Raw genomic sequence first — 72,089 nt, 5'->3', positions numbered from 1 at the left:
AGACGGCGGCGGGCGCTAAAGGAGGGTTTTAGCGCCTCAAAACGGGCGTTCAATTGGGTTTTCTGGCGCTAATCCCCCGCTGCGGCACCCGATGCGGTGCGGCAGGCTGGGGAACTGCAGGCCTCCTCCTTCTGTTAAGGGGGAGCTGCCTGCAGCCGACAACTGACCGGCGGATTCCCCCGACATCTGAGCCCGGCACCTCGGGAAAGTGCCGGGCTCGCAGCACACACACATCAGGGCCGCGGGGGGGGGGGGGGGTGATGCAGGAGTCCGGGAAGGGAGGTGCGGGCAGGCGGCCGCCGGGAACGCGGCCGGCCGCCGCTCCACCTTTATGCGCCGGCGCAAAGGCGTGTAAGAACCCTTTCCACAATCGTTGGTTGCGCCTGCCACGGGCGCAACTGAATTTGGGCTTGGGGCCGGGTTACCACGGCAACCGGGACGCTGCGCACACCGATGACGTCATCGGTGCTGGCGCAGCGCTACCGGCTAATGCCGATGGTAAGGCCCAAGTCAATTTCAGAAACGGCTATAATTCCAGCGCAATGCCCTCCAGCGCCGCTAATTGGGCGCTAACCCCACTCAATTTCTAGGCCAGTAAGTCCCCACACATTTGATCTCATATATTATAATTAACATTGTGGCCTAAAGGGATAGGTCCTAAAGTAGAATCATATATTGTGTATTAAATGGTATAATGCTCCTATTCTTATAAAACAGCATATCATCCAGTTCACCTTGAACATTAGCCTAGAACTTGTGATCCGGATGATGGTGAACTGGCAGCATTCGCTGTCATTCAGCCTTTGAAACTGACCGCAACTTTGGGATTTGGTGCATGCGCAGTTGCGGTCTGTAATTCACAGCTCCGACACAGGCAGCGCTGTGCACCCCCCCCCAGCCCCATCCATCCTGCAGGCTTTACCTGTTGGACAAGGGCAAAGGCAAAGGCCGAGGCTCCTCCAGCACTGCACCTGGGGTCCCCTTACCTGCCTGAGTTGCAGTCACACTTTCCTGTCCCTGACCACTAACCAGACCTGTACCACTACCTAACAAGGGGTGTGACTGTCTCCTGGATCAAAGTGGCCAGGTATCTCTCCCCATCCCTGATGTCCCACAATGCTCAGACTCCACCTCAAAAACTCTGAGCTGAAGTTCCTCAAGATGCAGGCACTTAACTGCAAACGTGGTTATCCGGGATCACAATGCTCTCCACAAACTCCGACATGCTGCAGTTGCGGCACACCACCTGCACTGCCATCCCTATATGACCTTGTTTTAATTAATTACATTTGTAATTAGGTAACTTAGTTTACAATGTAGTTTCTTGACTACTTACTTGATCTAGATTAAGTTATGGGTACTGAAATTAAATATCTACCTGTAACACAAAGCACTACAAGTAGTGTCGGCAAAAATCAGCAACTTTTTCCCCTCTTCTCTGAATTCCCACTCTTTCCAATTTCCCAAATAAAACACTGTTTAAGTGCACTCCGTTTTAATCCTGCTCTGTGCTATAAATGACTATAAATTAGTAAAATATGCTTTGTGAATACTGCAATACAATGATTAAATATATTTTATCACTGCAGAATTGATGGACAACAATTATAATGAGGAGATTTCAGTTAGTTTGGAGTGAACGTTTATTGTCATTATTGTAAAATTGATGATTTGGTTACTCTTCATGTTCAAGCACCAACATTCTGCAATCATAATTTCCATCATACAAAAATGAAGCTTCCAATGAGCCCTGGCACCAAAATCACTCTTCATAGTTACTAGATTTTAATATTAACTGAATTTGCAAAATTATTAAAACTGCACAAAACACAGAATTTATCTCAGCATAGTGCCCATGGCACTGGATTGTTTGCAGTGACCCAACAATTCCATCTACATGGATGTTTAATGGTGCAAAAGTGGAGTCTTCACCACATTACGTAGTACAGTACTATTCAACTTATATCACTAATGCATATTTTGCGTGAGTTTTTTTTCAACACAATTGACGACTAAATTCTAAAAATTTCAAAATGTATTTTTTCGTGCAGAAAAATAACAAAAGATTTTGGCCCGTAATTTCCATTAGGAGGCTTCCTGTGTGCGGATGCCACCTATCGGGAAAAAAAATCGATGAACTTACCTGAGGGCTCCCGAGGTCCGGACACTTCCGCTCCTGGGCCTCTCCACAGTCGAAATGCGCAGGGCCCATGTAGCCCAGAGGCGCAGGTGGTTTGCAAGCGTCCCTGGGATCACGTGGGCCAGGCCAGCCTATAGGAGAAGGGAATCCCCCTTCATATATTTGACGGGTCTATCTGTCAAAAGTATGAATGGAGGTCACCCCAAAAATACACTAAAACATTAAGGGGGGAAAATTCAGTTGGTTTGCGCCTCCCGTTAGCGCCTTAAGAGGGCGCTAATGGAGCGCAAAGCAACTAGCGCCCGTGGGTGGCGATATTTGCGCCGCTCACGAAATTAACTAGAAATTTTGCAGTGGCGCTAAACACTACCGCCACGATCTCCTGCGCCGGCAGATCGTGACGTCAGTCGAGTGTGCAACGCCCCGGTCCGGATATTGAGTGGCGCCCCCTGCCTTACCGCCTGCCACTAGCAGCGACAGGTTGAGGGGAGCGTTTTGCAGTCAGGAAGGGACTGGGGGAGCGCTATTTAAAGGTGACCGCTTCCTGCCTTTTTTTGTTGGTGACATTTTTGCACCACGCATTCTGCGAGAGAGAGAGAGACTGACTTCTGGAGAGATTCAACGCTGTGTGAAGGAGTTTTGGGTACTGAACAGCACTTTGCAGGTTCATTTTGATTTGATCTTCCTTGTATCGATTTAGAAGAGACTGTGGGGGCTGCACTCTGAGCTCTTTCCCATGGCCTCTCCATTGTTCTTTCCAGCAGATTTGATGTACAGGTCTCTCCAGGCCGAGATTCAAGGCTGCAATGAGCAGGATGTGGATGGAGAGAAAGATCAACCCTCCCCTTTAAGAACTGACCGGCGCCAGTGTGTCTGTGTTCCATTGCTGACTGACATCACATGAGCTTCGCCAGCGCTCTGAGGTAGCGCCTCACTCCTCGGCCTTTGCGCCTTAAGACAGGTGTGTAGCGCCTGATTTAGCGCTCCAATCACCTCCAGGGGCGATAAAAGCCAAGTTTGCAGTCGGAGGCGATAATTAGCGCCAGGCGCTAAACTTTGTGCCCGGCCGATAATTGCGCCCCAAATGGGGCGATACTGAATTTCTCCCCCTAAATAAATAAATAAAAAAATCACGTTTTTAAAATGAGTTAAAATGACATTAAATTAAATATTTTAAACAAAAATTTAATTATTTGAAAAAAAGAAAGTTTTTACAGGACTAAAAATAAACTTACCTTTTTTAAAAGTATTTTAAAATTATAAATGTGTGAAATTAAAAAAAAAACTTTTTTCAACAATTATGCTGGTAAAAGGAGGCCTTATGCCAGCTTTTACCAAGCATAAGATTTCCAAGGGTTTTCTGTGGGCGGAGGTTCTGCAGAAAGCGGAACTCTCCCCCCTGCAGAGGCCCTTCTCCAGGGCAGGCGTCTGATCTGTCAACAGGATTCTTGACAGATTGGAAATGCCGGTTTTCAGCGCATGCGCTCCGCATGCCTGAAACCGGCATTTCCGATGTCCCTATGGGTGTGTACACAGCCCGTACACACCCGTAGGCATCGGAAAATACGGGCCATTGTATTTCAGAGTAATCGTACTAAAGACATATAGGCCGAGATTTTGCGGGGGGTTAGCGGGCGGAATCGGTGGCGGGTCAGGTGGGAAAATGTTTTTTTTTGACAGCGGGTCAGGAACCCGGTCAACCCGCCACAACGCGCCTTTCCCAATGTCTGGTCTGTCAGCAATGAGCAGACCCGACCCAATTAAACTCATTAGCATCTAGTTGACAGATGCTTAACACGCTTTTTTTAAACTTACCTTTTGATTTTAACTGCATGACCACGGGAACCACACTGTTCGAGGACCACAGCTGTCAACTTGAGGCGGGAGTTCAGTGGCCATTACTCCAGCTGATCATTTGAAGTTGTCAACTATACAGTAAAAGCTCCCACCTGACAGATCATCACTTTCCTCAGCCACAAGCTGTTTCTCAGTCCATTTCCAGCAGAGATTCTGCAGGCTTTCCACTTTCCATCCACTCTTAACTCATTGGAAGAACTCTCTCACCACCGACAGAACGCTTCCGTCATCTCTACTTCACCTGCCAGCTAGTTAATCAACATGGGTGCCCTTTATACTGTCTCACCTTGGTCCTCAGAATCAGACCACGATCAGTCCCAACACCAGCAGCACCAACACCACCAACCTTCTCCGCAATCAACTGATGCTGCACAGGACAGAGGGCATCAGCACCTGAGCACGTTGCTGTTCGGAAGGCCAGGGATGGCCTCACCATGGCCAGATTTACTTCACTTGACATGGTACATCCTGGCTGCCACATGATGCACCAGGTTGGCACCACCCCACACCAACACCATAAAGCATCCCTACAATGTCCAAGCCATTCCTTTCACACTCGCCATCATTGCGGGGGGTACCGTTATGTCTGACCGTTCACTTGTAGAGATTCATGTATCTCTGGTAAACAGGATCGATTGCAAACCAGTATGGTAGGTATATTGGGCTAGATTTTCAGTATAGACAGTTTTGGGGCGCTAACCTTAGCGCCCGCCCGAAGTTAGCGCCCGCCCCAAAGTAGCGCCCCGTTGCCGGAAATTCAGTGGCTTCGCCCTAAGAGGTTGGTGGAGCGCTAAAAGAGGCGTTCCACTACTATCTTTAGGCGCTAAGCCGGCGGTGCAGAGCGCAACACCTGAGCTCGGGCGCAGCGCACGGCAGACACTCTGGTGCCAGTGAGCTCTTAAAGGGGAAGGAAGGAGGTGGTGGTGGTGACAACACACTGGATCCTTCCACACAACACATGCAGACTGCCTTCTATAGTGCAGGAGGAGTGCCCTTTAATTTGCGCTCCCCAGGGTGTCTTGCGTTCCATTTTACAAACGTTCTGAACGCCAGCCGCACAATGGGGCGGTCCAACTGAAGTTTGGATTCGGGGCGGCCAAAGGGCGTTGCACGAGGATGTGACGTCATTTTCTGCGCGCGCATCCGGGCGGCCGCTAAACTTTGCGCCGGCGCTAACGGGGAACTTAATTTGGGGCGGGGCGCAAACTGCGCTGCGCCCGGGCGCTACACGCATAGTGCCCGAAAATCACTTCTCTTAAGGCGCTAACTGCTGGCGCAAGCAACTGAAAATCTAGCCCATTGTGTTTAATCGGAGTTTAGGATGAATATAACACACTAGTAATACAGCAAAAACATACGACCGTGACAAGCAGCTGGTATCGGACCTGGTCGGACAGACGGCTGGCATGCATGAACAGTTTTCTGGCTTCTGGCCTCTCTCTCTCTCTCTTTAGAACCTCCGATGGTGAGCATGGGATCACTCTCAAAAGAGCGTTCGACCAGCCCAACTTCTCTTTGCAACTTCTGTTTGGCTCTCCCCTCCATCGTCTCTGTGGGCAAGCCCTTGGGGTGTCACTTTTTATTCTCTTTTTAGGGGTGGGCCTGAGGCCAAGTTATTGACAAGACCATTTAACCTATAGAGGTTCCCCAAAAACTTCATCAGCCAATGACAGCTCAAGTTCTTTGTCTTGGTTCTTGGATGAAAGCCCTCCCCAAAAAGAGGGTCTCATTACTTCATCCAATTTATCTTTCTTGTTTTTACCTTTTGAAGGTTCCTCCATTGGAATCCATCTTATCTCTCTTGACTCTATCCTCTTTAACCCAGCAAGTACAAGGCCTGGCCCTGTCCCTCTTAATCATGGCCCCAGCCAGAGCTGTCGCACATTAGCCAGTCACTATCTCACCTTCATCTAGCAAATGGCCCATTCTAAGATGGATACCTTAGCCTCCTCAAATTCCTTTCAGTCTATGTCTTTTCCTAATTAACTTTTAATTATCTTCACAAGCAGTTCTGCTAAACAAACTCCAAATTCTATCTGTGGAGATTATAATATGGTTATTACAATAGTAATAATGGAAGAAACATAGGTTGGGCTTTCACTGGCCAAATTAAAGATACATTAACAAAGTCAAAACCCTAACATAAACAACAGATAACTAGCCTGGCAGGACCATCCTATGGGCCCCCGTGTGGAATGTTTATGTTTCACCTAATCTAACTGATTAAAAAGACTGTCTCAAATTCTAATGCAAGCTTTCCAGGAAAACAAAACTTATCATTTAAAAACAGTATTATTCATGTAGCCATATACATTTTTAGGCACCCCTAATTTCTAACACACTGCAAGTCACTAAACCACTTCCAAAGGTGCACACAAATCTGTCCAAGAACAGAAAGTGTTCAAAATAAAGGTTTCAATGTTTGACAGCACATTAACAGAAACTTTACATGAATATTGGATAAAGCACCCAAGTGGCTATCCTTGTGTGTTGTTAGTTGGTATGATTGCACGAGGATGAGGGTGAGTATGAGGGGTGGCTAGTGCGATGGGGATGTGATAATGTAGATACAGAGGGATGGGTGGAGGTACAAGGTAAGTTGGTGTGAGGATGTGCAGGAGTAGGGTAGGGAAGGCAGAGTGATGGGGATGTGATGAGAGGCACAGCAGGATGAGGTTGAGTGTGGCTTTATACTAATGTTTTGTGATCTAATGAGATCATTGAAAGGTTTGTGCTACTGCACCCAGGTCCTCCTGACCACATCCCTGTTTGTGAACTCCTGTCCAATGTGCAACCAGGCGGCGTTAGTCTCCTGGGGAGGTCTCTTCCGCCCATGGGAAGGGAAGAGGACCTCCCTGCTCCTTCTAATCGGGCTGGGAAATGTGCTGGGTGGGTAGAACAAGCCCCATTAAGGTAAGTTCACTTTCCAGAGCGGGATGGAGCCAGCAGCGGGGTCGGGACCCGCCACCAATGTCACCCGCCCTGGTAAGGAAAATCTCAGCCAAAGTATTTAGACATAAGTTATGTGTATGCTTGCTCATTACAATGTCAGTTATGGGTTCAAAGATTGGGAGATACAGTATTTTTGTTTCTGGGACTGAAAAGGGAATAATCTTTGTCATTTTGCAGAGGCAGCATGGATGCAACAGCCTTAGAATATATAAGTAATGCAACAACATTTAGACAGAAATTACGTCTCATGTTTATATAACAGCTTACATTTATATAGCACCTTTAACATAATTTGCATTTTACAGGAGTTTTATCAAACAAAATTTGATACCGAGCGACATAAGGAGATACGAGGGCAGATGACCAAAAGCTTGGTCAAAGAGGTAAGTTTTAAGGAGCGTTATAAAGGAGGAAAGAGAGGTAGAAAGGCGGAGAGGTTTAGGGAGGGAATTCCAGAGCTTAGGGTTCAGTAGCTGAAGCCACGACCGCCAACGGTGGAGCGATTAAAATTGGGGATGCGCAAGAGGCCAGAATTAGAGGAGCGCTGATATCTCGGTGGGTTGTAGAGCTGGAGGAGGTTACAGAAATAGGGAGGGACAAGGCCATGGAGTGATTTGAAAACAAGGATGAGAATTTTAAAATCGAGGTGTTACTTAACCGGGAGCCAATGTAGGTCAGTGAGCACAGGGATGATGGGTGAACGGGTCTTGGTGCGAGTTAGGATATGGACAGCAGAGTTTTGGATGAGCTTAAGTTTATGGAAGTTGGAAGTGGAATAGTCAAGTTTAAAGGTAACACATGGATGTGGGTTTCAGCAGCAGATGGGCTGAGGCAGGGGCGGAGTCGGGTGATGTTACTGAGGTACAAGTAGGTGGTCTTACTGATGGCGCAGATGTGCGGTCGGAAGCTCATCTCACGGTCAGATATGACACCAAGGTTGTGAACAGTCTGGTTCAGCCTCAGACAGTTGCCAGGGAGAGTCGGTGGTTAGGGAATGGAGTTAGTGGCGGGTACCGAAGACAATGGCTTCGGTCTTCCCGATATTTAGTTGGAGGAAATTTCTGCTCATCCAGTACAATTTAGAGACAGCGGAGGGGTCGAGAGAGCCCCAAAAACTAAAACGAGAAATAATGGCCTTTACATCTTTATTTATCTAATTCGTTTACTTTTGCCATTTGTATCATACACTGGGAAATAATCAGCACAAGAGCTTTGATTTTAATATTCATTTGTAACATTGTCAGTTTCTGCTTAGTCATCCCACCAAAGTATGCAAATGAGTTTTTGTGCTGCAGTGCAGATACCACTAATGGTTATTTTTACTCAAGGGTTATATCACTGGAGAAAACAAACAAAGGGAATGCAGTAAAATACAACAATGATGAATGCACTGGAAGGCGCACAGAACTGAAGAAACTTGCTCTCTTTGTATCCATGATTTCCCCTGGGTCAGGTATATAATCTTCATTCCAAGTGTTTCTGCTCGTCCAAAATGTATTAATACAAATTATACAACATTCTAAAGGAGATCTAATTTTGTAATTCCAAGCATTACTGATTTTCCCTCAAGGATCTTAAAAAATGCTCAATATGCTAATTGCAGTAATTTGCGAGGCTTGGATTGCTCATATAAATGTGCCACCGTACATGTGTCAGTACTTTAAAAAAAATTACTACAAGGAGTCCTGAAGACATTTTATTTGCCAATTTTGTCCCGTTCTCTAGGCATTGGTATCTTGCCAAGTCTGCTCGAGTCACGACAGTGAATGTCCTTAGGTTATTAAACTGTGGGGGCCATCACGGACAAGCTCAATTATTCCTCCCCACTTTCCACACACACATTTTTATCAAGGGTTGTTGATTAGAGTAGGAACTCTATCTGATTTTCCTCTCCCTAACCCCGGTTACTGAGGCCAATTGTAGTACTTCTACTACTCCACCTGCTGTTACCAGCTAACTCAGCATAAACCAGGCATTTGACCTGGCACCTTTTTGAGCTGTACGGCTCAGCTGCATACTGGATAAAACCACTAAACCATCAGGGGAGCTATGTCCTTAGGAATCTTGAGGCACTTTAAGGCATCTGTGACACAATATAGAAAGCATTGCTGTTAAAATACACTTACAAAGAGCACCTCACCTTAGTTTAACCCCATAAAGCTCAAGAACTGGGTCAAGTAACTGGTCTTAGCTGGCATAGTGGTATTGGTGCCTCAACTATCGCTGCGGGCTAGGGAAGGAAAAATCTGCCTAGATTCCCAAACAGTGATTCTTGCTAGAAGGTATGCGCGTGTGTATACATGTTTGGATGTGGGGTAATGATCTGGCTTGACTGTGGTGCCCTTCATCACCATTTTGCTTCACACACAAAAATGACCACTTCGGGGAGGTACTACAGATTAGCAAGCGCCTAAGGAACTGTCCCCCAGCACCACTCAATGGTTTCAGGACAAACGGGGAGAATAGTAGACAGAAAATTAAAAGGAAACTAAAGGCTATGAGGTTTCTGTACTTTCATAAATATACAAGTTCCTTCTTCCTTACACTAGTTTACATCATTACATTGACCATTAGAAGTTAATAACAATGTAACAGAAAGATTGTAAATGCCTCCAAAACGGAGTTAATAATCACTTCTAGAACTATGAAGACAGTATTGTCCAAGATGACATGCAATACAAATAACAAACATGGCATTATATATGAGTTTGTTGGATTGTGTTAACCAATTTGAGATACAGGCTACAAATGGAAGCAGATTCTGATTAATGCAGTTTGTAATAGTGCTAGAATCTGAAATGGCCTAGAAAATCGATGAGCATCCACTGAATCAGATAGCACCTAGGGCCTTTTGTGACCTAGTTACTCACCATGTTGGTAAAGTTTACTTGGTAAGGGGGGGGTGGGCACTGAATTTCTGTAATTGTTGGTATTATTCAACTCGGTCTAATACAGCTCTACCTCTACCGAAGCAAATTAAGGAGACCTAAAATAAGGGGTACAATTTCCTGTAGCAGTGTAATTGGGAAGTTATGCCTGAATTAATGCCCATTCGTACGTTGATTTTGTGGGTCAATTTATGCTGAAATTAAATGTGCACCTAATTAAACTGCGTCAGAGAGTAAAAAATTTGCATCATTACAACGTAATGTAAAAATGCCCTCTGCTTTCATGATATATCAAATGGTTCCAGCGTTGTCCCGACAGTCAAAATTCTCTACATTTTGCCAAATTAATCACTCACCACGCCTAATTCTACTAATAATACTCTCGTTAACTGGGTTGTAAAGAGAACAAACATAATGTTTAGCTTGCTCTTCATAATCTAGGTTTATAAAAATGAGATTACTTTTCTTGACTTTGACACACAGTAGCATGAAAGGATAGTATCACACCTCTTTCTAAATAGGTCACCCAGCTTTCTCTCATTATTTTAACAATCAATTTTAACTTCAACATCACTGAAAGTTCACAAATCTTCTTTTAATCTAAAGTTATGTATTTAGGGGCTTTTTAAAGCAATATAATGCCACTACTGTGGAGCTACACTCCACCCCGTGTATTCTATAAATTGTGTCTTGCTTGGGTCAAATGGATTACATTTGAAGACACTGATGAAATGACCTTTACCTTGTCTGTTGTACAATGTAATGATTGTACCCCAGGCACAAGTCAAGGGATTTTCTAGTCTTTCATTGTGAAAAAATACTCACTGATTTATTGATCCACATTTTACAGCTTGATGAATTAAATGAGCACACCAAACAAATGGTCTAAAAAGGATTGATCATCCTCAGTTGGTGGATTAATAATACTAGTCTACTAATCAGTGGATTCTTAATTATGGCATAAACCATTGGGCAATAGAACACATTCACGGATGTTTAACTGTAAGGTTACATCAACGTGATCACAAAGTCTTAATAAAGATGTTAAATGTTAAGAGTTATGTAAACTTATTTTACTGTATAAGTTTTTGTTTTGCTTGATTTCAAAGAATAACATTTAGTGATAGGCTGCTTGGATCAGTATCAGCGCAGTTATTACTGCTGACACTAGCAGAAAGAGCTTGGCTATAGCTCTGCTCATTGTAGCTCCATCCCTGATAATGGCAAAATACAGACTGAATCAGACTAAAAGAAACATTTATTAAGCCCCGTTTTGGTGAAACTTTTGTTACCACCCTTTTCTGCTTTATATAGAAGTGTGACTAATACAGTATGGCTAACAGCGCTGCATTAATTAAAATGTAGGTCAGAGGGAAAGAAACTTCAAAGTTGATAGGATCGATGAATAAAAATTCAGTTTATACCAAGTTTGGAGTTGTCGCTGTCCATGAAAAACTTTTAAATTGAGATTAAAGGAGCTGTATGTCGTATTTTGGCACACCTGATTAAAAACAATAATTCAACCACACAAATGTTGATTATGTTCAGATTCGTACAAACCTATTTAAAAAAAAAAAAACCACCAGAGGATTCCAGCAAAAAATAGTGACAGTTCAGTGGGTAAACGTGGTGTAGCACTGAGCCATATGGACCAAGAAGGTTCCAATGCCTGGTTTGTGTTAAAGTAGCTGTGCTTACCTGGGGTAGAGACAATATAATTGAAATCAGTGTTCCTGGAGAAAGGAAGAAAAAAAAAATCAGCTGATGCTTGTACTCCTAATATTGAATACCTTTTCCTGACTGTATGTGCATACAGGTCTTCATTATCTCTCCCACTGCTGCTATGGCACAGGACCCCTGTTCTGCAGGTCCGTGGGCTAAAGCAACATATTATTGCTTATTTGCAGCAGGACCCGATTACTCATGCAGTGGGCCAGCTGAGTTAAGAAATTTATTATTCCAATATTATAACAGTTGGAAAGTCAGCAAAAGAAAATTAAGATCCCACAACGATGCAAATAGCATTGAAATTGAGGATGAATTAAAAAGTCAACATATTAAAGTACTTCCTGCAGTATTCACTGGAGGTACTAAACTTACAACTTTGGCATCACTTGCAAAGGAGGTCTTAGGCAGGTCAAGGACAGCTGAGTGATTGTTGAGTACAAGAAATATCCCGCTGGACTGAAAACAGACTGTTTTCAAAAAAAGTGACAAATTAAACCTGGATAACTACATTACTCTAACATCAGTAACCGGCAAAATAATGGAACTGATTAGGAACAAACTGGAGGATTACCTATATGAAAATAACCTAGTAAATGGCAGCTTTCACAGTTTTAGAAAAGGCAGCTGCTACTTCACCAACTTCCTTATATTTTTTTAAGGAGTAGCATCTCAAGTAGACACTGGAAAGTTCTATAATGTAGTGCATCTAGAAAGCCTTTGATAAAAGTTCTACATGAAAGCTTAAGGCAGTGAGTTTCCTACCTAAGACTTGGAGGTGGATAGGAACTGACAGAGCTAGGGGAGTGATGTTGGATTGTGGAGATATGCTGAGTGGAGTTGCGTAGGGATCAATACTGTTTCTATTCTAAATAAACAATCTTAATTCAGAAGCACAATGAAAGTTGATCAAATTTCTAAGTAATACTAAACTGGGAGGGGCAATAAGAAAGTTGAAGTGAGACTTATAAAAAAAAATTTGCAAGTGGTCAGAACTATGGTAGGTGAATTTCAAGAGAAAAGTGCAAGGTGCTACAAAATAAGACAAGAACAGGGGCGATATGTTTACTCAATGAATGGTATTGGACTAGTTAGGAAAGGGGTTGAAAGATAAACTCAACGCTTATATCTGCCTAAGCTGGAGCTAAATTCCCACTACAGGAGACTTTGGTTTATCCGGAGGTTGTATGTCCAGAAACCTCGATCTACCGGTAGAAATCAGGAGCAGTTTTGTTAGGTTTTTTTCCTTCTCGTGGCTTTTTTTCAACAGTCAGGCTCTGGAAAGTCTCTCTGAAGCTGTTGCTAAGCTACAGAGACGCTTCCAAGGTACAGGCCGACTGTTTAGAAGCTGTTGCTAAGCAACAGTGTTTGTTGTCAGATACGGAGATGAAAACCTCCGTATGCTTCAACATTAACGCTGGTATGTCCGGCAGTTTTGATAGATCGGCAACAGCTCAGTCCCGTATATCACAAAGTTTCCTGTACCATTATTTGGTAACTTACAGATTTAGAGAAGTTGACAGATTTAATGAAACAATCCTTTAGATAGAAGGGCTGGGAATGAAGACATCGTAAGACTTAGAAATCTGGGAGAGTCTAGAACTATTGAAGCTTATACTGATGCAATTACTTGTGAGAAGACAGCACAAGGGATGAAACTTCAACAAAATCAGACATATCTCAAAATTGGAGAAGGTTCAAACAGTATAAATGGATGACATTTTTACACAAGCCTAAGCTTCGTAAACAATACAATTTTGATTAGGTTTTAAACCATTCCTAATTTATTAAGGCATCGCTTCTTAAGTTCAATATTTACCTTGTCCATACAACAATAGCCATGGCAGACCACACATCATAAAAACTTAAAGATGTGAGGTGGCATTAGAAACAAAGATTTCTGGTGGTTGCCTCAGAGTACACCAGAATAAAACGCCACAGCAAAATCCTGGGAAGACGAAGACAGGTTATACGAAGGCATTCGTTGAACCAAGTTTGCAGACATTACAGAAACCTGATATAGTGTTCTGTGCGGAAGGATGAGTGACAGTGGGTGATGTGACAGTTCAAAAATAGCTATGTACCTTTATAGGGATGATGATGACTAAAACAATGGGGGTTGGGGGAGAAAAAGAGAAAAGAGATCATGACCTTTTTTCTATGGTTGTTTCTTTGCAGCTTCGGAAGTTAACTACCTGCCTTATTTTTGTTCTTTTCTCCCAGTCACCTCCATTTTGGTGTTATTTTCTTATACATCTTGTCCCTGTCCTTTCACTACCTTACTTATTTCATACTCTTTTGTTGGGGAGTGTAGGTTTTGTGATGCACAAGGCATCTCAACTCTGTGGGACAGGCTGGATGGACCAGTAGGTTTTATTCCGTCCATCATTTTCATATGTTCTTAAGACTTTTCATTGCCTCACTGCCATAATCTTTGTATATCATCCAGGTTTGAAAATAAAATATGTTTGCTCTCTCTCTCTCTCTGTGACAGAAGTCAACAATCTTGACCCTTGTTCCCTCTTCTTTGCTTTTTCATTTTGTACACCTCTATAAAGGGCTTGTTCATCTTGGGTTCATGCCCCACTCCAGAGACTTCAGCACATAATCTAGGCTGACGCTACAGTGCAGCACTGAGGGAGTGCTGCACTGTCAGAGGTGTCATCTTTTGGACCAGACATTAACCAAGTCCCGGTCTGCCCTCTCGGGTGGATGTAAAATATCAAATGGCACTATTTCAAGACCAGCAGAGTTCTCTCAGTGCCCTAGTCAATATTTACCAGTATCACTAATGCAGATTATCTGGTCATGTATCTCATTGCTGTTTGTAGGATCTTGCTGTTGTATCGCCCTACATTACAACAGTGACTGCGCTTTATTTAATTGGCTGTGAAGTGCTTTGGGACGTCCTGAGGATGTGAAAGGTGCTATATAAGTGCAAGTTGTTTCTTTCAGCCAGTTCTGACAAAGGATCTACACCCACAATGTTAACTTGTCTTTTCTCCTCAGATGCCCAGACCGGCTGTGTATTTCCAGTATTTCTTGTTTTTATTTCAGACTTTCAGTATTTGCAGTTTCTTTCGTCTTATTTGTACTTTCATTACTGTGTTCAGTTCTGGTCGCCAAGGCACAACGGAAACATTTAATTGTTAGAAGTGGTGCAGTGGAAGCCATGAAGTTGATCGGTAGTGTCGGAGAGTGTTGAGGAAAGGTTAGAAAAACTTTATGCCTCTAACCAAAACAGAAAAGTCTTGAGAAGTGACCTACAAAATACTAAGTGGGATAGAAAAGATCAATCTGAACAACGGACATAGGTATAAAGTGGTAAAAGACAAGTTCAGGACTGATACCAGGGAGTAGTAATTATTATCTGGGATGATCTTCTAAGTAGGGTAGTGAAGGCAATAAAAGGAATCATTCAAGAGGCAGATTCTGTGATGGAAAGAATATTGGCTTCTATGGGAAAATAAACTAGATGGGGCAATTGGCCTTACTCATCTGTATTTATCCGTGATTTCCAAAATATTCAAATAAAAACTAACCTATATCCACATTGGAAATGAAACTACATTAATGATTGCTGAAGACATCTTTTGTCTTTTCTTAAATGAAGTTGTTTCCAGTCTTCAAATGCAGATTTTAAATCCACGAAGTGTGTGATTTTATTCCATAAAATTGTTGTTATACAATGTACACAGCATACAAGCTTTAATTCTGTTCAGAGTTTAACTGTATCCTTTTGAAACAAATGACACTGCTTTAAATGGAAGTACACTATTAAAATAATGTTCTCACTGCACTCTCAACAGCTGTGGGGAATATCATCATTTTACTAAAACTCTTCAGCTCTGAATTACAAGACAAAAAGGCTAATTGGTTTGTTGCTGGTCACGTGACAAAAGTGTGAAATTCAATGCTGTACAGATCTTTACACTTCAATGATAAAAGTACACATTAAAAATCAGCAGCTCAGAACTGTCATTTGCAATTTAGACTCAAACATGTTGATTTGAATTCAGTTTCAGTCACAATTGAAACAGATATTGTACAACAAATGCCAACGTATCCTCAAAAATAGCTCATATCAAAATTAAGCTGCAAACATGTTCAATCTTGGGAGACAAAAAACAGACCCCACAACAAAATATCGTTTCATTAATTTTATTCACCCAATGCACAAACCTCAAAGCTGTAATTCTGATGCTTGTAGTTTTCTTCCATATCTAAATTCTAATCCAAATTGCTGTGAAAGGTCCTTTATACAGTTAATAGCTGCACTAGACTGCCGCATGCAGCAGCTTCATTCAATTACTGCTGAGTCACCGATGTGTGAAGAATCCCTGTGGATGATTGTATTTGAAAGGCTTGATTCGATTCGGACCTCTAAAGGGAGAAGGAGGAAAGGGTCAAAGCATGAGGGTTTCAGAGTACGTGGGACTTCAGCAACTGACAAAACTAGATTTAGTTTAACGTAAAATGGGTACATTTAACTTAGATCAACACTTGCACATGACAGCACTTCCTTCTCAAACGATTAATTGCTTTTGGCATTCCTAAAGGCATTCGCCCCCAACTCCCCTCCAATTTTCCCCTTTAGGTCCATGGGCTGCAACAGTCCTCTGCTACCTCATTCAAGTGGCCACATTCTTTCTTATGTGATCTTAGACAACACATGCCAGCAGATTATTCAATTGTGGAGAACATCACAGCAAAGCCTGTCCCAGTGTACGTTGCAGCAGAGGTCAATGGTTACTGATGAGGAATGGAAACATAAGTTCCCCTCCCTAGCCCTGGGGGGGGGGGGGGGGGGGGGGGGGGAGGGAGGGCAATTGAGACTTAATTGCTTCCCCAGCAGAGATTAGCAAAACTTGATTGGAAATCAAATCTAGGTTCTTCAAGTCTGTATAGTTTAGTACCACACATGATGCATTTACCCAATGAGTAAACAGTTTAGCTTTTCCTGAAGGCTTGATATCGCTCAGATTTGGTACTGCACATTTTGTATAAATACAATGCAGCACATTAACTATCACAAGCTATGACACACAAGGGAAACAAATATACTACTGCAAAACACACAAAAATAGTAATCGACACTAAATGCAACAAAAATGTGCAAAATACAATGAAAAATTCTGATGTGATTATTATTTGAATATTGCTTTGCAAGCTACTGCAATACTGACTTGTTCTTGTACCACAATTAATCCATGCTTAGCGAGTTTACAGAGTGATGCGATGAGCCATACAGACTAGGAAGGGTCCAGAATCAATCCTCAGTCTGTGCTGAGTGAATTAATCTCAGCTGGGGTAGCAGTCGGGAGGCTAGAACTACCCTCAACAACTCTGGGTTAAGGAGGCAAAAATCAGCTAAGTTTCCTGCTCCTGATTGTCATCCAGTGACCATGCTGGAAGTGTGTGTGTGTGGGTGCAGGTGAGGACAAGATTAAACTTGGCTGTGATGGGCCCAGTGGTTAAATGGACTGTCGACAATCATGATTTGGGCTCACACATATTGGCCATTTGGGTCTGGTACCAGCGGCTGATAAGCACTTGTCATATCGTGCTCCAAGTAGGAGTCGATGTCTGTACAAGAGGAGGGGAGAAAATTGGTATGGATTTTTTTTTTTTTTTTTTTTTAAAAACAGGTCCGAAACTGCTGTGCTAGCCGAATATCTGACGCAGGATATTCTTTTACATAATATATTTTAAAAAAAATACCTAACAAGGCGCAGACACATCTTCTCTCGTGGGAATTCCTTAGGCCCCTCCACACTGTTATCATGAGTCTCTGTTTCCAGATACACATCCAGACACATGCACAAACGCTGGATCTGATTTGTCAGCAGCTGATGGCCTGGTTTGGGACCCAGCAACTCCTTGAAACATACATTAATTTCACCTTCTATAGCCTGAAAGAAACAATCCACACAGAAATGGTCAAAGCGAATACAATCAGACACACCCCTCCACAAATTTTAGATGTAATCATATTGTAATTGTGATAGTGATCACTAATACATGTATAAACATTTCACACTGGGCAAGGCACACTTGCTTTAATTCAACCCGTTCAGTAAATTATCTTAGAAATGGTCATCTTACAAAAGCCAGTTCCTAGTTCTGATGAAGGGTCTACACCCAAAAATGATATTTTTTCTCTTCAGACGTTGACAGATCTACTATGTATTTGCATTACTTCCTGTTTTTACTACTGTGACTGGCCTCATCATCACCCCCGCCCGTGCCTACTGCATCTGCTGCACTGTATTAATGGCTCACTAAGAAAATGCACACCTCAACTGTGGTGCAATCCTTCCCCGCTTCCCCCATCCCACAGAAACACATGTGGAAATACACCTGGGCTGTAGACATGGATCATCTGCTCATTCCCACTATCAGCTGCTGGCATGAATCACCTCTTCTCCTTCCGTGCTTAATCTCAAGCTCTCAGCAACAACCTCACCCCTGCCAACATGTGATGTTGTTTGTGTACAACAAATTAACAATTGCAGCATATTTGACTGCAACTATCAGGAAATCTAAATCATAATGACTAAACAAAATATATAAAAATTTTGGAAGAACTTAAAAAAAAGACTTCAAAAATGTGATTAAAAAGATGGCCATCATTGCGACAATGGCTAAAAAGATGGCCATGCCAGGCTCATAATTAAGATATGGGCCTCTAAAATAAAAAATGCTTGAGTATGGATCTATCTGCTATTTGACATTTGCTTTTGGCAACAGTGAAGAAGTAAATTCGTTTTTTTCCCCTAGCCATTCATCAACAGCAGAGCATGCTTTCAGAAACATGCAGTTGCCACAAATTTTAATAATGATGCTGCATTTTAGTTCCAGGAAACTGTCCTGTCTGCAAATCCACAGAGCTGCAGTAACGTTTCTGTACCAAAATTTAACTGCGTAGTTCTATGCCTCTTTTAAAAAAAATTGCATTATTGAACAGAAAGGAGTATGCTTTGAAAGCTGCAAGAAGGATAAATAGAAGGAAATATCAGATTTCCCCATGTGCTGCTCACAGGAAGTTGGAGGATATGCTGTTTTGTAATAACAGGAACAAATTGCATACAGTTCTGGTCGCCATATTATAAAAAGGATATAGAGGCACTGGAGAGGGTGCAGAGAAGATTTACAAGGATGATACCAGAAATGCGAGGGTATACATATCAGGAAAGGATGAACAGGCTGGGTCTCTTTTCTCTTGGAAAAAGAAAGCTGAGGGGTGACCTAATAGAGGTCTTTAAAATTATGAAAGGTTTTGATCGAGTAGATACAGGGAGAGTGTTTCCACTTGTGGGGAAGAGCATAACTAGAGGCCATCAATATAAGATAGAATCATAGAATGGTTACAGCACCGAAGAAGGCCATTCAGCTCGTCGAGCCTGTGCGGGCTCTCTGCAAGAGCACTTCAGCTAGTCCCACTCCCCTGCCCTTTCCCTGTAGCCTTGCAATTGTTTTCCCTGCAGGTACTTATCCAACTCCCTTTTGAAAGCCGTGATTGAGTCAGCCTCCACCACCCATTCAGGCAGTGCATTCCAGATCATAACCACTTGCTGAGTAAAAAAGTTTTTCCTCATGTCGCCTTTGGCTCTTCTGCCAATCACCGTAAATCTGTGTCCTCTGGTTCTCGACCCTTCTGCCAATGGGAACAGTTTCTCTCTATCTACTCTGTCCAGACCCCTCATGATTTTGAGCCTCTCAATCTTCTCTGCTCCAAGGAGAACAACCCCAACTTCTCCAGTCTATCCACATAACTAAAGTCCCTCAGCCCTGGAATCATTCTTGTAAATCTTTTCTGTACCCTCTCTAAGGCCTTCACATCCTTCCTAAAGTGTGGTGCCCAGAATTGGGCACAATACTCCAGTTGGGTCCGAACCAGTGTTTTATACAGGTTCATCACAATTTCCACGCTTTTGTACTCTATAGCTCTATTCATGAAGCCCACGATTCCATAAGCTGTTTTAAACTGCTTTCTCAACCTGCCCTGCCACCTTCAACCATTTGTGCACATATACCCCAAGGTCTCTCTGTTCATGCACCCCCTTTAGGATTGTGCCCTTTAGTTTATATTTCCTCTCCTCATTCTTTCCACCAAAATGTATCAATTTGCACTTTTCTGCGTTAAATGTAATCTGCCATGTGTCCGCCCATGCCACCAGCCTGTCTATGTCTTCCTGAAGTCTACCACTATCTTCCTTACTGTTCACTATACAGTACTTCCAAGTTTTGTGTCATCTGCAAATTTTGAAATTCTGCCCTGTACACCCACATTCAAGTCATTAATATATACCAAGAAAAGTAGTGGTCCTAGAACCGACCCCTGGGGAACACCACTGTATACGTTCCTCCAGTCTGAAAAACAACCGTTCACCACTATTCTCTGTTTCCTGTCACTTAGCCAATTTCGGATCCATGCTGCCACTGTCCCTTTTATTCCATGGCCTTTAACTTTGCTGGCAAGCCTATTATGTGGCACTTTGTCGAACGCCTTTTGGAAATCCATGTACACCACGTCAACCGCATTGCCCTCATCAACCCTGTTACCTCATCAAAAAGCTCGATCAAGTTGGTTAAACACTATTTACCTTTAACAAATCTGTGCTGGCTTTCCTTAATTAATTTCATGAACATTGGGAAAAAACAGCAAAAATAAAGAGAATATGCATCCAGATTTTTGTATGGTACAGTATTCAGGTGTCAGAGGAACATTATACTGAAAACGTGAACTCCATATAGTGTATGCTGTTAAGACAGTGACAGTCCGCTTCCTAACATTCTATCATAAAATAACAGTTAGCCGTTTAACACCTTACCTTTAGATTATCATCATTGCGGCTTGATTTCTCTCCCTTCCAATTTAAACAGATGCTGAAGACAGGGGGGATGGTAGAATAACCAGGATTCAACACTATAGCCACATGGAGCTTTGCTAAGTGTAAATAATGAACATTTAAATTAAGCAAACACAGAAGTTGTTTTCATCAAAGACAACCTCACTCTCCACTGTAACTTGCAATCCATTACTCTAGCATTTTATAGTGCCAGTGCTCCATTTATAGTCTGCTACAATTTGAGGTTTTTAATAGAACCGTTTTCTCTCTCAATATTTTAATAGTGGTTCTTGTATTGGCCCTTGTCCCTTATGAACCAGAAGCTGTAACTTTCTGATATTCTGGTCCTAACAAAGCTGAGTAACAATGTTCCCCGTAATTTTTTGGGGGCCACGCGGCCCCTTTAAAAGTCTGCGCGTGCATGTTTTTTTTCAATTTAAAAGCCGGTCACTGTCTGCGCTGGAACCCCTGGAGCGCTGCGCGGCTGTGCAGCTTATAGAGAACATTAGTGAGTAACCTAAGCAGTAATAAGTACTCGATCTGCAGCAATTTTGATTAGCAGTATTTTTGCTGCATGCTACCAAATATTTTTCGAGTTGGTAGATATTTAACACAGGCTATAGTTTATCTAGACTAGAGCAGCATATTTATTTACAATTAATTAACGATAGGACGTACAAAAATTTGGCAATGCTAAGCGTACAATATATTTGATCTCACACAATCAAAATATCTGTAATGTGTCAATCGCTCTTTGTAGGAATGACTTCTGAACAAAATAAGTTTCTGATGGTTCACTAAATAAAGTCCTGCTTTCGGGCAAGATAAATTCTGTAGAGCAAGAGTGAAACAGATTAAATTATAAATTATTTAGAGTAAGGAGGAGTCACTAAGGATGCACGTTAGCTCCTGTTAGCATCATACTTTGTAAAGACAGCTGTATTTATTACTAAGCATTTCATTCCCTCCAAAATTGTTTGTTTGATTAAACCTAAAGCTCTCCGATTTATTTTTGAGCCAAAAAAAGCACATATTTGCTTGCATTTCACCTGATTTTTTGACCCAGATTTAGGGGAAAAAAAACAAACTTATTTACAAATTACTTTGGATCCCATATTAAACTAAGGTTCTAACTTCACTACAGCAGCTATATTTTATAGCATGCATTATGGTCTCAATTAATTGTAGCTGTACAGTTCAATGTAGGGCTGAAGTTTCACTGAAAGCTGCGAGGCAACTGTGAGGTTATTGCAAAGTGACATGGTCACTGCCAATGTTCCCTCTAATTTTTTTTATGCATGGTCCCTTTAAATTTGCTGCGTGGCTGCGCACGAATAGCATCTCTTCCAGGGGCAGTAGCTGGCGAGCGGCCTGCGCGGGACCTCGTGATTGATGCGCGGCTCCACATCTTAGTTGGGAACATTGGTCACTACGACTACCCTCCAAACAGATTATTTCGGAATTCCAAAGCAGAATTATTGGGAATGAACTGATATTGCAAACTATATCAGATTATTCAAATCATGACTTCATTATGTAAAACTGTACTGCAAAAATGCTCATTGTGCATTTGGTCAAAAGTTTAAAGGTTATGTGACCATGATAAAGGCTTATAAAGCTCAGCTGCAGCCAGTCTTATAGGAACTTGGCTCCTACCTGTTCCTCGTTCTATCAAAGCTGAAAAGAAGAGATCAGTCTCTTGAGCCATGTCTGCTTCTATGACATGCTTGGTAAAAGGCAGAGCCTAAGAGAGAAATCAAGAGATTAATTCTTCAGCTTCGAACCTCAAAAGAACGGATTCAGTAAGATCATATACAATACTTACATACAGCTTGACTTCTTAAATTGTCTGAACAGTAACAATAAAAGAATTGAATAGAAATTACAACACAGAAACAGGCCATTTGGCCCAACTGGTCTGAGCCGGGGTTTATGCTCCACATGAACCTCCTCCCATCTTACCTCATCGCGCCCTATCAGCATAACCTCCTATTCCTTTCTCCCTCATGTGCTTATCTAGCTTTCCCTTAAATGCATCTGGGCAATTTGCCTCAACTACTCCATGTGGTAGCGAGTTCCACATTTAAACCACTCTCTGAGTAAAGAAGTTTCTCCTGAATTCCTTACTGGATTTATTAGTGACTATCTTATATTTAATTTAAGAGAGTTTTCTCTCTCTTTTTGCCTGTCCTTTCAGATTCTCCCAGTGTCCTCTTCTGTTTCGCTCTTTCTAGGTTTTCTTTTTTGATTTTTTTCTCTGATCCAATCTTCCCTTAGTAACAGTAATTAGCCCCTAATTTAGCTGGGAAATGTAGGAACATAGGAAGAGGAGTAGGCCATTCAGCACCTTGAGCCTGTTCTGCCATTCAATTAAATCATGGCTGATCTGTATCTTAACTCCATCTACCTGTTTTGGTTCCGTAACCTTTAATACCCTTGCTTACAATTAACCTCTAATTTAATTTGGCATGTGCCGAACTTTGCTTTTTTTTAAAGGCACAGGCCAGGTTGAACACAGCTCTCGTTGAGCAGCAGAATAATACACAGCGCACTACATGGCATAACGATTCAGTCCTTGGGTCACATTTTGAGATTTCTGGCTATTTCACGATGTAAGGGTCTCAGCATGGTATATTAATTGTGTAGAAGCACTCACAACATAAATGTGAAACAATAGATTGAATACAAGTTAAAAATAATGCTTTGAAAACTACAGTATAAACCATTTTTTGTGTCCCTGTTATGTCAGGCTAATTTCTCCCTTGGCCTTTAGACCCTGCCTTCACATGAAAAATATTTTTTGCTCCTACATCTCTGCCCATGCCACACTTAGGGCAACTGTTAGGAGATACTCAGTTGCCAACCTTCGAAAAAAGCATGAAAGTCAATACGATAGGTCATACTGAAGTAGGAATATTGCAACTGAGGACCCAGTAACTCTGAGGAAAGAGCATTGCACTCAGTGGCGATACTAATTAGTTACGTCTACAGCCAAGAACACTCACCCTCATAGCTAAAGCAGTAAGTGCGGCCATGAAAGACTAAGGCTATTAAGAGGAAGAAATAATGTAGATAAAAAACGCACACATACCACATAGTCTTCATATGAAACGGCACTCCATTTGATCAATCTAGATATGATCTTCACTGGGAAAAGATGCTGACATTCACTGGATATTGGCACAATACTGTGTTCTGTAAAAGAAAAACTTGTATTTATATAGGGCAGCACGGTGGCATAGTGGTTAGCACTGTTGCCTCACAGCGCCAGAGACCCGGGTTCGAATTCGGCCTCGGGTGACTGTCTGTGGAGTTTGCACATTCTCCCCGTGTTTGCGTGGGTTTCCTCCGGGTGCTCTGGTTTCCTCCCACAGTCCAAAGATGTGCGGGTTAGGTTGATTGGCTATGATAAATTGACCCTTAGTGTTAGGGGGATTAAATACGTGGGGTTACGGGGATAGGGTGGGATATGTGTTGGTGTAGGGGTTACGGGGATCGGATGGGATATGTGTCGGTGCAGGCTCGATGGGCCGAAATGGCCTCTATCTGCACTGTGGTGATTCTGTGATATAGCGCCTTTCACGACCACGGGATGTCTCAAAGCGCTTTACAGCCAATGAAGTACTTTTGGAGTGTAGTCAGTTGTAATGTGGGAAATGCAGCAGCCAATTTGCACATAGCAAGCTCCCACCAACAGCAATATGATAATGACCAGATAATCTGTTTTTGTTATGTTGATTGAGGGATAAATATTGGCCAGGACGCCAGGGATAACTCCCCTGCTCTTCTTCCAAATAGTGCCGCGGGCCTTGGTTTAACGTCTTATCCAAAAGACGGCACCTCCTACAGTGCAGCACTCCCTCAGCACTGCACTAAGTGCCAGTCTAGATTTTTTTTTATGTGCTCAAGTCCCTGGAGTGGGACTTGAGCCCACAACCTTCTGACTCCAAGGCGAGCCACAGCTGACACTTGAATATCCAAAATAGGAAAATCTTGCCTCTGAATCCCAATAAATTTATGAAATAAAATAAAACCAGCTAAGCACTGAAACATATAAACAAGGCTTTCAGATTTTCTCAAAATCCTCAATAAGCATCAACATAGTTGACTTTTGGATATTTGGATTTTAGTAGGAAACAGTATCAATGCATTTCAGATTTATATTAATCTTAACATTCAAAACACACAACCTGAAGTATGGGCACAAAGGGTTTTCAAATCTCTTCTATCATCTTCTACAGCTAGGAGCCAGTCAATTTAGAACTGTAGCAAATGATTCTACAATCAGTTCCAGACGCTTTTCACTGTACTGCATTTAGTTTTTCCATCAAAAATAGTTCATGACAAAAGTTCTCAGTGGACATGGGAGGCGTAAGAGTCGCATGAGCAACCATGCGCCATTAACCTTTATACCACACCCACCCAGATTAGTTAACAAGATTCCCAGTTTATCAGGAAATCAAAAATACAATTACTACCCAGACAATTCCACTTGGCTATGCAGGTAATTGGAATCTCCTTGACTCCCTGTAATAAACACAAAAATTCAGACACTAAGCATTGATGGTATTGTGACTCCCACGACTATTCATTCAGCTAATTGGCAACACCATCATATTTCCCAGCTAGATAAAATTATTTCAATCTCATTTACTAGGCATTCTAAGCATGCAGAAGCTCAGTTTTAGCTGAAATTGAAAGCATTCATTTTTTTTTACAAATATCATACTCCTTAGTTCAATTACAGGAAACTTTGTGTTATCCGGAGGCTAACTGTCCGGAATGCTCGAGCCACCGGCAAAAATCAGGTGCTGTTTTCGTTAGGTTTTTTTTCTCGTTGCTTTTTTCCTCAACAGTCAAGCTCTGCAAGGTCTGCTGAAGCTGTTGCTAAGCTACAGAGACGCTTGGACTGTTTAGAAGCTACAGGGTTTGTTGACAGATACGGAGCTCAGAAGCTTCCGTATCTTTCAACATTAGCGCTGGAGTGTCCGGCAGTTTTGAGGGAACGGCAACAGCTCGGTCCCGGATAGCACAAAGTTTCCTGTACTTCTAAGTCATACAACAGAAATATCCCAGGGGAAAACAGTTGCTTTGCTGCTGTTGTGCATGCACCTTCTTGAAGCTAGTTCAGGGAGGCACTAGCGGAGGTCCAGAGCTGTTTGCTTGACTGCAACTATTGCATGGCCACATGGGATTAGGACTATTGCGTGGTGGGTGAACACCAACACTGACTGGTTGCGCCAAACAGCCGATTTTTGTGCTGTAATTTCTAAGTAATTCTAAGTAATGGGGCAGAACAAGCAAACGTTAACCTATATTTTCACTTCCCAGGATTTTCTGTTTTATTTTAAATATATACATCATATGGATATGTTCAGCAGTTATAATTCTTCTTTTTATTATATTCTCTGGGACACAGAGTCTGAATTAGAGCCAGGCAAAGTAGTGTGACTGAGGAAGTGCTTTGGTGACATCTAAGCTACAGCATAAAAAATGCTTCAAGCATTCGCCTTTGCTGGGATTCTGTTTCCACCAGAACGGTTTGAAACTGGATTCTGTTGAAATTTATATCTCCATATTGGCACTACACCAGCGTTACCAGGAATCCTGCCCGTCAGAAGAGAGCTGTGCATAAAACATGCCTCCAGAGGGTGCCATGGAGGTACCCTTCATCTTACTTCCATGTTGGGGACTAAAATAGACAAGCACATCAAATGGTCTTCATTGTACTGATTACCACTGGTGTTCACCAGCATAGAGTTAAGTATGGTCATTGTCAATTGGTGGATCGCGTGGCTGATTATTCAGCTAAGTCCACTGCTACTTGCGCAGACACATCAATAGATAAGGGTAGACAACTGTGGCCATGATCCAGTAGTGCAATGCACTGGAACACCAATGAATCGTGCCGCAGTAGCAGGGACCCAGGTTTGGCCCCTTCACACTGCTGAGTTTCTGGTCTCAGCCATGCTACCACGGTGAAGTGCTAAACAGAAGTAACAGAATAATACAACTCAAAAGACAACCAACCAACCAAGGAACAATGGAGAAAACAATGCCCTGGGGTTCACATGTCTCTTACAGGTTGTCCCAGAGTGGCACTGCCAGAAGTCTGTGAGCAGGACACCCTCTCAGTTAGAGTGCAGGACATGTGCAGTCAGAAAACTTGGGGGGGAAAAAAAAGGAGAAATTTCTACCTCACAAAAATGAAAAGGTAGAAAACTACATAATCACTACTTTCCCCAGCCTCTGCTGAGACACCACTCTACCTAGTACAAAGACCTCATTTTAGCTCATGATTCCTAGAAGCTTGGAAAAGGAAATCATAAACTGATACTCACCAAGTGAAGCAAACTGCTTCTGCAGAGCCAGTCGGGACTGCAACCTCACACGCAGCAGTTTTATTGTAGTTTCCATGTGACTGGCACTCAAAGAATTGTCAGCCCTCACAAATTTCTGTCAGAAGGGTAGAAATAAAAAAATAAACCAAAGCTCAACGCAGAATAATCTTGCAATATATTCCAAAAACATATTTTTGCAGAATAATTTCCAACATTCCCCAGATTTATAATAGCCTACTTAACAATAGTTATTTAGAAAACTACCAGATTGCCATAAAAACACAACTGTTCACTAATGTCCTTAAGTGAAGGAAACTTGCTATCCCTAACCAGTCTGCCCTACACGTGACCAGTCTCTGTTAATGTCCTCAGGACAACTAGGAATGGGCAATAAATACTGTCGGTCAGTGGCAAATATAGAAACACAGGAACAGGAGTAGGCCATTCAGCCTCTCTAGCCTTTTCCGCCATTTACTCAGATCACAGTTGTATCTCAACTCCATTTACTCACCTTTGCACCATATGCCTTGATGCCCTTACTCACCAAAAATCTATCCACCTCAGTCTTGAAAATTTCAATTGATCCAGCATCCACAGCCTTTTGGGGAAGAGTGTTCCAGATTTCCACTACCCTTGTGTGACAAAGTACTTCCTGATTTCACTCCTAAATGGCCCAGCTGTGATACTGTGCCCCATTGTTCTGGATTCCTCACCAGAGGAAATAGTTTCTCTGTATGTATCCTATCGAATCCCTTCATCATTCTAAACACCTCAACTGGATCACTCTTCAACCTTCTAAATTCAAGGAAATGCAATTCACGTTTATGCAACTTGTCTTCATAATTTAACCTTTTAAGCCTAATTTGTACCCTCTCCAAGGCCAATTAATCCTTCCTGAGGTGTGATGCCCAAAACTGAACGCAGTACTCCAGATGGGGACTCTGACCAAGGCGTTGTACAACTGAAGCATAACTTTCTCCTCTTTGTATTCCAGCCCCCTCGAGATAAAGGTCACCATGCCATTAGCTTTTTTGATTACTTTTTGTACCTGTGCTTCAGGTACCAGCTTTTAGTGATTTGTGTACATAGACACCCAAATCCCTTTGCTTCTCCATAGTTCCTAATCTCTCCCCATTATGAAAATATTATGGTTTGTCTTTCTCAGATCCAAACCTCACACTTCCTCACATTTAATTTTAACTGCCGTAGCTTTGCACACTTACTTAATCTGTTTATGTCCCTTTGCAACTTCCTGCTCCTATCTACACAACTTACTGTGCCTCCTAATGTAGGTTATCTGCAAACATGAATATACAACTCCCTATTCCTTCATGCAAGTCATAGATATATGGTGAAAAAAGCTGAGATCTCAGTACAGATCCCTGGGGCACACTACTTGCCATGTCCCTCCAGTCAGAGTACATTCCCTTTATCTTTACTGTTTCCTAGCAACCAACCAATTACCGCATCCCAGGGAACAATAAATAAGAAAGGCACTATATATAAATGAATTACTACAACAAAATCATTCGCTGGATAAGAAATGGAAATTTTTACTATACGTAGAAAATTTCACAAGAGTGGTCATGCTTTACTACGAAGTTTCAATCATACATCTCATCCTGAGAATACCTGCTTGTGCATACTTTATGTTGACAAATAACTCTTGATCACGAACAATAGTACAGCCCTCCCTCAATTAACAGCTGTGCATTTTGCTCCTTGTGTTGTAGAATTCGCTATAATTAATGTCCCATATCAAACGGTAAAATAAAGTCAAAAGCCAAGATCCATTGTAGCTGATAGCAGAGATGATGACCCATTTTTACTTATTATCTAATGGAGCTGGTACAATGCCTTATTGGCCATCACTAAAGTAGTTTTAATAGAAAATTGCTCATTGGCAGATAGGCAAACTATGGTCACTGATAGAACGTAGGTTGTTAGTCCTAATAGTGAATCCATAGGAAAAAAAATCTCTTCACAATAATGTCTCCACTTCTACACCAAAGAAATTCCCTACCACGTATACTACAGTGTGTTTCTACTTACCCCAAGTCAAATTTTGGAATGTTGCTCACTTAACGCCACCAACATTTTAATGAGTACCTCTCTAAATTCCAAAGCCTCACCTGTGGCTGATCCTTTGGAAAATGCAGTCCTCCAAGCTTTTGAACCCAAACATAGGGGTGTCCCAGCTCCCCAATGTAGTCACTGAAGGTTAAAATTCTAGGGAAAATAAAACAGTTTTAAGATCAATATATAGAGACATGGGGCTGAATTTTACTCACTGAGACGCGTTGGGGGCGGGACTGCTGCCTTCCGGGTTCTAGTCCCGCCCCCAGCAACATCCGACGCACAAATGCTATTTTGTCCTGATTGGCCTCGTTAAGCCCGCCCTGCAGGCTTGCCGGCCAACTAAGGGAAAGCCGGTATCAGATGACATCAGTTGATGACGCTTCATCTGCTGGTTTTCTTAAAGGCATATGCACCACACTTGTTTGACAGATGATTTGACAGTGTTTGACAGCATTGAGGTGCTGTCAAACACCGACAATCACTGTACACAGGTGAGCCCTTGCTCCCAGGCTCTCCAGTGACTCTCTCCTTAGGATGAAACAGATGGCAGCTGCAGGTGAGGGTACAGAAGCGATCTGTCACTTCTCCCACTGAGGTGAGGCCACACAAACACTTCAAAGTTTGTCACCTGCAGAAAAATTTAAAACACATTAAAAATGACTTTCCCAACATTTCCTTACCTTTGATACTCACCAGTGTCCCACTGCATCCTTCACACCGCTTCTGCAGCTGTCATCTATACACCAACATAACAACAGACCCACAGCACGCCTCACTTACCCTGGTGGGGTTCCCTGATGTCGGGAAACCCGCAGCACACTTTCCCAGCAGTCCTGCCTCCAAAGGGCTGGTAAAATCCAGCCCTTTATATCAGAATATTTGCACTCTAATTTCTGTTCTTAGGGTCAGATTTGCTTTGTGGAAAAAGCAGATTTTGAGAACTAGAGGCAAAGGTTTAACATACTGTTGTTTCATCTCTGGCATCTGACTTTAATCCAAACTGATGGAATGAATGACTACCTCTGCCAGCTGAACAGTTCACAAGATAGACAGATGGGGAAGGCCATTCAGCCTATTTTTGCTCATCCACCTAGAAAAAGCAATGAATGAATCCTGCCACAGCATCACAAATACAGTCACCAAGCATAGTAATTCAGAAAAACACCCTACTTCAATGAGTATTACATGTCTCCAACAAATTTGTGATACTGAGATGCTGTTTTAATTGACATACTGTAGCTTATGGTAGAGTCCACATCGCGGAAGACCTCTCCTGGTCCCTCAATACCTCCTCTCTGGTGAAGAAGGCCCAGCAGCGCCTATATTTCCTAAGGAGGCTGAAGGGATGTAACCTGTCACCCCTGATCCTCTCTAACTTTTACCGCTGCACAATAGAGAGCATCCTGACGAACTGTATCACAGTATGGTACGGCAGCTGTAGCTACTATGACCGGAAAGCCCTGCAGCGGGTAGTCAAAACTGCCCAACGCATTACCGGCACCCGGCTACCGACCATAGAGCACATATACCAGAAACGCTGTTTACGGAGGTCACGGACCATCATCAAAGACCCTACCCACCCCAGCCACAGTCTGTTCGCCCTCCTGCCATCTGGGAGACGCTACAGATGCATTCGCACCCGAACGACCAGATTTAGGAACAGCTTCTTTCCCAGGGCTGTCATCCTACTGAACTCCACAAATAAACTCTAAAGCCTGCACATCTGCCAATGCACTTTATTATAGTTATGTTTATGTTAATGTATTACAATGTTGAATGTTTAAATGTCTTAATCTAAATGTACACTCTCGGGAGCCGCAAGCCTACATTTCGTTGTACTGCACTTGTGCACTAACAATGACAATAAAGTTGATTATGATTATGAAAGGTAATGAAAGAAAGCACTTACCCAACTTTATCAAACTGATACTGATTAGCAGGATTTGGAGTCTTCTTGCCATGGTCTCCAGGATACAGACAACTCAGTAACGAGGCTGGAGACAATAGATCTCTGCATTTGTAAAAGATTTTTAAAAAATACATGGAAGAGTGTGAAACTATCACTAATATATTGCATATAAAACATGAACAGTAATCAAAATCTTTCTATAAAATCAGTTTCTTTACAATTAGGGCATAGATCCAAGGCAAGCCAGATATTCCTATGCATCGTGAAAGCCTCTTAAAATTAAATCAGAAGGATGATTGCAGTGCCCTCACATTTTATGAATTGTGTTGGTCACCATGCTGCTTGCCACGAGTTCCTGCTTCCGGTCTCGTAAATGCTTAAACCTATACTTGTCTAATGATCAATCAGTGACTGTTGTCCTCAAGGGGGTGGTAAGTGGGCTCTCTTTCAAGTTGAGTTAGTACCAAGATAACATGCCTGACACAGGAGATTGGAGCCGAGTTGATCCTCTGTGACAGACTCAGTAATCTGGGGGTAGAGTCTCTACTCCTTTACGCCAGTAATATCAGCGTAATCTGGGGGAAATCGGCCGAACCAGCGCAAAAGATCGGAGAATTTTAAACGTGAGTTACACCCAAAACCACTCATGTTTGTGTTTTCCGTGATCTTTTATGCTGGTTTAAGATTCAATTCACCCGGGTCAGGCCCCACCACAAAACTGGCCACTACCCCAGGTCGAAATTGCGAGACTCCGCTGGTTAGGGAAGGCACTTCAAATTGCACTAATTTATTTATCTTTTTGTGCACAGGCACTAGTGGACATGTTTTTAAAGTTTTTTCATATCAAAAAATATTTAATTTACTAAGAAACTGACTAGTGTACACCAATGAAAGTAGTAAATGGTTCAGTATAGTTTTAAAAAAAAGTAATTTTCAGTGATTGTAGATCAGGTTACTCACAGGTGAAGGACTAAGCACTCTTATGAAAAATGCTTATTTTTTGTGATAAACCCATTTCCAGCTGTATTAATAAAACTGGACCAAGTTATCATCTTAAATACATCAATGAATGGAGAGAAAAAAAAAATGATTACATTCTATTACACTGCTCGACTGTGCTGGTTCATGGACGATTTTACGTTTGTGATTATGCAAATGATTTTTATTGGAAACTTGAGCTGTAACCTAACCAGCACAATTTCCAGCTCATTTTGGGTGCAATTTCCCGACTGTGCCCAAAGTGGAAACTCTAGCCCCTGATGTTTAAGGCAGATAGGTCTGTAGCATTCCAAGGTATTGCTAATTATAGACCAGTCATGCTTGGCTCATTGATGAGAAGTAGTCACTGGGAGCTGGAATTCCTCTCTCGGCTCTGGATAGTTTTGCAAGCCAATGCTGTAACCAAATCCAATTATGTCAACGCGGGTACAATATTTAGGTTTCTCTCGCCTTAGCCCTTACCCTGCACTGATAGCTATGGACATTTCTGTAGCTGTGGTCACTTTAGTCTTGACAGTCATTATATTGAGGTTCATCAAATAGTGGAAGTAGAGGTGAAGGACACTGCCATCTGCCAAAACAGGAAGGAGATAACTGAAGATTAAAAACAAACTATAAATCTGATCAATGTGTATTTCAGCACACACTTGGGGAAAGCAGGAATGCTTAGAAAAATATTTAGGAACACAAGTAGGGTTACCATCCGAAAGCATCCAATATTTACAACTGTTTAGTAATACTAGATGTTTCACTGAAGATTTAAATTCCAGCATTAGGCAATAATTAGGCACACATTAAGATGCTAATCTACAAAGAATTACAGTTTGCACAACGAATGCAAAACCTACAAATCTTTTTTGAAATATCTTTGATGTGTTATATATTGTGCCCATTTCAACATACCAGAGGAATCCAAATGTTTTAAAAAGATATTAGCTGACGCTACAAGTATTCTTTTTAAATTTTGAGCACAGCCTTTATCCAGTACATAAAGCTTTGATGTAGTCCAACTCTTTGCAATAAGCACACACAAACTTCGGATTGAAGATAGTAGCACACTATCAAGATAGCACATTAAAGACAAAAGAGCAGTTTTGATTTTACATAACCTATTTTGCCTTTGTTATTTGCACAACTGGTTTCTGTGACTTTAGATAATATAAAGTGAGTGCGCAGGCCTTGTTGTCAGTAATATTATTTTTGACAATGAAGGGATGGTCAGTTCTAACCTTTGTACTTCAGGTCTAAAGTAACAGACAGAGGGTGCCGTTTTAACATTTCTCTGCGTTTATCATCCAGCTGCAGGCCAAGAGTTGGGCGGCGACGTTTCTGGAAAACATCAATAGTTTAGCCAACGATTCACACTGCCATTTGATTTTTAAAATATTAATACTAGCTGCAATTGCGACTCAAGACTTAAGCAAAGTGTCATAACACTACAGTAAAACTTATAACTAGACACAAGAAAAGGTGCCAATCATATTTTAATACCTTCTCCCAGTACTTATTCTTGGTTATACCACAAAGAACATTTACCCTTTCCCTTCATGAGGATGTTTTTCACAACACCGTCCTAAAATAATTAGGCAGCACATTTATAAGCACTGAATAATTTTTTCAGCGATCACTTTAGAAGTATGTTTCAGTACGCAAATTGTTTAGCTTAGAAGACAATCTTGACATCTCATTCTTTTACAAATCAGTCACAAAGAAATGCATTAATTTTAAAATGACTTTTGGAATATTTTGCTTAGATACAATGGGCTGGATTTTCCTAAGCCCCTGGAGTCGGGTTGGAGGCGTGCGGGCGATAAAAATCGGAGATCCGGGGGTCCCGACCCCATCCCGCCTCCATGTCAATTTCATAGGAGTCGGGTTGCCGACAAGTGCTGGAACCCGACTCCCAGAGGCGGGAAGGGATTAAAGGCAATTAAACTGCCTGTTAACAGGTAGTTTTTTGCCTATTCGCGATTTTTATTGCTGGTTTGTGGGCTTCCCGACAGCTCCAAACCGCGAAAGTTTTCGAGGCGGGACATGGGTCTGAGGTCTTGGAGGGGTCGAGATGCCCAGTGTTCAGGTGAGTGAGGGGTGCAGGAGTGCAAAGGTAAGTGTTTAAAGTGTTTAAATAAGTTTAACTTACTTTTACTTACCTTTACAGGAGTCCTGCATTCCGGTGTCGGGAGTCAGCTGCAAGAACAACAGAAGCTCCGATTTAAAAAAAAAATCAGCTTCTTGGTTTCTGCAGCAAAATGATTTTAAAGTTATCCTGAGAAAGGACTGAGGCTGAATTAGCAGTTTTTCAGTGCTTGACAGCTTCAAACAGTTGTTAAACACTGATATTTCATCTGCCAAAAGCTTTTGACAGATGAAATGTCAATCTCTGACGTCACCTGTTGCCGGGTGGCCCTTAATTGGCCTGCTGAGCCCACAGGGCGGGCTCAACAAGGTCAATCAGAGGAAAATCCAGTGGGTTGGCCACATCTCCATGGAGGCGGGACAACAAGCCCGAATGTGGGTTTCCCACCTCCAACCCGCCCCCGTAGCAAAATCCAGCCCAATGAATACTGATGATGGCATGAGAACAACATGCTTGGTGGAGCTGCCAAGTGTGATTGTCTGAGGGAGCCGAGTTATCAGCAATGATCCCGCTAAGCTACGTGGCAGTCTGCAGGTCCCACGCAGGTCGCTCACTGGCTTTTAAATTGGAGAAACTGCACATGTGCAAAAATTTGAATGGGCTGCACAGCCACTTAAAGGGACCTTGCACCTAAAAAAAAATTAAGAAGGAACATTGGTTATCAGCAGAGGCAGTCAACCTAGACTGGTTTAGCAATCATATATTTTTAACAGTGTATGGTAACTCAGCTCCCTCAGTGCGGGGTTCAGCAATTCTCCTGGATAGTACTGTTCATTGATGAAATTAGCAAATTCTGAACAAAACTATTTTAAAAGACACGAAACATTAAAACTGCAATGAAATTTGTTTCTCAAGGTCATTCATACTATGCACTTGGGTAAAGAGAGTACACAGGGGAACTGCTTCATGAGCAGTTTTGCATAAAATAATGTCATTTCTAAAGTATTTTGTTGGGGAGAGTGAAAAAGATGACAATTATAAATGATAATAATATTGGCAAGATTCCCTCTTTAACCTTCCCTCTATCAGCATAGAGCCTCCAATCCCAAATAAAATTATATATGAATACATAAAACAGAATTTAAAAAAACTTTGACTCCCCCATCTTGTATATTAAAATTCAGCACTGTGTAAAATATAACTTTTTTAAAAATCCCCATGTGGCAACGGTCTTCTGTTGGAACCCTGTGTATAAAAATAATCTGTGTTCCTGTTACAATTTTGGATTTTTACAGAACTATCTCAACAACAATTCTCCTTAATGGACCTTTCCTCCTATGATCCAGAAGCTTTTTATATATACTGTGCATTGCATAGATGCATATTTAGTAATTAAAAACCAACTGGGAACTGTGATTGGTTATAGATAACAAAAACAATATGGCCTATTCGACCCAGTGCTGACCTTCTGACTGTATATTCTTTCCAGCACAAAGACCACCTACTTCCAGCTCTGTAACATAGTTTGCCTTTCGCCCCTACCTCAGCCCATCTGCTGCTGAAACCCTCATCCATGTCTTGTCACTTTCAGACTGGACTATTCCAAGGTTTTGCTGGCTGCCCTCCCATCCTCCAACCCCTGTAACCTTCAGCTCATCAAAAACTCTGCTGCCCAGATTCTATCCTGTACCAAGTCCCACTCTTCTACCACCCTGGTCCTTGCTGACCTATGTTGGCTCCCGGTCCCCCAACAACTCAAATTAAAATGGTCATCTGTCACATCACTCCTACCAATCCATAACCATCAACCACCTCCCCCTGCCCCCCCCCACCCCCAATCTCCACATTCCACTGACTTTGGCCTCTTTCCTCCGTCTCACCAATGGAGGCTATGCCTTCAGCCGCTTAAGCCTCACCCTCTGGAATTCCCTCCCTAAACCTCACCACCTCTCCACCTTGAAGGCTGTCCTTAAAAGCCACCTCTTTGATCAAGCCAATATCTCCTTCAACCCTTTTCCACTTTTTATATACTAGGTTTACAAGCACTGGGTTTGCTTAGTTCACACAGAACTTAACTGATGATCATTGCATATACTGAGAATTCATGATAAGTCATGCATTGAAGCAATTATATTCATTATAACTTGTACTGAACCATGTGGCAAGTATGGCAAAACACACTTGGATATATCCACTGCATCCAAGCAGAGTAATTTTGCTCACACAACAAAAAAAGGTATTTGTACTTTTAAAGCTCCACTTCCTAATGAAGAATAAAGGGTGCCACCTGAATAGGGTTGCAAAGGGGTGGAAAATTTCCAGGAAATTTCCGGAAATTTTCCACGGGAAGTTTAGCTTGGGAATTTTGCCCAAAAAAGCACATGCTAGCATAATATTGTTTTTTTTGTATTTCTTTCTTTTTTTTCCCCACAGGTCCTCTCTTAAAATTACTAACAGAGATGGAATCTTAATTATTAAGGAATTTCTTAATCAATATATGTTTATCTTCTTACTTGGCTTGTTTTAATAATTACAAGTTTTGTGTGTGACTGTGAACAAATGTGTCCTGATTGGTTGGATGAGTGGCTGAGCGATTAGCTCCCTCTATTTGTAATATTTGCATATCGAATTGTGATTGGCCTGCAGGCATCTGTAAGACTGCTATAGTTTTTTTAAGATCCAGGTTAGGGGTCCTGAGGGAAGTCATTTTGTTTTCTGCTGATGTTGTGATGATGCAGTAAGTAAATCAGACTTTATACCAAATAAACCAGTTACTTGTTGAACTCTGTTGTCCTTCAATTTAAAATATACAAAATAATACACTATTGGTGATGTAGTGTCGTGTGTGTACAGGTCATGCTTCCATCACATGGAGCATCAGCAAAAATGTACTCACCCTGTTGCAATCGTGCTGATCGACCGCAGTTCGACACAGAGATGAATGCCCTTTATTTCACTGCATAGAACAATGCCACGTTTACCGTCGGATGTGTGGAAGCATTTTACCCCAGGCATTAAAGATGGAAAGACTGTGTACATGTGCAAACACTGTAGAAAGCCATATGTAAAGAATGCCACAAAGATGCAGCAGCATTTATCCAAATGCAACAACTTCACTCAAAGCTCACAGCAGTCAGCCCAGAGTTCCTCTGCTTCCATTCAAGAAGATGATGGTTCTCATTCAGCATCAGGCTCCTTATCATCAGCAACTCCTGGCCCACTTGGAAGGTTCTTTGATACAATGGATAACCATAGCCAGAAGAATGCAGATGAGTGCCTTGCTCGAGCTGTATATGCAACAGGCTCACCCCTCATGCTCACAGCCAATGTGTACTGGAAGAGATTTTTCAATGTTATTCGCCCTGCATACTGTCCTCCCACCAGACATGCTTTGTCTACTTATTTGCTGGAGGCTGAGTATAACAGAGTCCAAGGAAAGCTCAGAACCGATAGCGATGGCAGACTGTGTTGCAGTTATCTCAGATGGGTGGTCAAATGTACGAGGGGAGGGCATCATAAACTACATCGTCTCCACTCCTCTCCCAGTGTTCTTCAAGAGCACAGACACGAAGGACAACAGACACACAGGCACATACATTGCTGATGAGCTGAAAGCGGTCATCAACGATCTTGGATCACAAAAGGTCTTTGCAGTAGTTACTGACAATGCTGCGAATATGAAGGCTGCTTGGGCTCAAGTGGAGGAGGCCTACCCTCATATTACGTCTATTGGGTGCGCAGCTCATGGGCTTAACCTGCTCCTCAAGGACATCATGGGTTTGAGAACCATGGAAGCACTGTACAAGAGAGCCAAGCAAGTTGTTAAGTATGTCAGGGGAAAACAGGTAGTTGCAGCAGCCTACAACTCCAAGCAAATGACAAAGAACAAGAACACCACACTGAAGCTGCCCAACAACACTAGATGGGGTGGTGTTGTCATAATGTACAACAGCCTTCTGGAGAGTAAGGAGTCGCTGCAAGAAATGGCAATATCCCAGTCTGGGGATATGGAAACCACCATCAAGAAAATACTGCTGGATGATGTGTTTTGGGAGAGAGTGGTTAGCAGCCTTAAACTACTCTCACCAGTAGCATCTGCAATTGCTCAGATTGAAGGAGATGACGCTGTCTTGTCAGATGTTCTCAGGCTTTTTACTGATTTAAAAGAACAAATCAGCATTGCCCTACCCACATCCCTGCTGCTCAAAGCAGAGGAGAAGGCAATTGTTCAATTCATACAGACGCGTCAAGAATTTTGTGTCAATCCGATTCATGCTGCAGCATACATGCTGGACCCAAAGCATCTTGGGAGACCAATACTTTCTGGAGAACAGATCAACAGCGCTTACAGTGTGATTTCTACCCTCTCACACCATCTCAATCTGGATGTGGGCAAAGTTCTGGGAAGTCTGGCAAAGTTCTCTACCAAGCAAGGTCTTTGGAATGGGGATGGGATATGGGAATCATGCAAGCATATCAGTGCACATACCTGGTGGAAGGGACTTTGTGCATCTGAGGCCCTGTCACCTATTGCATTGGCGATACTCCAAATCCCACCTTCATCAGCGGCCTCTGAACGAAACTGGTCATTTTTTGGGAATACGCATACAAAGGTGCGCAACAGGCTGACTAACAAGAGAGTGGAGAAACTGGTGGCTATCCGGGCGAACCTACAACTTATTGAGCCAGATACAGAAGTGTCCACCACACAGCTAGACACTGACACAGAGGAGGAAATAGACACGTCAGAGCCAGAGAATCAGGAGGAGCAATGAGGAGTAGAAGACTCACGAGTAGAAGACTCAAAGGGACAAAATAAGGACAAATTACAGGCTAAATAAGCTGACGCTCTTTTTATTTTATTTTAGATGGGTCTTTTTTGTGGGGGTTCAATAAAGTTCAAAATTATAACCTAAATAAAGTTTTGAAAGCCTGTTTTTATTTGTATGGAACAGTATGTCTATTTTGACGACAAAGATAATATAAGGGTCAGAGACAAAAACCATCAGTGTGCAAAAAAACTCAAAATTCCCATAAATTCCCGAAAATTCCCATGGGAAGTTTCCTCTTTTAAAAATTCCCAGGCCTAGAAATTCAGTGGGCTTTGCGCCCAGTTTCCGCCCAAAGAGGGCTTCTGCGCCACTAGAGGAGCTTGCGCTGATATTCAGCGCTGCGTTAATGGCGGCGGTAGCCGGTAGCGCTGCGCCGACACCGATGACGTCATTGGTGTGCGCAGTGCCCCAGTTCCGCCCCGCTACCGGCCCGACCCCCATATTTAGTTGCGGCCGCCTCTTCCGCAGCGGCCGCAAACAACGTTCAGCAACCGGGGCCGTCCTGCAGCCTTATTGGGGCGAGTTAAGGCGGAGGTGCGGCCGGCCGCTTTTTCGGCGGCCGCCTGCCCGCACCCCCTCCCCCCGCGGCATTGCCGGCTGCTTTCCGGGAGCCCGGCACTTCTCCGTGGTGCCGGGCTCATTTGCTGGCACTAGCGAGCGGCGATCTCGGAGTTGCAGGCACCTCCCCCTTAAGAGGAGGAAGGCCTGCAGTACCGCAGCCTGCCGCACCGCAGCGGGTGGCGCTGCAGCACCTAGCTCGCCGAAATTCAGTTTCAGCGCCCCAAGCGGGGGTGGCCACACCCTTGAATTGCGGCCGGCTTCGACTTGGGGCGCTGAAACTGAATTTCCGGCGGGCGCACGTGGCTCCGCGCGCAGCGGTAACTTTTGGGCGCAAGCCAGCTGGCGGGCCCAAAGTGAATTTCTAGCCCTCAGAATTTTGCAACCCTACACCTGAAACACTGCACTCTTTTCTCTAACCAACTTGCTTTGTGTTTCCAGCATTGTCTGGTTTAGTGATTGCTGGCCAATGGAGCAGAATTTTAGATTTTGTTTAGGAATGTACCAATGCCGCCAAACATCCACTCAACAGCTAGAGAGTTACTTACAGTTGTTGTCTGCTCTTCCTCTGCATCTGAGTCACTTTCATCATCTGCATAAAAAGGCAAAGAAACTAAGAACCAAGGAAAAAGAAAACGGACTTGATCTTACAGTCCTAATTAACTGAAATAATGGACAATGATATGGAGCAGGACTTGGCCTGACTTTTTCCCCCCCCCCTCTCTAATCTGTGCCAAATGCACCTGTGTGAGGTAATGCATTTGGGGAGGGCTAACAAGGCAAGGGAATACACAATAAATGGTAGGACACGGAGAAGTGCAGAGTATCAGAGGGACCTTGGAGTGCATGTCCACAGATCCCTGAAGGTAGCAGAACAGGTAGATAAGGTGGTTAAGAAGGCATACGGGATACTTGCCTTTATTAGCTGAGGCATAGAATATAAGAGCAGGGAAGTTATGCTTTGAACAGTGTAAAACACTAGTTAGGCCGCAGCTAGAATACTGCGTGCAGTTCTGGTCACATTACAGGAAGGATGTGATTGCACTAGAGAGGGTGCAGAGGAGATTTACGAGGATGTTGCCTGGGCTTGGGAATTTTAGCTATGAGGAAAGACTGGATAGGCTGGGGTTGTTTTCTTTGGAATAGAGGAGGCTGAGGGGAGACCTAATTGAGGTGTATAAAATTTTGAGGGGCCGAGAGAGACTGGATAGGAAGCACCTATTTCTCTTAGCAGAGAGGTCAATAACCAGGGGGCATAGATTTAAAGTAATTGGTAGGAAGTTTAGAGGGGATTTGAGGAGAGTTTTTTTCACCCAAAGGGTGGTGGGGGTCTGGAACTCACTGCCTGTAAGGGTGGTAGAGGCAGAAACCCTCATCACACTTAAAAAGTACTTGGATATGCACCTGAAGTGCCGTAACCTACAAGGCTACGGACCAAGTGCTGGAAAGTGGGATTAGGCTGGATAACTCTGTCGGCTGGCATGGACAAGATGGGCCGAATGGCCCCCTTCTGTGCCGTAAATTTCTATGATTCTATGAGATTAGACTGGGGATTGTACCTGGGACCTTCGAAGCTGTATGGCTTCATTAATTACCAGATAAACTTGCTGAGCCATTGGGGAAAAAAGTATCTGATCGCTAATTAAAAGCAAAAATTAATTTTCAAGTAAAATTCCAAATTGCCCCAATTTCCACCCACTATAAGATTACCTTGGGAATCCTCTGGTGGTCTAGCAAGTGCCTTGGCTTCTTCCACATCCCCTTCAATAGCTACTGTAAGATTCTTATCTGGCAAAAGAAAAAAAGAATATTAATTTGATCCATATAGTCACAGGTAAGGTCGACACTACAAAATAAAGATATTTAAACAAGTTTTACCACTTTCTTGTAATGGCCACTTTGATTTATAGTACAATAGTTCAAGATAGTTGAAAAGAAATATGGCTCATATTTTCCGTGACAGTATTTTACAGGGAGTACTCTATGTAACTGTGTCAGATTTCCATCCAAAATTTAACCTAAGTCTAGCAAAGCACCAGGAAACTGCACCAATTGTCTTCCACAAGAAGTGCTGATATCAAATTTTCAGTCTTGGCATATATGTTTCTCTACAAATATCTGGCTGGTAGTTCGAAGATATCTTCAATATCAGTAAGTCATATTACATTTGATAGGATGACACTTATGTAAATTGATCATTTTTGTTCTGATAAAACACCAGCTTATTACCTCTTCAACCTCTCAGGGGTTGATAATAATCAGAACTGTCAGTGCACTTTATAATCGGGGCAGGAAAACAGCACAAGTGCAGCAATTAGCATTTATTTACACACAGTGATACAGTAATACTGTGACATGCTCTTACTGAAGGCAAAGGATTCAAAATTTACACTGATGAAACAATATGGCAATAAACTGCTTAGGCAGACTTGGGTCAGGTAATGGCTGAATTGCTATGTTGGCAATATCTCAAAGTCAGTGTTTCTAAGTACACGTTTTAACTTTATTGCTCCATTCCCTAGAACAATAGTGCTTACGGCCTATACAACAGATTAAACTCACTGTATGTACAAGCAGAAAACTTCAACTCTCCCTTCACAGTACAGAATAAGACCCCAAGTAGAAAGACTACTTCAATAGGTCCCTCGCTAATTAAAATCTGTACAGTGCAACGAAGGAGGCACCAGCCCACTGCAAACTTTAGAATATGCCAGTCAATTACTGTATATCCACAAATTTTAAGCATCCATATTATCTAAACGTTTGAAAATCCCCAAATTGTGTAAGAACCAGAAATAAAAAAAGCAGTACTTGTATGGATGTTAAAAGTTAATTAGCTCCCTGAATTATATGGAAGTAGAACTTATAAAACAAAAGAAAATTGATGAATTAACACTGAAATGATTCATAGCAAATTTTATATTGTGATCAGTGTTACTTCTTACTCCAAGAGTGTACTATTTTGCTAAGGTTACCAATTAAATATATGCAGTTAATTATGACTGCAATCAAGGGTGTGGACATTACACAGAAAAAAATGACACTAATAAATTTTAGGATGCTAGAAAATATGTAAAAACAGTGTGTGCAGTGCATCTGCACTTGTTGCTTAGGGATGTAATGATTTATTGATCAGAGAAGATTGTAGCATTTAAAGAACAAAAACATTATCAAATTCTTTACTGACATTATGAAGTAACCCAATTTACCATGAAGATGAAAATTCTTGGGCCGCGATTTTGCCGGCGCTTAGAGGGCGGGTTTGGAGGTGGGTCAGAGGTTAAATTCAGTTTGATTGACGGCGGGTTCCGATCCTGCCGTCAACCCGCCTCCAAAATTTTCCCCAAGTGTCGGGTCCCCGATTTGCGAATGGAGCCGACACCTAGCGGCGGGAAGCAGATTAAAGGCAATTACCTGCCTATGAACAGGTACTTGCCAGTAGTTTTTAGCCTGTTTATGGATTTTCCTGCTTCTGGGTCGGGTTTCCTGACATCCGGACACCACGCCAGGTAAGTGTGGCGTGTTGCAAGTCTGCTGTAATGTTTGTGGAATGATGACAGCTGCAGAAGTGGTGTGAAGGATCCAATGTTGCACATGGTGAGTTTCAGAGCAAAGAAAATGTTGGGTACTGCATTTTTAAAACATATACAGATTTCTTTAGCTTACAAGTTTTCAAATCAATGTCCAGTGCCACGTCATTGAGAGAACCTCTCTCACCAGTGACGGATTGCTTCTGTCACCTCACCTGCAGCTGCCATCTATTCCAGCCTATGGAGTGAGCCATTGGAGATCCTGGGTGCAAGAGTTCACCTTTGTGCAGTGAATGTCAATGTTTTCAGCACCTCAATGCTGTCAAACACAGAGATCAACTGTCAAAATAAAATTGCGTGTGGTCCCTTTAAGGAAATTGGCAGTTGACGCGTCATCAAATGACGTCATCAGACCTGCTTCCTGTTAATTGGCGGGCTTAACAAGGTCAATCAAGGCAAAATCATGTCTGTGGAGCAGATGCAGCTGGGGGCGGGACTGGAAGCTGGAAACCAGCTGTCCTGCTCTCAACCCACCTCCATTAATAAAATCGCGGCTTTAGACACTGCAAAAAACGAATGTTTTCTTCTAATTTCCACTTCTGTGGCACTTTTTCCAAAACCCATATTCTGAACATGCTATGCTCATTTGTATTAAAAGGTAACTGATAGAAACCTAGAAAAATAGGAGTAGGCCATTCAGCCCTTCGAGCCTGCTCCACCATTCAATATGATCATGGCTGATCCTCTATCTCAATACCATATTCCCGCTCTCTCCCCATACCTCTTGATGCCTTTTGTGTCTAGAAATCTATCTACAGGAAACTCTCGATTTACCGGCACCCAAACAACCGGAAATCTCGGTTAACCGGCAAAATTCAGGTGTAGTTTCAGTTAAGTTACTCTTCATATTAGTGGCCGTTTCTTGATTCTTGGCTGTGTAATCGGGGGTTCCTGCACTTGTTGCTAAGCAACAGGGACGCTTGGTCTGTGGCCAGGCTTCTTGCACCTGTTGCTAAGCAACAGGGAAGCCTGGATTGTTGCTGTGTACGGAGCTCTCGTACCTTTTAACTATAACTCTCTGTAATCCGGACTTTTTGATAAACTGGCACCACGCCGGTCCCGTTGGTGCTGGATAAAAAAAAGTTTCCTGTATCTTCTTAAATATATTCAGTAGTTTGGCCTCCACAGCCTTCTGTGGTAGAGAATTCCACAGGTTCACCACCCTCTGAGTGAAGAAATTTCTCCTCACCTCAGTCCTACCCTGTATCCTGAAACTGTGGCCCCTCGTTCTAGACCCCCCAGGCAGAGGAAACATCCTCCCTGCATCCAGTCTGTCTAGCCCTGTCAGAATTTTATACGTTTCAATCAGAATTTTATCCGTTTGGGATAGGGATAGCGCAATGCAGGGCAGTGAGAGGAGGAAGAGGAAGAAAAATAAGTAAAATTCACAAATTTGCTTGTTGTGCAGTAGTGTTGCAAATCTATGAAATTATATGTTAGTGCCCACTATAAATTTTATTAAAATTACAACACAACACCAAGTTTTTTCAAATGATGAGTTGCTGATAATGGCCAGGTTATCAGGTGCAGCAATAAACGATGACGAGGAGGCCAGTCATCAGGAAGAAAAAAACACATCACCACCTTGTATCCGAGTTCAGCATAACAGGAACGGCACTAAAGTCAGGAATGGTGCTGTCTGCGATCGTCTACCCATATTCAAAAAAATGATGCTATAAAATAAAGGCCTGCCCAAATCAAAACTGAACACAACTAAATCTGCAGCTTTGACTGTGTGAAATGAAAGTGCTTTAAATATTTTTTGCATGATGCTTAATGATCTCAGACTCCTGCATATTGGGTGTCCCAAGCCAACAAACACAAACTGAATAAGAACATAAGAAATAGGAGTAGGAATAGGCCATTTGGCCCCTCGAGCCTGCTCCGCCATTTAATGAGATCTTGGGCTCAGTTCCATTTCCCTGCCCGCTCCCCATAACCCATCACTCCCTTATTGTTCCAAAATCTGTCTATCTCCACCTTAAATATATTCAATGACCCAGCCTCCACAGCTCTCTGGGGCAGAGAATTCCACAGATTTACAACACTCAGAAGTAATTCCTCCTCCTCTCAGTTTTAAATGGGCGACCCCTTATTCTGAAACTATGCCCCCTAGTTCTAGATTCCCCCATGAGGGGAAACATCTTCTCTGCATCTACCTTGTCGAGCCCCCTCAGTATCTTATGTTTCAATAAGATCACCGCTCATTCTTCTAAACTCCAATGAGTATAGGCCCAACCTGCTCAACCTTTCTTCATAAGTCAACCCCTTCATCTCAGGAATCAACCCCGTGAACCTTGTCTGAACTGCCTCCAATGCAAGTATATCCTTCCTTAAATAAGGAGACCAAAACTGTACGCAGTACTCCAGGTGTGGTCTCACCAATACCCTGTACGGTTGTAGCAGGACTTCCCTACTTTTATACTCCATTCCCCTTGCAATAAAGGCCAACATTCCATTTGCCTTCCTGATTACTTGCTGTACCTGCATGCTAACTTTTTGTGTTTCATGCACAAGGACCCCCAGGTCCCTCTGTACTGCAGCATTTTGTAATCTCTCTCCATTTAAATAATAATTTGCTTTTTTATTTTTCTTACCAAAGTGGATAACCTCACACTTTCCCACATTATACTCCATCTGCCAAATGTTTGCCCACTCACTTAGCCTGTCTATATCCCATTACAGACTCTTTGTGTTCTCTTCACAACTTGCTTTCCCACCTATCTTTGTACCGGCAGCAAATTTGGCTAAATTACACTCGGTCCCTTCATCCAAGTCATGTATAGAAGGGGTTGATATCTTCTATTTCCAGGAATGAGGCAGCTGGCTCATATTTTCAATATGATAATTTCATAGGTATTGATTTAGGATTTTGTGTATTTTTTCCATTGAGACTGTATATACATTTGAAACTTATTTTGATTTTGCTTGAAATCTAGATCAACTGTTCCAGAAAAATGAACATTGCAAAACTCAATTGTGCTTCGTTATACAAAAGTATATCCAATTCACATCTTAGTAAAAGTACTTTCTAGTTGTTCATTCTACCACTGCAAGAATGAATGCATTAGGATATTAGCAGAAAAACAGAATCAGTACATTTAAAAAAAGTTAATGCAATCATCGAGTCAGATCAAATTTTGCTTGGGTGAGGTACTTAAGCACTTTTACTCTGATGATAACTAGGAATAAACTTAAAATACAAGCAGACAGTCTCGGTTAAAATACAAGTATTAGAACTGCATATATACATCGATATGTGCACAGAGAAATGATCAGTCTAAGTGAGTAGTTGCTGCTTTTTTCCGACTGAAATATATCTACATTGGCATATTACACTAGCATTGCATAACCAATGATATTGTTCTAAGATAGACTTATGAGAAGCATATGTAGGAAAAAATTAACATATTTTACAAGTCCAGAGTCCAGAACCAGGGGTCACAGTCTAAGGATAAGGGGTAAGCCATTTAGGACAGAGATGAGGAGGAATTTCTTCACCCAGAGAGTGGTGAACCTGTGGAATTCTCTACCACAGAAGGCAGTTGAGGCCAATTCATCTATATATAAAAAAGGATATGTCTCTCTGTCTGTCTCTCTCTCTGTCCGGCTATACAATCAAAAGTTATAGAGCGTACCTACACATATGTTATATCAAAAGAAAGCTCATCATTAGGGGACTCTTGTAGGCGTATTTACTTTTTGCTCGGACAAAAATTGTGCCGACGGTCGGACAAAAATTGTGCCAACGGTATCCAAAAAACGTTCAAAATTCCGCTCATTTGCATCGAGTGGGGGCGGGTTCATTGTGTGCGGGCGGGCCATCCTACAGTTGAGTGACGTGATGATTGACCAATCCTACAGTTCAGTGACCTGACGGTTGACCAATCGGTGCGTGTGTGGGTGGGCCTTATCATTCTGAACCGAGGTGAGTGGCTGCCATCTTGATTCCAAACTGTTCATTTCTTTTTCCCACTTTCTGCGTGTTTCTTTTCAAATCTACATTTCCAGCAAAAAAAAAGTTGCTTTTAAAACACAAATTGTTTTAAAAAAAAGTTAATTAATTTGTAAATCTTTTCTCTAACATCTAGAAATTTCCTACCTTTCACCGTTTTTCCAGGCCTGTAAGCCTGGGCCTCTGTTGCCCAGCCACGCCCGAGCTAGGCACCTCCTGTCGCGCTGAACAAGCGGCTCGCGATCGCCGCCATCTTTGTGAAGGCTGGAAGGGGCGGGCCTCAGCCGAGCGTCGCCACCACCGCCATCTTAGTAAAGGCAGGTGGGGCCAGAGTCAGCGTGCGCGACTTGAGTCCGGCCGGGCCTCACGCAGTAGGTTGCGTGGCGGCGTCTCTCTGCTCTTGAAGCCGGCTCGGGCGGGGCTCGGGATTCGGGAGATCGGGGCGCGGGAGTCCGGAGATCGGGCCTCGGGAGATCGGGCCTCGGGCGATCGGGGAGGGGCGGGGGGCAGGGCGCACCCCCTCCCCCCCCCCCCATTCTTCCACCCCTCCCCATTCCCCCACCCCTCCCCCCCTCCCCTTCTTCCCCCCTCCCTCCCCTTCTTCCCCCCCTCCCCCCTTCTTCTCCCCTCTTCCCCCTCCCCCTCCCCTTTCTTCTCCCCTCTTCCCCCTCCCCTTTCTTCTCCCCTCTTCCCCCTCCCCCTCTTCTCCCCCTCCCCCTCTTCTCCCCCTCCCCCTTCTTCCCCCTCCCCTCCCCCTTTCCTCCTCCCCCCTTTCCTCCCCCCCCCTCCCCTTTCCTCCCTCCCCTCCTCCTTTCCTCCCCCCCTTTCCTCCCTCCCCTCCTCCCCCTTTTCTCCCCCTCCCCTCCCCCTCACCTCCCCCTCCCCCTTTCCTCCCCCCTCCCCTCCTCCTTTCCTCTCTCGCTCGCTCTCTTCCCCCCAGTCTCTCGCTCGCTCTCTTCCCCCCAGTCTCTCGCTCGCTCTCTTCCCCCCAGTCTCTCGCTCGCTCTCTTCCCCCCAGTCTCTCGCTCGCTCTCTTCCCCCCAGTCTCTCGCTCGCTCTCTTCCCCCCAGTCTCTCGCTCGCTCTCTTCCCCCCAGTCTCTCGCTCGCTCTCTTCCCCCCAGTCTCTCGCTCGCTCTCTTCCCCCCAGTCTCTCGCTCGCTCTCTTCCCCCCAGTCTCTCGCTCGCTCTCTTCCCCCCAGTCTCTCGCTCGCTCTCTTCCCCCCAGTCTCTCGCTCGCTCTCTTCCCCCCAGTCTCTCGCTCGCTCTCTTCCCCCCAGTCTCTCGCTCGCTCTCTTCCCCCCAGTCTCTCGCTCGCTCTCTTCCCCCCAGTCTCTCGCTCGCTCTCTTCCCCCCAGTCTCTCGCTCGCTCTCTTCCCCCCAGTCTCTCGCTCGCTCTCTTCCCCCCAGTCTCTCGCTCGCTCTCTTCCCCCCAGTCTCTCGCTCGCTCTCTTCCCCCCAGTCTCTCGCTCGCTCTCTTCCCCCCAGTCTCTCGCTCGCTCTCTTCCCCCCAGTCTCTCGCTCGCTCTCTTCCCCCCAGTCTCTCGCTCGCTCTCTTCCCCCCAGTCTCTCGCTCGCTCTCTTCCCCCCCAGTCTCTCGCTCGCTCTCTTCCCCCCAGTCTCTCGCTCGCTCTCTTCCCCCCAGTCTCTCGCTCGATCTCTTCCCCCAGTCTCTCGCTCGCTCTCTTCCCCCCAGTCTCTCGCTCGCTCTCTTCCCCCCAGTCTCTCGCTCGCTCTCTTCCCCCCAGTCTCTCGCTCGCTCTCTTCCCCCCAGTCGCTCTCTCTCTCTTCCAACAACAACATGCCCTCAAAAGACCCTCGGCACTGCCGGGCACTTCAGCTAGTTAAATATATTCAAGAAGGAGTTGGATATATTTCTTAAGGCTAAAGGGATCAAGGGATATGGGGAGAAAGCAGGGACAGGGTACTGAATTTGGATGATCAGCCATGATCTCATTAAATGGCGGAACAGGCTCGAGGGGCCAAATGGCCTACTCCTGCTCCTATCTTCTATGTTTCTATAAGTCACAAACTTTGAACGAATGGAAGATAAATACAAATTGCATTAATTCCACAGGATGAATACCTGCTATTCTTAATCAAATTTTCTAGTAATTAAGGCTGATCACTGAAGAGATTCTCTTCCTTTGCAGAATATTTTCAAAATTTGAAAACAAAGATCTACTTTAATACACCGTTAGCAAGAATTGGCCATAAATGACCAAGTCCTCGTCTGTAAGTTGTTTTCCTCAAAAATCGTAATCTGGATTTAACCTATCGCTGCTTTATAGGTGATAATACTGTCTGTTAGGAGTTATAATATACAAGTAGCACAGTTCTAAATGCAAAAAAATTCAAAACTTAACAAACAATATTCAAGTCCCAATACTCACCCTGCCCATGGGGCTGGGAGGCCTTGTTCATCTGGGCTAATGGGGCATCCACCACCACAGCCAGAAGAGGGTTACAAAAAAAAAAGGATTGCGAAAGAGAGACACGGTGTCAGTAAAAGAAAACAGATCAGCAACAAAGCTGAAATTACTTCAGTAATTTATCGCATGTGCTAAATTAAAAACTAAACAGAAGTAACTACTTGTCAATTGGCAGATTAGGAAACCAACAGTAAAACGATCAAAGCTACTACAGTAGTTAGAATGTGCGTCACTTTTCTGCTTCACTAATGCCACCCCACAGTCTAAACACTATTTAAAATATCTAAGAGGTGCGGTAGGCAGCCACAAAAAATTATGCCACATTTGCCAAACTATTTCTTATTTGAAACAGTTTTTTAGAAATCAGGCAACAAAAGTGCTGCACAGAAATAAAAGGATAGAAAATATCAACACTGGAGAAAAATATTATGAAGAACCACTGACGATTAATACTGCAAAAAGTTTCACAAAAAAAAAATCAAAGAAAAAATTAGTACTTTTTTAATATATACATTTGCTAATGCATTAAGACCAGAAAGGAAAATTTAAAATTTTGTATGTAATAATTTTAACAGATTCTAGCAACAATGACGGAACCAAAAACAAATGCATGGCTAATGTGAACTTCTATGCATGCCAAGGCACTCAGTCGTTATGCATTTGGCTTACCACAAGCTTGCCCATAAGAATTTGCCTGCACGTACAGCACATACAATGGAGGAGGCAGGTGTCTAGCAATTTCATACTGTTTATGAGCTTGGTCAAAGGGCATTGAAAGATACTCCTGGACTGGTAGAGATGCCTAATGGAGCAGTAAAATAAATGCAGTCAACTGACTTTCAAATCTCAGGTGCTCTACAGGATAAAACCAAAAGGCACGTTGTTTATTCATAGCGTTAGTCACACCATCATTTCAAACTGACCTCGATTTAAACTCACTCCGAAGAAAACATATATTCTAATTATGCACACCCCCAATGATTCAGTGGTGCAAATGCACTGTGTAGTAATGTACTGATCCACATGGAACAGGATGGCCCCTTTTGTGATCAGTGATCTGTGCCAATTTCTGTTGCAGCACTAGTTAGCCTCAGCGCCCAGACTCAGAAGGAGGAAAAGAAACATCTGTGGACACCAGTTGGAGAGATCAGAAGCTTCCCCCCACCCTTTAAAAAATACTGTAGATTCTATTCAATTGTATATGCATATATGAGGGAGAAGGGAATAGTGGGATATAGAATTGGGAAGAGGTATTTAAATCGAGATGAGGTTCATGTGGAGTATAAACACTGGCATAGGCCAGTTGGGCCGAATGGCCTGTTTCTGCGCTGTAGATTCTGTGTAATTCTATATTCCTATAAAACTGGTTAGCATTTTCTTTGTCACATGCCTGCATGATATTTGATATTATACAAGAACATAAGAATTAGGAGCAGGAGTAGGCCATACGGCTCTTCGAGCCTGCTCCGCTATTCAATACGATCATGGCTGATCATCGACCCCAACTCCACTTTCCCGCCCAATCTCCGTATCCCTTGATTCCCTTAGAGTCCAAAATCTATCGATCTCAGCCTTGAATATACTCAAAGACTCAGCATCCACAGCCTTCTGGGGCAGAGAATTCCAAAGATTCACAACCCTCTGAGTGAAGAAATTCCTCCTCATCTGTCTTAAATGGCCGACCCCTTATCCTGAGACTATGCCCCCCAGTTCTAGACTCTCCAGCCAGGGGAAACAACCTCTCGGCATCTACCCTGTCAATCCCCCTCAGAATCTTATATGTTTCAATGAGATCACCTCTCATTCTTCTAATCTCCAGAGAGTGTAGGCCCAATCTACTCAATCTCTCCTCATAGGATAACCCTCTCATCGCAGGGATCAATCTAGTGAACCTGCACTGCCTCTTAAGGCAAGTATGTCCTTTCTCAGATAAGGAGACCAAAACTGTGCACAGTTATTGGGTCTTGGACAAAGGCTGCTCAATTATTCCTTTCTGATTTTCATTTTCTCTAGCAATTCTTAAAATAGCTTGCTATTTACTGTCTAGACTTACACATGAGCAATGGTCACTTGAATGAAGTACTAAAAGGGTTGCTGCACACCTCAGCAGAACCATACCCCTGCATGAGTTACTACCTTCAGGAGAGAGGGGTCATTGTAGGACAAAATTCTAATACTATATAAAAATGTATGCAATGGGCTACAAGAGTAACTGGGATAGTTGCTACATTATGTGAATAAAATGGATGACAGCCTTCTGCTCGAAGGTCGGTTCTATTATAGTATACATGTGCTCAATGCAAGCTTCAGCACAGAAGGTGTAGAACATATCTTCTTGCATTAATATTCAAAAAATATAAATGATCAAAGAAATAGTGATATATATTTTTGGATATTCTAACACTATTAATAGTCAAATAAATGACAAGAGAGTGGCCGAAGAATCTAGAAGATATTTTCAACCAGAATTTCCCAAAGCTTGCTTCATTCAATGGGGAGTTTAGTCATGTTTGGCCAGGGCACAGGATGGAACACTAATGGGAGGTGGGGAGGAAAGAGAGGGGGGAAAAGTAGTTTCTTTCTTGGATGAGGCGAGAGACAGACTCAGAGACAGAGATACAATTATCTGGGCAGATTTGTGTTAATGCCAACTAAGAAATTAGCTCCACAAACTTTAGCATAAGCAAGGTTCTACTTTATTCTGAATATGTAACTGCAGGTTTTTGGTAAACATATTTCAATTTGACAAGGATCCTTTAAGTAGATGACTCCAGTCACCAACATTGGATTTAACATTTATTCTGTCTGGAGTCTGCGATATAATTAAATCTTGGGCTGATATTTCAGAGGGACCGGTTGACACAGTTTGTTAGCACATTGTCCTGTCTATCTGGGACCCCAGCTTGAATCCAGCCTAGACTGATGGGATGAAAGTCTCCTCTGGTAGGTGTAAAGGTGATATGTGAAATAACTTTGCATAGTCTTACCTCAGGTCTTAAGAGGGTATATGTCCACAGCACAAAACTGTCCACAATTTGACATGTGATATGCAATCTCACTCAAATTAGGAAACTTGGCGTGGGAACTGGAAAGGTGTAGTTGGGGGTTGCTTTTCTGTGGTTGTGGTTAAGGTACATTGTTGGGAATAGAGGCGTATCTTCCCATGTTGCATCTGATCTCGGACTGTTCGATGCAGACACTGGATAACATAAGGAACAATGATTCTCTACCTATCACCCTCGACTTCAATGAGCACAAAAATTCCTCCCAAATGTTTTACACTCCAAAAATTACAAACTACCATTACAAGATACCATTCGGGTATTTGATTTTCAGGCTGGATGGTGCTTGCGAAGATCAGATCAATAACACTGGAGATGCCATGAGTTGTAGCAAGTGATCTTTCCCCATTATTATTACAGGTAGTTTAAACAGGTTTAAATAAACTGAATGCAACATTTTGTCTCATTAGGAGTAAAGATGGTACATGGAGTGGACCATGTCTACATCAGGATCCAGAAAATGTGCTTTTTAACCATTACTGTACAGTCAAAAAAAAATTAAGACTTTCTTATAAAGCTGAACTGCATTTTTCCACATACCTGCATAATAGTGTTGAGCCTTGGCTGAAGGCTGCTTAAATATTCCTTTTTAATTTCAATGTCTTTCATTATTTTCTCTTTGTTTGCTAGAGATTCTTTATATTTTTCGGCCAACCTACAAATAAAAATGAACGAGTTTCAAACTCAATTAGGTATGCGAAAATTTTTAGTGCACCGAGGCAGAAAACATTACAACATAAGTACAGAGGAAAAGTGAAAAAGGAAATAACAGGGGCAAAGAGATTAGCGGCTAACATAAAAGGGAAGGCAAAAGTCTTTTATAAACATATAAATAGTAAAAGGGTAGTCAAAGGCAGGGTGGGGTCGATTAGGGACCAAAAAGATCTCCGTATGGAGGCAGAGGGCATGGCTGAGATACTAAATGAGTATTTTGCATCTGTTTTCACTAAAGAAGAGGATGCTGCCAATGTCACAGTAAAGGTAGGATAAAAATAGATAAAGAGGTACTTAAAAGGTTCACAACGTTCAAAGTAGAAAAGTCACCTTGCCCGGATGGGATGCATCCTAGGTTGCTGAGGGAAATAAGGGTGGAAACTGCAGAGGCCTTGGCCACAATCTTTAAATCCTCCTTAGTTATGGGAGTGGTGCCAGAGGACTGGAGGATTGCAAATATGTTACACCCCTGTTCAAATAAGGGGAGAGGGATAAACTCAACAATTATAGGCCAATCAGCCTAACATCGGTGGTGGGGACACTTTTAGAGACATTAATCCGGGGCAAAATTAATTGGCACTTGGAAAAGTATGGGTTAATAAATGCAGCATGGATTTGTTAAAGGCCAATTGTGTTTAACTAACTTGACTGAGTTCTCTGATGAAGTAACGGAGAGGGTGGATGAGGGTAGTGCGGTTGATGGACTTTCAAAAGGCAGTTGATAAAGTACCACGCAATAGACTCGTTAGTAAAATGGAAGCTCTTGGGATTAAAGGAGCAGTGGCTCCATGGATACAAAATTGGCTAAGGGACAGAAAGCAGAGAGTCGTGGTGAATGGTTGTTTCCCACACTGGAGTGAAGTGTGCAGTGGTGTCCTCCAGGAGTCAGTGCTGCGACCACTGCACTTTCAGACATATATTAATGATCTGATGTACATAATTTCAGTTGACTCAGACGAAACTTGGAAATGCAGTAAACAGTGAGGAGGATAGTAACAGACTGGTTAAATGGGCAGACACATGGCAGATGAAATTTAATGCAGAGAAGTGTAAAGTGATTCATTTTGGTAGGAAGAATGAGGAGAGGCAGTATAAACTAAATGGTACACTTTTAAAGGGGCTGCAGGAACAAAGAGACCTGGGGTGTAAGTACACAAGTCATTGAAGCTGGCAGGACAAATTGATAAGTCTATTAAAAAGACATACTGGACCCGTGGCTTTGTAAAGAGGTATAGAGTAAAAAAGCAAGGAAGTTATGCTAAACCTTTATAAAACACTGATTAGGCCCCAGCTGGAGTATTGTGGCCAATTCTGGGGAGCACACTTTAGGAAGGATGTCAAGGCCTTGAAGAGGGTGCAGAGGAGAGTTACTAGAATGGTCCCAGGGATGCGGGACTTCAGTTATGTGGAGAGACTAGAGAAACTGGGGTTGCTCTCCTTAGAGCGGAGAAGGTTAAAAGGAGATTTGGTAGAGGTGTTCAAAGTCATGAAGGGTTTTGATAAGAGTAAAGGAGGAGAAACTGTTTCTAGTGGTAGAAGGGTCAGTAATCAGAGGACACAGATTAAAGGTAACTGGCAAAAGAACCAGAGGCGACATGAGGAAAAACATTTTTACGCAGCGAGTTGTTGTGATCTGGAATGCACTGCCTGAAAGGGCGGTGGAAGCAGATTCAATAATAACTTTCAAAAGGGAATTGGATAAATACTTGAAAAAGCAAAAAAAAAATGCTGTGCTATAGGGAAAGAGCAGGGGAGTGGGACTAATTGGCTAGCTCTTTGAAAGAGCCGGCACAGGCACGATGGGCCAAATGACCTCCTTCTGTGCTGTATGATTCTTTGATTCTATAACTGCTCCCTACCTCTTACGCTGTTCAAGTTCCCAGTCCAAACGGGACAGAGTCTGCTGATGAGGATCATTCAAGGTGAAAGTAGGCTTACTAATGTCTAATGGGGCATCTTTATAGAACTCCTCCACATTCACCAAGTCAATCTCTTCATGCTTAGATCTAAAAGACAACACAAAATGGGAGAAATTAGAAGCATCCATTAGACATTATATCAAGGTGGTAGATCTGCATTTTTACTAAAGTTAAGCAGAGTTGGAGTGAATTCAGACATATGAAGAGCCGAGTTCAGTCCAGTATTTCAGTTTAGGGGCCCATCTAAAATGAAATACAAGGATGAAGGTAAAGGGGCTTGTGCATCTTATCTACACCTTCAGATGACTATATATCCATACCCTTCAACATCGGCGTACCGTGGCTGCAGTGCATACTATCTACAGGATGCACTACAGCAAATTGCCAAGGCGTCTTCTGCAGCACCTACGAAACCCGTGACTGTCACCACCTAGAAGGACAAGGGCAGCAGGCGCATGGGAACACGATCACCTCCAAGTCACACACCATCCTGACTTGGACATATATCGATGTTCCTTCATCGTCGCTGGGCCAAAATCCTGGAACTCCCTACCGAACAGCATCGTGGGAGTACCTTCATCACACGGACTGCAGCGGTTCAAGAAGGAGGCTCACCACCACCTTCTCGAGGGCAACTAGGGATGGGCAACAAATGCCGGCCTTGCCAGTGACGCTGAGAATGAATTTTAAAAAGCTTAGCGACATGCTTTTTTGAGTGAATGCTAATGCACAATACCAAGTTGTACAAACATACATTCTGTTCTTCCAAACTTAAGGAGCATTTTACACTACACAATGAAGTACTGGTGGAGAATTTCGAGACGATGAACGGATGAAATAAGAAATGGATTACCACAACATTGAAGAGTATTATTACCAATTCACTAAGTCTAGCGACTGTTCTTGCTTTCTGTCTTATTGTACTTACTTACCTACTTTTAAATGTGTTGCCTAGATTTGACAAGCATTACTAAAACAGATCATGTGGCAGCAATAAAACCGAAGCTGAGAACAAGAAACTTTATTAGAAAACCTCGCCTTTTGAAAAGGGAAACTTACTTGAACTCTAAGCACTTTGTGATTTCCTTTTGAAGATGCATCACCTCATATAGAAGATTCTGAAGTTGAAGATGAAGAGCATCCACCTTCTGTTTGGCCTGAAAAGTAACAGCCAGAGTCTCTCGCAACCAAAGCATACAAATAAAATCAATTTATTTACACTACTACTTCAAAAAACTGAAAACCAAGTCCCAATTAACAACATGCAAAGTTGGACTGGCATTCCAGAACTAACTCACGCCAGACAGAAACACGCCAGTAAGAGTAGACTGGAGTTCAGTAACAATGGCGGTTGATTTGTTAAAGGGAAATCTATTGGATTAACATTCCAGTTTGAACTAATTATTACAGGAGAAAAAAAATAATTATTATTTCTGTACAATTGCACACCAACCCGACAAAACAATGAGCAAAATTTCCCAGGTTAATAATGCGGTTGAGTAAATTTAAATAGATTAATAAAGGGAAAATATCAGTCTGGTTGAGAAAATTGAAGAGATGGATCCTATTTTTATTTTATTTCTTTTGGAGTTGGTGGTGGTGGAGGTGGAGAGGGGGAGAGAAGAAGAGTTCATTTTTAAATTTTTGTATCTCCAAGCTGGTAATCTCCAAAAGTGAAAATGGATCACAAGCCACCCCACATTTGATGCATATAGTATTTACCTCGTGGGTTTGATCCCGACCCTTTTTTAACCTGATATGAGCCAACCGGTTTAATTTCTTCAGAGTCATGAAGTGAATACAGCTTTGGATCCGCCGGTTATCAATCTCTGCTGACTGTAAGAAGGGAAAGGAGAATTAGAAGCCGCACAAACATAAAGCATGTACTTAGCACATGGAAATGGGGAGATGTTATACCTACGCTTTTGCTGCTCAACACAGACCAGTGTCAGCCTTGGCTCATAGGTAGCACTCTTGCCTTTGAGTCAGAAGGTTGTGGGTTCAAGAACCACCCCAGAGACTTGAGCACGTAATCTAGGCTGCAATCACGTGGACGTGAAAGATCCCATGGCATTCAAAGAAGAGCAGCGGAATTCTCCCCGTAGTCCTGGCCCATATTTATCCCCCAACCACCATCACTAAAACAGATGATCTGGTTATTATCTCATTGCTGTTTGTAGGGCCTTGCTGTGCGCATATTAGCTGGCATGTCTCCTGCATTACAACAGTGGCTACATTTCAAAAGTACTTAATTGGCTGCAAAGCGCTTTGGAAGGTCCTGAGGTTGTGAAAGGCGCTATATATATTTGTTATTATTATATAGTCTTAGTTTCTTTCACTTGATGTGTCTTAAAAGCAGAAAGCACTGATGTGGCTGAACTGCCTTTGTAAAACAATAGCCCTGAATCTGCGGTCGGAGGCTTCCCGCAGGGAAATGCCTCCAATCCGCAAATAAAATGCCCGTGTACCTAGTGGTCCGGAGATTTGCGGTCCTAGGCCTCTATGCATAGAGACATGGGTAGAGGCACACATACCCCAGGGGGGGCATGTGGTTCGCAAGCGCCCCTGGGATCACGTGGGCTGGCCCAACGAATGAAAGAAGGGGTCTTCCCATTCATGCTTATGGCGATTCCGTATGTACAGAAACCCCATAAGCATGAATGGGAATACCTCAAAAAATACATCTACACATCAAATAAATTTAAAAAAATACATATTTAAAATGCCATTTAATTAAATATTAAACAAAAATTAAATTTTTTGAAAATAAATTTAAATGTTTTAAAAGGGCTAAAAATAAACTTACCTTATTGTACAGGTTTTTTAATATATTGAATATGGTTGAATTAAAAAAAAAACTCTTACGCTGGTAAAAGCAGGGTGTAAGAATTTCACGGGCATTTGCTGGGCAGAAGTTGGGCAAATAGCCCAACTTTCCACCTGCAGGTGCCCTTTTCCCGGGGACGCGTTTGATTTGTCAAGAAGATTCTTGACGGATCGCAAGTTCAGGGTTTTCACGCATGTGCTTTGCGCGCGAAAACCCAGAACTTGCGCGGCCCTTACGGGTGCATACGCACCTATAGGGGCCGCAAATTACGGGCCAATATCTGTACATTAACTTTTTCATTGTACCTGGAGAGCATTACCCCATTTACACAAATGATGCACAGAAATTGAATTTACGTTGATCTATGCTTAAAACATAAGCATGAGTTCAGTATACACACACTCTTCCTTTGTTTAATCTGCTACTCATATCAGAGACAGGTTTTAAGTGGAAGTTTTCAATTAACTGCTCAGAAAGATCATTATTTTTTTTGCCATGTCTTAAAGACCCTGCTACTGGCATTATTACAACTGAAGTACATCATGGCAAGGCCAATTCACTCCCAACGACTCTCAAATTTTCTCCCCGGCCTCCTTCAGTACACCCCAAGGATATAAATTATTTGTTAGACTCAAGTCGCTCTAACTTATCAAATACCTGTGCAATGTCAGCTTCAGAGTCCTGCATAATATTGGTTGCACGAAAGAAACTGGACAGTAAATGAGTATTAATCTAAGTATAGATTGCAAAGCATCATCCACAGATAGCAAGAAACCCGAGCTCGGTTCAGTTGGGACCACTTTCACCCGGGTTAGACGTCATGGATTCAAGCCCCACTACTGACCTGAGCACGTATTCTAGGCGAGCACATTCACTGCTGTATTAAGGAAGTACAGTACTGCACTGTCGGAGGTGTCACCTCTTGCATACTCAGCGTTACAGTTTTAGAAGTGTTCCATTTGCCATTAACCTAGATATCTTTCAACAATATTTCCCAATTCGTTTCTTTTACCTCATCCTTAACTTCTCTGAAGTTTGCCTTTTTAATATATTTGTGTTTTGTCCTGATCTTTATTATTGTTGACTGCCAGGTAAATTTAAATGTAATAATGTGGTACCTAGATTCCAGAGCTTCTACTATTTCTGCATCCAGATGTGGGTGAGAGTTACTCTAGTACTGTCTGACACTTTGGATCAAAAAGCAAGCTTGCACCAGATTTGCTTGCTGATTCTCATTTTCATTAATAAATTCTGGGCTGATTAAAGTTATCCTTATTAGATTGTCTTAACATACCCCTGTATCTTATATATGTTGTCATCATCCTTATCTTATTTAGGGGGTCTGTGGCACACCATTACTGTTAATTCTGTCCTTTGCCTGCCAACTCAAACCAGATTATTTCAATTTATATCTTCCTCTGGAATATCAATTTACTTTCCTAAATTTCTAAACTCCTCTGAGCATATAATGCTCCTCCTCCTCTCAGCTTTTCAATGCTTTCAGAACATCTCATACTTTCCATCTAATGGGACATGCCATGTTTCTGTAAAAAAAATCTGGGGTTGGGTGTCAGGTTCATTGCTCTTCCCTTCACAGCTCTTCACTTGGGGAAGCAGGTACAATCCAGGCACCCATGGCACTGCTTGGTTGAAAGGAGTGCTTGAGGGTTCTGGAAAAGGACTGCGCAGGCAATTTTATTTCCCCCTGATGGAACCGACACCGGGTCTCAAACACAACTACACTAGTTGAGGGTCCAGGGCTGTACAGCTACAGATAGTAGGCACACATCTTAACAGATCTTCAAATTTCTTGTGATTTAAAAAAAAACTTCAACCATCTCGATGTAGTTCTACTTACAGCATCTTTTCCTCCTTTACTCTTCAGTTCATGAATCTCAGCCATCAGTCTTTGTAGATCCTCACACGTTCTCTTGTACAGAGTGTAGTCTTTAGCAGGGTCTCGAGTCTCCACTTCACCTTCTTCGCTGTAAGATTTACTCTCCTAAAGCAAAGGTGCATTTTACTGTTCTGTACAAATTAAAAACTATCAATGGCGATTGATAACTGCAGATGAACATGGAAGTAATTTAAATGGGTAAGCAATTGGCTAACAGGAATGACTAAATGTGAAGGGGCTAAACTTGGGTCAGGAGTAATTTCTCAATCCTCATCAACACTGGGTTCAGCTTCCTTAATCATTGAACCAGCTTGAAGCCAGTCCACCTGATGTCACCAGCACTGCAGACTGAAATTAAAAATGAAATTATATTTTTTAAATTAAAAAATAGACACTAGGTGAGGGGATTTTTCCGCATTAACCTCATCTTTTAAAGGGGAATAGATGCTGAGATTCCCTCTTTAAGTAACCCAGCAGCAATTTCCGGCCAAAACTCCAATAAATCAAGTTATTCCCCCTCTCTGATATCCTGCAATCCTATCAGACTTTAGCACATGCTGCTACTGCTTTGGGAGCTGCAGGTTCTGGTGGTTTGTTTGGTGAGCAGGAGACTCTGAGGCCGGCCCAGGCCTCACCTCCGCTCCTCTCCCGCCAACCATCCCGGATTCAGCTCCCCACCTGGTCGCCATCACCCCGAGCCTTCCGGGGCTCCTTCTCCACCGCCCCGCCGTCGCTCCGAATCACTTTGGTTTTCCTCTTCTTCGCCGAATCCGTGGACATTGCGGCTTCCTCGGCTCCAACAGTCCGAGCAATGACCCGGAGACGTTTCTGGCTCCGGCGGAAGGGGAGGTAAGCGACACCTCCCCACCTGCAGGGGGCGCTGTTACCGCAGAGACGGGAGGAATTTACTCCACCCCACCTGCAGGGGGCGCTGTTACCGCAGCAACAGGAGAAGTTTGCTCCTTTCCGTCTATGAGGGGCGCTGTTACCTCAGCAATGGGAGGAGTTTGCTTTTCTCCACCTACAGGGGCGCTGTTACAGCGGGAGGAGTTTGCGCCTCGCCACCTGCAGGGGGCGCTCTTACCGCAGGAGGAGTTTGCTTTTCCCCACCTGCAGGGGGCACTCTTACCGCGGGAGGAGTTTGCTCCTCGCCACCTGCGGTGGGCGCTCCTTCCCGCCTATCGGGGCGCTTGAGTTTAAGAAACAATTGAATTTTAATGCAGTTTTACGTACTGAAAAAAAGAGCATATATTTTTTTGTGATTATAAACCGTTTCAGCAACAGCATTTCATTCTTGTCTTGACACAGTAATGGTTTTGACACTGAATCATTGGAATTGTATAGTTGTGGTCTTTGGATCACAATGGGAGCACGATGGTTTTTAGGTACAAGTTCAAAAGCTCTGCTACAGGGCAAGATGAAGAGTGTTGAAAATAACTGGAGGAATTAACTGCGTTCAATTTTTATTGGGGCATTTTTCCATTAGCAGCCCAAACGTGGAATGTAGCATCTACAAGCTATTTGCAGACAAAATACCTGCATAGGCATCTTCCTGCTGTGTTAGGCAATTTAGATGCTAAATGAGTTAAACGCCTTAGGATGACATACTTTTTCTTACTTTTCAAATTTGTCTTCCTTCCAGGTTCCTTAGCGTTACTCACACAGGGAAGCTGGAAAGAAAGGGACCGCAGATTCCAAATGCCCATGCTTTTTGTAATTATTTTGCACAACGTGTGGTTGAAGTAGGGTGAAGCAGAAAATGTTAATTGCTTTACCTCCCCTGAGATCGACCTGAGATACATGTTGTTTAGGTGATATAGTGACTTAAGGTGTGAAGTGACAGAGAACTCCCTCCAAACTAGTTTGAATGACAGGCAGGCTTGAGGAAACTCGACTTGACCAGAATTCAACACAAAACATGAACCTACATAGAAACATAGAAGATAGGAGCAGGAGTAGGCCATTCGGCCCCTCGAGCCTGCTCTGCCATTCAATGAGATCATGACTGATCATCCAAACTCAGTACCCTGTCCCTGCCTTCTCCCCATATCCCTTGATCCCTTTAGCCTTAAGAAATATATCTAACTCCTTCTTGAATATATTTAATGAATTGGCCTCAACTGCCTTTTGTGGTAGAGAATTCCACAGGTTCCCTACTCTCTGGGTGAAGAAATTCCTCCTCATCTCAGTCCTAAATGGCTTACCCCTTATCCTTAGACTGTGACCCCTGGTTCTGGACTCCCCGGCCATCGGGAACATCCTTCCGGCATCTAGTTTGTCTAGTCCTGTTAGAATTTTATAAGTTTCAATGAAATCCCCTCTCATTCTTCTAAACTCTAGTGAATATAAGCCTAATCGACCCAGTCTCTCCTCATATGTCATTCCTGCAATCCCAGGTATCAGTCTGGTGAATCTTCGCTGCACTCCCTCCATGGCAAGAACATCCTTCCTCAGATAAGGCGACCAAAGCTGCACACAATACTCAAGGTGTGGTCTCACCAAGTACAACGGCAGCAAGACATCCTTGCTCCTGTACTCGAACCCTCTTGCTATGAAGGCCAACATACCATTTGCCTTCTTAACCGCCTGCTGCACCTGCATGCTTACCTTCAGCGACTGGTGCACAAGGACACCCAGGTCTCGTTGCACTTCCCCTTCTCCCAATCTATTGCCGTTCAGATAATAATCTGCCTTCCTGTTTTTGCCACCAAAGTGGATAACCTCGCATTTATCCACATTATACTGCATCTGCCATGCATCTGCCCAATCACCCAACCTGTCCAAATCATACTGGAGTTTCTCGGCATCCTCCTCACAGCACACACGCCCACCCAGCTTTGTGTCGTCTGCAAACTTGGAGATATTACATCTAGTTCCTTCGTCTAGATCATTAATATTGAACTATTGAGCAACCTAATTGCTTAACCAACAACCTGCTTTTTAATAAAAAGACGATAAATTGATTTTCTATTTCAATAACCATGAACGGGAGTAAATATTTTGGGGAATTGTGGATAAGATTGTTCTTCTACTATTGGAAATGGGGTTTTAATAAATTGAGACTAAAGAAAGAAAGAAAGAAAGAAGGACTTACCTTAAGGAACCTTTCACAGCCTCAGGCCAGCCCCCAGCTAATTAAGTATTATTTGAAGTGTAGTCTCTATTGTAAGGCCCCACAAACAGCAATGAGATAATTTATTGCAAGGGGGTTGGAGTATAAGAGTAAGGAAGTCTTGCTACAATTGTACAGGGCCTTGGTGAGACCACACCTGGAGTACGGTGCACAGTTTTGGTCTCCTTATCTAAGGAAGGATATACTTGCCTTGGAGGTGGTGCAATGAAGGTTCACTAGATTGATTCCTGGGATGAGAGAGCTGTCCTATGATGAGAGATTGTGTAGAATGGGCCGATACTCTCTGGAGTTTAGAAGAATGAGAGGTGATCACATTGAAATATACAAGATTCTGAGGGGGTTTGACAGGGTAGATGCTGAGAGGTTGTTTCCCCTGGCTGGAGTGTCTAGAACTAGGGGGCATAGTCTCAGGATAAGGGGTCGGCCATTTAAGACTGAGATGAGGAGGAATTTCTTCACTCGGAGGGTTGTGAATCTTTGAAATTCTCTCCCCCAGAGGGCTGTGAATGCTGAGTCTTTGAGTATATTCAAGGCTGAGATAGAGAGAGTTTTGGACTCTAGGGGAATCAAGGGATATGGAGATCAGGCGGGAAAGTGGGAGTTGAGGTCGATGGTCAGCCATGATCTTATTGAATGGCAGAGTAGGCTCAAGGGGCCTACTCCTGCTCTTATTTCCTATGTTCTTATGTTTTTATAATGACCAGATAATGGGCTGGAGCTGTAGCAGGACATCTAATGGCATCTGCTGTTGGTTAGACTTGCCCCTGCACCCTTCAGCTGCAAAGCTTTAAGCCCACTAGATTGCTGAAAGTGCAAGCTGATAACGGCGCAATGAGGGAAACAGGGCACCCAGGACCTGAGTGAACAGGGTAACTAACGGGGTATCTCCTTAATCAATGAGATTTAGTGATTGGGAAATAAACAGAAGGAGGGTGAATTGAAGGAGGGTGAATTAAAGGGGGTGAATTCAATGCCAAATCAGGTACAGAAAGAGAAATAAAGAGGAGAGAAAGATTGGATTGAGTGAGAGAAAAAAGAGAGAGACAAAAAGTAAGGACAAAAAATAAAAAAATTAAAATGTGACTTTTTAAAAAATATCCTAAAACAATTCACAAACTGAAGGAATGAGACTCCATGTTTATAATAGTTAATTTTCATTGCCAGAGAGGTTGATTGGCAGCCATTAACACTTATCATGTCGATAAAAGGGTACTTACACTTATAATTACTAGCCCTAACTATCTGCAGCAGGCTCAGTTCGTATCTACCGTGCAAATACAGCAACTTCACAACATTCAATGCATGTCAAAGACGAGGCAAAATGTTGTTTTTGCGAAGCTAACAGCGGAACGGTACAACACGAACAACAACTTTTGGATATTTGCGTTTACCGCGCATCTGCCTCTCGCTTGAAGTTGCTGTACCATCTATGCATAAATAACGGTGAGCGCCATTAGGCTCATCGGGCTGGAATTTGATACTGGGGCGGGCTGGGGTTGTGTAATCCGCATTTCGTGTTAGCCACCCGATTCTAAATCGATGTGGGAAAATGACGCCATTTTAACTTAATTGGCCAATTGAGTTCCAGCGTGTGGGAACCCATGGCCAATGAGTTTTTCCAGTCTGAAAGTCGCCTCCGATGACGTCATCATTGCTGCTGCATTTAAGGCCTGCAACAAGCCTTGCTTCTTCTGCAGACTGCCAAGCTTTTGGCCTTTCATGTTAGAGGCACCTGCAGGAAGAATGGCCAGCCAGAGACCTAGGTCTGCACCCCGTTTTGATGACGTTGCCCTGCAGGCTTTAATAGAGGGAGCAAGAGCAAATAAAGAGGTGCTCTTCCCTTCTTCAGGGAGGAAGAAGCCTCCCCAGCAAACCAAGGCTGTGTGGATCCAGGTGGCAGAGGAGGTCAACTCATTGTCAGTAACCTGCAGAACCTGGCTTCAGTGCAGGAAGAGGTTTCATGACCTTCTGCGCACTGGAAAAGTGATTATGAATTTCCCATCAACCTCAATCTGATCCCCATTGCCTCTCACCAGCACTCAGCTTTAGCAATCTCTTCCTCCACATCCCACTTGACACTGACATCCATGCACCCTTACCTATTCCCTCTCTTTCTATGGTCACATTCACCTAACTATTCGACTATGCAGCCCTCACACACCCTATCACTGTGATGCAATTACAACTTACAACACACAGGGAGGGCCCTTGGTCTTGCCACCTCACTCCATCTTTGTCTCCTTCTAAGCATCTATTCTATGGATTCTCTACACTCACTCCTTCATTACCACTCAAACTCCACTTGTCTCCCTCATTGCAGGAAAAGAGAGCTCACAATAAGAGGGAAAGAGCGAGGACAGGAGGAGGGCCACCCTCAGTAGCCCAGCCCTGGGAGGAGGCGATCTTGGAGATCGTGGGAGTGGAGGAAGATTCCCAAGTGGGGTACGGACAGACGGGCACATCAGAGCAAGCTGGTGACAGAATAGTTTTCCATCTCTCTCAGTGACATTGCATGAGTCGCTGATAATGATTCTGAAGCTCTAACAGATGGACTTATGATCATCTGCAATATGCAATGTGCATGTAACCTTGGCCTCACATCACTGACTCTTTCCTTTACTCCCACACAGGACCATCGCAAGCACCCGTCCCCACTATCCGGGAGGAAGAGCATGAGCCTCAAGACTCCTCAGAGGAAGCTGCAACCTCTGAGGGCACAGCATCAGCAGAATTCACTGCACCCAGCACCAGTGCAGACACTCACACCTCGGAGGGAACATCGCGAGATAGAGTAGTGTTGTCAACTGGTGTATCACAGCTCACAAGTGAGCATCAGCAGATTGTGGAGGCAGGGACAGCAGTGGAGAGTCCTAGTTGGAGGGCGCAGGACTCTCCCAGCTCGGCTCAGCTGCATGTCGACCCTCTGCCTCTGGGTCCATCCATAAGATCAGCGGTGCTGGAACTCCAGGAACAGATGCAGGAGTCTCTGGCAGGTTGTGTCTCCAGGGTCGCTGCGAGTGTGGAGCGAATGGAGGAGTCCATTGCGAACATGAGCAGAGCCTTTGTGGAGTAATTGGCGCATGAACGCATCACCACGGAAAGGATGGCAACCTCCGTGCAAATGATGGCAACCTCCATCGAAAGGATGGCTACAGTAGACGAGAGGATGGCTGCGGCCATGGAGGAGATAAGTCGCCAGAGTGCTGAAAACATGGTGAGTGTTCAGAATAGAATGACACCTCTGGAGGAGCGATGGTCATCTATTGAACACAGAAACCAGACCTTCATGGACGTTCTTCTGAGTAGGACTTCCAGTGCAGATACGGGTCCCCATGGCCCTCCTGATGTGCAGCAAGGTGCTCTCAATCCACTTGCAAGCGCTGAGTTGGACCTGACCCATGAGAGGGATGTTGTTTGCAGAGAATAAGGAAGTGGGGACTCCTCTCCAAGCGCTCACACTTCCATGCCACTGACAAGTCCTCAGTCAGAGCCCCACCAGAGTCCGCACCCAACTGAGATCGGCGTCTCAACCCCTGCACAGCCGCAGGAGCAGCAGGCTGTTGGCGAGCCCTCACAGGTTCGCAACCCCAGAGGACGCCCGCCAAAGGTGTTGAGACAGGAGCAGCAAGAAAGTGAGCAAGGGGCCTCCACATCTGCTGAAGCCACAGGGGAAGCACCACGTAGGAGCACGCGTAAGAGAAAGATAGTGCTCAAATAGTCACAAGGGTAGTTACTTGGGTGAAATTTGATATTTTATGTTAAAAAGCCATCAGATGATTACTGTAAATAAAAAATCTGATGGCTACTGCTGTAGTTGTGGCGTGTCATTTCGCGAATGGGACTTCCACATTGAGGGCTTAGGATTACTTGCAATTGTCAGTATGGTGGTCAGAGTGCTAGGAATCCGCTGGTTCCTGGACATTGTCAATGCTCTGGTAAGATGCTGCGAGGCAAAAGTGCTTGATTGGCTAGGCTAAGCAAATCTGGCCAAGATGAGTGCGTTCCTTGCATCCCGGGCAGCAATGTTCTCGCGTACTGCTGCCGCTGGTTGATGAGCCTCTGCAAGATGTTCATTTTCACTCTCCTCCTCCTCCGAGGAGGAGGATATGTGAGGAGCCACTTGGTCCTCAGGAATCTGCAAGCCACGACGCTGTGCCATGTTGTGAAGTGCACAGCAAACCATGATGATTCTGGAGACCCTGGCTGCTTAGTACTGCAGGGCTCCACCTGATCTATCCAGGCATCTGAAGCGCATCTTCAGGAAACCGATGGTTTGCTCGATTATGGCTCTGCTGGTCTTGTGGCTGGAGTTGTAGCTCTCCTCAGCTTCATTGGATGGGCTCCTCAACAGCATCATTAGCCACATCTTCAGGGGATAGCCCTTGTCTCCAAGTAGCCATCCGTTAAGTTGGTCTGGCGGACTGAAGAGCGGAGGCACACTAGACTGGCGCAGTATGAAGGAGTCATGGCAACTGCCAGGGTACTTGGCACAAACATGCAAAATTTCCTTCTTGTGGTCACACACCAGCTGAACGTTAAGGGAGTGGAAGCCCTTGCGGTTGACAAAAATACCTGGATTGCGATGGGTGCCTTAAGGGCCACCTGTGTGCAGTCAACGACGCCCTGCACCCTTGGAAAGCCTGCCAGATTAGCTAATCCAATCGCACGCACCGTGACACTTGCTTGATCCTTGGTGAAATGGATGTGATTGTGCGCGATGGCAAAGAGGGCATCGGTTACCTGCATGATGCAAGTGTGTGCGGCCGCCTGGGAGATGCCACTGATGTCTGCTGCTGATTCCTTGAATGCGCCTGAGGCAAAAAAGTTGAGTGCAGTGGTGACTTTGACGGCCACTGATAAGGGTTGTCCACCTGGTCCTCTGGGCTCCAGGTCTTGTTGCATCATTGCGCAGATGTCACCCACTACCTCTCGCGAAAGTTGGAGCCGCCTTTGGCACTGCTGCTCAGGCATGTTGAGGTAGCTGACCCTGTGTCTGTAGACCCTGTTTGTGGGGGTGTCTCCTGCGCCGACGGGCTTCCATGCATTGGCCCCTTCTGGCCTGTGCATCTTCAGGTGGGTGAGCAGCAGCTCGGTGCTCTTGCTGGTGCTGCTGTTGTTCCTGGTTCTGCTGGTGCCGCGGCTGGTCTTCGTCTTCATCTGATGTCCAGAAGGGAAGGAAATAAATGGCTCCTATGCTTCTGGTATATGCCTCAGTTGAGGAAGCGCTCACTGAAGGTGGCGAGAGGGGTTTCCCAGGAGGTCACACTGGAGATGGGTGTCAGGCTCCAAACTTCCACAGCTGTGGTTATGCCTTCTAAAAGTTCCCCCAGACCTGAGACAACAAAGTCCTGCCACCTGCAAATGATGGCTGATCAAATCTCCTATTTAATGGTTGAGCTGCAGCTGATAGTCAGCAATCCAATTGTGCTCCCGCCAGGTTTCACCGTCGTGTTTCAGAACAGGCGTGTTTCACGTGGGAAAAGGGTTAAAATCACAAAGGTCTATCAAAATGGCATTATAGAGGCAATTTAGTGCTCGTTAGGGGCCTTAACGGACAATCGCACCTCTTGGAGGCGGGACGGAGACGGGACCATTAGACACGATTTAATGAAAATTGCTTGGAGGCGGGATGGAGGCGGGGTTGGGCCCGCCCACCAGTTTTTGCAATTTTAACCCCCCGCACGCCTCCAATCCCTCCTCAACGGCCCGATAAAATTCGAGCCCATCGTTATTCTGATAGCAAAATCTGGCCCATTCTGCTTTTGGTGATGTTAGTTGAGGGATAAAAATTGGCCAGGGCACCTTTGAATGTTTCCTCTCTGACAATAAAGTGAAATTTATTTTGGTAGTTTCAATGGAGCTTCTAATAGAAAGAAAAGAAAGACTTGCATTTATGTAAGGCCCTTCATGACCTCAGGACGTCCCAAAGTGCTTTAAAGTCAATGAAGTACTTTTGAAGTACAGTCACTGTTGTAATGTAGGAAACACAACAGCCAATTTGCACAGCAAGATCCCATAAACAGCAACGTGATAATGACCAGATAATCTGTTTTTAGTGATGCTAATTGAGGGATAAAGGATGGATATTGGCCAGGACACCAGGGAGAACTCCCCTGATCTTCTTCAAAATAGTGTCATGGTACTTTTACATCCATCTGAGAGAGCAGACAGTGCCTCAGTTTAACATCTCATCTGAAAGATAGCACCTCCAACAGTGCAGCACTCCCTCAACACTGCATTGGAGTGTCAGGCTAGATTTTTGTGCTCAAGTCTCTGGAGCGGAGTTTGAACCTAAACAGCTTATGACCCAGAGGCGAGGGTGCTACCCACTGCGCCACGGCTTACTGCGTGAAATTGCTCTAATTGGAGAATGTTGTTCAAAGAGTTTGCACATTCTCCCCGTGTTTGCGTGGGTTTCCTTCGGGTGCTCCGGTTTCCTCCCACAGTCCAAAGATGTGTGGGTTAGGTTGATTGGCTATGATAAATTGACCCTTAGTGTTAGGGGGATTAAATACGTGGGGTTACGGGGATAGGGTGGGATATGTGTTGGTGTAGGGGTTACGGGGATCGGGTGGGATATGTGTTGGTGCAGGCTCGATGGGCCGAAATGGCCTCTATCTGCACTGTGGGGTTTCTGTGATTCTGTGAAAGAGGCCCTACAAGGATTGCTGAAATAGGAAAAATAAATGTCTTGCTGCTGAAGAGATTGGTAGAGGTTAAGATGCATTGCTGATTGGGGAAGACCAGAATTTATCTAGTCTGTGCTGTGACTATCTGACCTGGGAGTGCGTAGTGTTGATACTAGGTGCATGAGAAATGTTTCACGCCCAGTACACACCTCCTTTATCTTGATGACAGCATGACACAATTAAAATAAAATGTTATTGTTCTTGGAAAAACCTGACATTGCGTCTGGCTTAATGCCACAAAAATATGAGCTGAAAAACCTAAAATGATAGTATGTTTGACAGACTCTTTGGAAGGAAGTTTGAGGAATAGTCTGATGCTCAGGAGAACAGGCCTGGCTTTGTATCACAGCTGAAGACGCCAAAAAGTTTTTTTTTCCTGCAACCCCAATGGGACTCAAGGGACTTCAGGTGGAGCAGATGTGGACCACACCAAATGGGACTGTGCCCTGGCCATGCAAATGGCCCCATTCACCAAGATTAGGGAGGAAATCTTTGACCTGGGGCTGAGGCTGGGATGGGTGTTCTGCTCTGCCACACTTGTGCCAGCAGAATGGGATCCCAGGTATTTTGAGGCAACACAATTTTTTTTGTCTGAGCATTGCCATGGGAAATCAACCAATAGTAATTCTTATAAAAGTAACACAAAAGCATTGGCATGCATTCAAACTGGTTTTAAAAGGGCAGTATATTTTTGCTATTTGGCTTCAGAATTAAATGGAAGCAGAATATATAAAAATCTGATAGCCCCCTTCTCAAAACTTTCACTAAGAGAAAAATTTCACCTGGATGTTAACTAGACAAGAAGAAGGTGCATTATTTAGTCACCTATGAATACATTGAGCCTGCCAGTAAAACAACATGAATATTGAGACACACGAATGTCATAAACAAGTGTCAGCCAGTGACTCACTTGGTAGCACCCTCGCCTATGAGTCAGAAGGTTGTGGGTTCAAGCGCCACTCCAGAGACTTGAGCACAAAAATCAGACACCTCTGTCTTTCGGATGAAACATTAGACCCCTGTCTGCCCTCTCAGGTGGATGTTAAAGATCCCATGGCACTATTTTGAAGAAGAGCAGGAGCCAATATTTATCCCTCAACGAACATCACAAAAACAGATTATCTGGTCATTATCACATTGCTGTTTGTGGGAGCTTGCTGTGCACAAATTGGCTGCTGCGTTTCCTACATTACAACAGTGCCTACACTTCAAAAGTACTTCATTGGCTGTAAAGTGCTTTGAGACGTCTGGTGGTCATGAAAGGCGCGATATAAATGCAAGAAGAAAATACTGTAGATGCTGGAAATCTGAAATAAAAACAGAAAATGCTGGAAATACTCAGCAGGTCAGGCAGCATCTGTGAAGAGAGAAACAGAGTTAACGTTTCAGGTCGATGACCTTTCGTCAGACGACCTGAAACGTTAACTCTATTTCTCTCTTCACAGATGCTGCCTGACCTGCTGAGTATGTCCAGCATTTTCTGTTCTTATTTTACATTATATATTATATAAATGCAAGTCTTTCTTTCTTTAAACGGCAAGAACAAAGTGTGAATAGTTTATAACGGCAGCAGATGGGCCTGTGGTGATCTGGAATGGTTGACATCAGATATAATTTTCCAATATGCAAGTGTGTTTTACACCAATAAAACTCATGTATACAGGGAAGAATTAAAATAAACTAGACTAGTGTGTTCTGGGAAGGACTAGTCTGGTCCATAATGAGTGGGACTAAGGACACAAGTTATTATTGCATGAGGTCTGTGAAGCGCAATAACAATTACATGCTGTATTTCACTCATTGAGAACAGAGTAGTTCACGGAGGAACACAGTCAAAATGATTTGGCCTGGACTTTCTGCGTCACCCTAGTTGGGGCACATTTCTGGTCGGGTGGGACATCTGTTGCTCTGCTGACCTTGGCCACATTAGCAGGTCACATTTACATATGGGCGACGGGCTCCCTGCCCTCCAATGGGCAGTTGGGGCTGGAGCCTTGCTGCAGCCGACTTTTGGGGCTTACAACCGCAGGAGAAAGAGGTCCTGTGCAAAATAAAAATATTTCTTTAAAAAAGTTCTAATTTTTATCAATAGAGCTTGTGCATAGGAGTGCTCCGCAAGTGGATTCAGAGGCCTCTCTCCAGGTTTTGACCTGGGGGATCTTCTGATCTCTGAACGTTGGACCCTGGGCAGCTGCAGTGTCCAGCATTCCAACTAAACAAACGCGTTAAACTTGGTGTAGCTGGGGTCATGGCAGAGCGAAAAATTGTCTTGGGTTCCATTATGAATCATTCTTTTATGTCCCGACCAGCCAGTTGCAGAAAGGTCAGGGTATGGAGACATCTGTGATTGTCTGCTTGCCCTTTCAGCCAGAGCCCATAGTGCACAACTCAACAGACTTTGAAGAGAAGAAAATGGAAATTAAGTACATTTGAAAAGGGTGAAAAATTGCAACAATCGATTCTTGTGAATATTATGGCACTAAACATTTGTATTTTGAAGCTGAAAAACATTCAGTACTCATAGGAGTCCAGTCGTGCCCAGATGAAATTAATATAGCAACTTCAAAGGCTTTAAGTGATTTTGTTTGCACTTTGAAATAAAAAAAATGTCTAGTTTGATGTACATTTTTGAGAAATGACATTGCCTTAATAAAAAAAATCTCA

The 72,089-nt window shown here is 43.4% G+C and overlaps 1 protein-coding gene across 2 annotated transcripts; it reads right to left on the bottom strand.

Moving 5' to 3' along the window:
- Positions 1 to 15,195: 15,195 nt before the first annotated feature.
- thoc5 (THO complex 5) lies at positions 15,196 to 60,455 on the bottom strand. 2 transcript variants are annotated; one of them, XM_085961484.1, is made up of 20 exons: positions 60,282 to 60,455; positions 59,565 to 59,708; positions 56,602 to 56,715; positions 55,939 to 56,036; positions 54,820 to 54,966; positions 52,787 to 52,901; positions 49,854 to 49,986; positions 49,146 to 49,181; positions 40,920 to 40,997; positions 39,758 to 39,801; positions 32,972 to 33,071; positions 32,205 to 32,313; positions 30,744 to 30,845; positions 28,888 to 28,984; positions 26,756 to 26,870; positions 23,506 to 23,609; positions 22,071 to 22,158; positions 20,397 to 20,512; positions 17,284 to 17,474; positions 15,196 to 15,945 (listed from the first exon to the last, which is right to left on the bottom strand). In XM_085961484.1, the coding sequence occupies exons 1-20, from the start codon at positions 60,381 to 60,383 to the stop codon at positions 15,882 to 15,884; spliced, it is 2,097 nt and encodes a 698-aa protein (XP_085817610.1). In that variant the 5' UTR covers positions 60,384 to 60,455; the 3' UTR covers positions 15,196 to 15,881. The 2 variants fall into 2 exon arrangements, with proteins under 2 accessions (XP_085817610.1, XP_085817611.1); XM_085961485.1 differs by lacking the exon at positions 49,146 to 49,181.
- Positions 60,456 to 72,089: the final 11,634 nt, after the last annotated feature.

The sequence above is a fragment of the Somniosus microcephalus genome, chromosome 19 (genome assembly GCF_052327205.1).
Source record: "Somniosus microcephalus isolate GS21.2 chromosome 19, FLI_Smic_1.0, whole genome shotgun sequence".
Classification (NCBI taxonomy): domain Eukaryota; kingdom Metazoa; phylum Chordata; class Chondrichthyes; order Squaliformes; family Somniosidae; genus Somniosus; species Somniosus microcephalus.
The sequence above is the reverse complement of the archived record's forward strand: the minus strand, read 5'-3'. Positions and strand labels throughout refer to the sequence as shown.

What these genes read in the sequence shown, in the direction of transcription:
- thoc5 (XM_085961484.1), bottom strand. Translation starts at nt 60,383, where the DNA reads ATGTCCACGGATTCGGCGAAGAAGAGGAAAACCAAAGTGATTCGGAGC. An exon ending in ACAAAGTGCTTAGAGTTCAA is followed by an intron (nt 54,967 to 55,938) that starts GTAAGTTTCCCT and finishes GTTGTCTTTTAG; the next exon opens with ATCTAAGCATGAAGAGATTG. An exon ending in TATCAGTTTGATAAAGTTGG is followed by an intron (nt 28,985 to 30,743) that starts GTAAGTGCTTTC and finishes TATTTTCCCTAG; the next exon opens with AATTTTAACCTTCAGTGACT.